This window comes from Lygodium microphyllum, chromosome 19 (assembly GCF_053477565.2).
Source record: "Lygodium microphyllum isolate KBCC chromosome 19, Lygodium_microphyllum_v1.1.10, whole genome shotgun sequence".
In the NCBI taxonomy this organism is placed as follows: domain Eukaryota; kingdom Viridiplantae; phylum Streptophyta; class Polypodiopsida; order Schizaeales; family Lygodiaceae; genus Lygodium; species Lygodium microphyllum.
The window spans coordinates 54,519,796-54,591,884 of NC_141153.1; the positions used below are offsets into that span (position 1 = coordinate 54,519,796).

Genomic DNA, 72,089 nt, shown 5'->3' on the forward strand with positions numbered 1-72,089 from the left:
CTCCTTGGGATGCTGAAATGATATCAGGGCTATTTCAGATCTAGTGGGAGGGTTATGTATCTCTTAAATGAAGGACTCATCTTTCGAGGATACCTCCAAGAACGTCACACAACAAGACCCTTCGAAGTTTTATTTGGGCTATAGGAGTGGTGGTTGTTGGCACAGTGCATCATCATCATCCTTTCTTAAGAAAGTTAAATTTGGGCGACAATAGCCACTACTAAAGGAAGGCTTATTTGCTTAATCCATTTCTTATAGATTTTTGCATTTAATGTGACTTATTAGCTAGTCCAAAGGGTACCAAAGTCATTCTGCCTAATAGCATGGGATCTTCAGCTTCTGTAGCCTCTAGGACTTTGCACACGTTTGTATCCTCTTCAAGTTAGATAGATCCTTCCAATTCTCTTTCGTAATCTTCTTCTACAATATAATCATCATCCTCTTCAAACTCTGTTTCCGCCGCTGTAGGGGCTCTGTAAGAGAAGAATAAACTCTCTGTTGTATCCTTTGATGCGTTGTTGCTCCTGCCTCAATCTCTGCTCTTGTGTATGTCTCTATCTTTGCTTCTGTCAGCTAGCTCTGCTACTACGGCCATGTAACAAGGAGAACAATACATCCATGCCTCTATCTCACTGTTAGAGGTGATTTCTAAAGTCATTTTGGGTTCAAGCATGAGGTATTCACCCATTGACAAAGACTTTGCTTCTTTCTAGAGTTGGCTTACAATGCCCAATGTCAAGGATTGTACCTCTGTTTTCTTAGGAAAGATCTGTTTGACAACCTCTTCATCTCCTAATGTGCCATTTGATACTTCATTGGGAAGAGTCTATTCAAACTTCAATGGAAGTGGATCCATTACCTTTTTGTGAGTCATACAACTTCAGCACCAGTTTGTTGGGTCCTTTGCCTAAGGTTAGGGTTCCTTTGAACCAATCCATCAATGCCCTTTTGCTTCAAAAAGGCATTCTATTCCCAGCAGCAGAGAATATGAGGTCCCCAAGGAATTTGATTTTACCACCATATAGGTCAGCCAATAATCTCTTCCTGTGAGGGTTATCTTCACATATAGGAGAATGTCCAAAGCCTTAATTCTACTTTCGTGTGCCAATCTTATAAGCCACGGTATAGGCTACATACCTTGCAAGCCTAGATCCTTCAGTGTCAAATCCATCATTATGTTCACTGATGAACCTCTATCAATCAATGCATCCGCTATAAAACATCCTTCGATCCACATGCCAATCTTTGGGATATCAGGATTCAAGAAGGCGTTAGCCACATCCACTTCTTTCACAAGGTTTAGGGTCTTATTAGACTTAGGGACAATGAATTCCATGAACTTGTTGAAGAAGCCATAATGAGAAAAATATGTATGCACAACAAAGAATAGTAAGGTATACCCAATTGCAAGCTCAAAATAAATCAACAAACTACAACAAAGTGTCCCACAAAGCCAAACAATAATTATTCAAATACCAAACCAACATAAATCTGATGTAAAAATAATATTTTAGCACTACCAAAGGCGATTATTTTTTACTGTGATAATCAAGTCATCCACACATATGACTATGATTGCCAAACTTGTATCTCCCTTTCTCACATAAAGTGAGTAATTAGCATTAGAAATATAAAAGCCAATATTGACAATATACTCTCTGATTTTGTAAGGTCATGCTCTAGATGCTTACTTCAGCCCATAGAGTGCCTTCTTTAGTAGCTTGCACACATATGTGGGATGCTCTAAATCATCATAACCTATTGCTTGCTTCATATACACCTCTTCTTGTAATTCACCAATGCAAGAAGGCATTCTTAACATCCATTTGCTGCAAACTCCAATCTTTGGCTACTGCCAAAGCAATCACACATCTAATAGTTGCCATCCTAGCAACTGGACTGAATTTCTCTTTATAATCTATGCCATATGTTTGAGCATAGCCTTTTGCAACCAACCTAGCCTTATACTTCCTAACCGAACCATTTTCATTATGCTTGATTTTGTAAATCCGCTTACAACCAATAGCTTTCTTGCCCTTAAGCAAGGGTACCAAATCCCAAGTCTTATTGGCTTTTAATGCAGCCATCTCCTCATCCATTGTTGCATCCCAAATGAGCATGACTAACAGTATCGTCAAAATAAGTGGGCTCAACATCCTCAACTATCTTCACCATATAAGCATAATGGTGAGTTGCATAACCTTCAAAACCAAATCTTTTATTAGGATATTCGACCCTGCTAGACCTATGTACCACTAAAAATGTCACTTGCACAAACAAAAATGATGTTAGAATAATCAATTTAAATCATACAAAGCACAATAATATAAATCATTTAAAAAAAATATCACTTAAAATACATATCTTATGTACCCTTATAAGCGATTGGTCAACGAATTAAGTAAGTGGATGCTCCAAGTATGAAGTATCCTATGGTCCCATGTTAATCTCCCGACACAACTTTGCATACACTGGAAGGTCGATAGACATGTCACCACAAAAGAATGAGTCCACCTCGTTCTCAAAGAATTCTTGGACTCCTATATTTTCATCATTGTTAGCCGATGCTAGCTCCAAGCTTTCGACGGCCTCCACCCCTTGCAATATTGACCCCTCTATTTGCATATTATCTTCATCTATGCTCGAAACATCGCTTTGATCATATACTCTCGCACTTCGAGGAGTTGAAGGTATAACATACCACCATCGAGGTTGTCGGGGGTTTGGATAGAAGATTACATGTTCACAAACACGTACAAGAGAGTTCAAACCATTGTGACATAAACCATATCGTAATACAATTAGCAAGCAAATGAGTCCATGTACCTGTTCACAATGGGTCGGCAACACAAAGGTGTCGCGCAAATCCATCCATTTTTTTTCGGAATCTATTTCGAGAAATCCAGATGGACCTCGTCGAACTTCCAGCTCCTCCAAGTACCACTTTGAACCACTGCACATCGAATAGTATCATGGAGAAGCTACAGTAATCCACCGTAACAATACTTTGCAAGTTCCCAAAATACTCCATCTCATCCACAACCGTGTTTGGATCCGTTGCTCATCGTCGGCTCTCTTGCTCGAACCTTGCCATGATACCACAGTCCATTGTGGAGTGCATTTTGTCAATACGCTCCACGCGAAAATGCCATCCGCGCGACCACGCTGCACTATATATTTTGTAATGTACATTAAAACACTCAAATTAGATGTCGTATATAAAATTTAGATACGACAGATTCTAAACCCCTCATCACCTTTGGACTACATCCCCTTGAGAATTCCCACTCCTCCATTGAGACCTCTGTCCCTTAGCGAGACACTACGGTCAAAGCTCCATGCAATCATCGCGTTGACATAAACCGCGACATCTCCTCCATGCCTTCGGGATATCGAATCGGTCGATGATGCGTATTGCGTCGGAATTCAGCTTGCGCTTCCTCTCGATCTTGCCTAGCGATCTGGTACTTGGCGAGCCACGTCTCCATAGAGGTATGGTGCAACATACAAAAGCGATTCACCTTCTCTTCCATTGAGGCATCCATTCTTTTTTCTACCCCATTTTCAACCACCACATCTCCAGTCAGTCTATCATCGTCCTTCAATGACTATAGCATTTCATTGTTTGGTTCCACTGTTGGTAGCCATTATGAAATATGTACTAGCGCCTCAGATACCAACCAACCTTTGGCCATGCTATCTTCTGGTCGAGCTCGTTGTCGCACAAAGCCTTTCAGGGTTTTCATGAAGTGCTCCAAGAAGAACGTTCATCGCGTATGGACAGGTCCAACAATCTCCACTTCATCTACAGAATGCACAAGAAGGTGGATTTGTATCGTGAGCATGCTGATGGGCAGGCATTTCTCAAAGAGACAGACCGTCTCCACTGCTCCCCGCCTCGCGTATTCAATAGAGGACGTCTTAATCTCCTTCTGTGAGATCCATTGCACCAAAGTCGATAACCTGTAAATGGCCCCACGTATTTCTGGAGTAAGACATCCTGTGATCGTGATCAGTAGTACAAACTGCCACAAATGAGAAAGCATTATGAATAATGGCTACATTCCAAATAGCAAAATGCCCATGCTAATTACAATCCATTCGTAGTACAAACCTGACATATCTTATGTCAGTCATGGGATTTTAGCCCTGATAATTGATCATCTTTAGAAAATGCGGACCTGAGAGAACGCATCATACCCGTCGGAGTGCGGATAGATTTGATTACTTGCTTCACAATGCACTATTCTTTAGTGGACAAAACCCAAGGAGCGCGAGGAAGCTGCACGCGACCATTAATACTCGATTGCGGCCAAAGCGCCTCCATCTTACCTACCTCCTTCAAATCCATTCATGCCCCTATAGTGTCTCTCTTTCTTGTGATGTGGTCCCATAACAAGCTGCCCACATTCTTGAAAATATGCATGGGATCCAACAAGTGGTTGACATATAAGTGGGTCCAATATGGCAACTTATAGAAAACTGAGAACTGTCGCATTCCATTTGGATGTGATTCCTCGTAGATCATTTTCAGCTTGTACCAGCTTGCACGTTCATATGTGTTGGAGGTTGTCCAAGGAAACCTTCCCTGAGTTCATGATCCTCTGGCAAGAAAGCAGTGTGTCCTTGATATACCATCTTCTTCATGGTTCGTGACCTTCGGGAGTCAAACTGTGGCCCGCACAATGGACATGCATAATAACCTGAGGTAACCAGACCTGTTCTAACACCATGACCTAGTAAATATTTGCTTGAACGAGATAAAATATAGATATTACCAGCGAGAACGGAGTCCTGCTCACCTGAGCACTCTCCGAATCCCGGAAAGTCATGCATCATCCACATGAGAATGGTTCGAATATTGGTTGACCGTCGATCATCGCACCTACTCATATCTTGCACGGTGACCCCCTCCTCCCACAAAATCTTAAGCTCATTGACTAATGGACGAAGATACACATCCATATTTTTGACTTTATAGCGGCCGGGGACGAGCAAGCTAAGGATGAGATGTCCTTTCTTCGTAGAAAGCCATGGAGGGATATTGTAGTTGACAAGGACTATAGGCCACACACTATAAGAAGTTGAGCGCAAACCAAATGGGTTCACGCCATCCATTGCAAGACCGAGCCAAAGATTCCTTGGCTCTTGAGCAAAGCTTGGGAAGGTAGAGTCAATGTGGCTCCATGCGAGTGAATCCACTGATCCGTGGACCTATTCTACGCATGCCACGTTGTCAAGCTCGCCATGTCGGACATACGAAACATGTGGTTTATGCGGGGGATAAGCGGAAAGTGTTTGAGAACTTTTTGAGGGATGGTTTGTCCTTGCAAGTCCTGTCGATACTTGTGAGCACCACACTTTGGACATGTCTCCATAGTCTCGTATTCTCCTCGAAACAGTATGCAATTGTTGATACATGCATAGATGTTATTGTAGTCCATACCAAGCTTCCGTAAAACATATCGTGCATCATCACGAGACTCAGGCATGGTATTTGCAGGTGGAAATATATGATATTTCAATAATCTGAAAAAAATCATAAAACACCTTGAAAAAGCACAAAGGTTTGTAATAATAGTGCCGGAAAAAAATATCAATGAAGCGTATGTACAAGGTACCTGAACAACTCGGTCACACTCGTATCGCTCCACCTGTATTTTGCTTGCACACTTAAGAGTGCAAGTAGTGTCTTCAGCCGAGATACTCGGCATCCATCATATAATGGTATGGATGCTTCCTCTCTAAGCGGATCAGAAGTCTCGACATCCATGGGAATCAATGCATCGATCATTGCCTCCATCTCAGGCTCCAAGATTGTAGGTAGGTCTGGAAGGTTGCCTGTCTCTTCTGGCATTGATGGTATAGATTGGCCTTGCGAGTGGTGGATTGGCTCCTGCACTCCATCCATCGCATGCCCACGTACTCTTCTAATTGGCCGCAAAGGGTGCGCTCCCCCTTGGAATGAGACATCACCTCCCTGGATAGAAAATTTGCCAGCGAGACCCAATCTTATTGTATATGGTATTCAATTAGTTTGTGAGTACAATGCATGATTGATATTAACTTCAAATTACCATTTGTTGAAAATCCGCAATCGCCTGATCAATGATCTCAGATTGAAACTCGCCAAATCTCATACGTGTTCTATAAACAATCGACGTTTTCGTCTAATTGCCAGCTTGCATTGAGAGCAAGGACATGGGACACGCTGATTAAGATACGCCTCACGATCTTGAACAACAAGACCTTCTTCGTTTTCCATTTTGTCTACGTTACAACAAACAATTTGTTTTTGTTATCATTCTTTTCTTTTCTTAGATTGTTATCCTGTCCTTCCATCTCTCTCTTTTTCTGACCTAGCATATAGTATCATAAAATACTAGTATTTAGTACCTAGTACTCAGTACCTAGCACATAATATTTCGTTTTCTCTCTTCCTCTCCCTCTCTCATTTCCTCTCCCTCCCTCGCTCTCACCCTCTCTTTCTCTCTTTCCCTATTAGGTTTAATGATATTTCTCTTTTTCTCTCTCCTCTCTCTCTCTCTCATTTCCTTTTCTCTCTCCTCTCCCTCTCATTCATCTCCCTCCCTCTCTCTTTTTCTCTCTCCTCTCTCTCTCATTCCTCTCCCTCCCTTGCCCTCTCTCATTCCTTTTTCTCTCTCCTCTTCCTCTCTCATTTCCTTTTTCTCTCTCCTCTCCCTCTCTCATTTCCTCTCCCTCCCTCGCCCTCACCCTCTCTTTCTCTCTTTCCCTATTAGGTTTAATGGTTTCTCTCTCTCCTCTCTCTCTCTCTCATTTTTTTCTCTCTCCTCTCCCTCTCTCATTTCGTTTTCTCTCTTCCTCTCCCTCTCTCATTTCCTCTCTCTCCCTCGCCCTCACCCTCTCTTTCTCTCTTTCCCTATTAGGTTTACTGATATTTCTCTTTTTCTCTCTCCTCTCTCACTCATTTCCTTTTCTCTCTCCTCTCTCTATCATTTCCTTTTCTCTCTCCTCTCCCTCTCATTCCTCCCCTCCCTTGCCCTCTCTCATTCCTTTTTCTCTCTCCTCTCTCTCTCATTTATTTCTCTCTCCTCTCCCTCTCTCATTTCCTTTTTCTCTCTCCTCTCCCTCTCTCATTTCCTCTCCCTCCCTCGCCCTCACCCTCTCTTTCTCTCTTTTCCTATTAGGTTTAATGGGTTTTCTATCTTTTTCTCTCTCCTCTCTCTCTCTCATTTTTCTCTCTCCTCTCCCTCTCTCCTCTCCCTCTCTCATTTATCTTTCTCTCTTCCTCTCCCTCTCATTTCCTGTCCCTTTCTCACCCTGACCCTCTCTTTTTCCCTTTATTAGATTTAATAAATTTTTCTCTTTTTCTCTCTCCTCTCCCTGTCTCATTTCCCTTTCTTTCTTTCTCTCCCTCTCTCATTTCCTCTCCCTCCCTCACCCTGACTCTCTCTTTCTCTATTTTTCCATTAGCTTTAATGATCTTTCTCTCTCCTCTCTCTCTCTCTCTCTCTCATTTCCTTTTCTCTCTTCCTCTCCCTCTCTCATTTCCTCTCCCTCCCTCGCCCTCGCCCTCGCTCTCACCCTCACCCACACCCTCTCTTTCTCTATTTGCCTATTATGTTTAACATCTTATCTCTTTTTCTCTCTCCTCTCATTCTCTCTTTTTTTCTCTCTCCTCTCCCTCTCTCATTTCCTTTTGCTCTCTTCCTCTCCTTCTCTCATTTCTTCTCCCTCCTTCTCCCTCTCTCATTTTCTCCCCATCCCTCTCCCTCTCTTTCTCTTTCTCCCTCTCTCATTTTCTCCCCCCTCCCTCCCTCTCTCTCTCTCTTTCTCTCCCCCTCTCTTTCTCTTTCTCTCCCTCCCTCTCCCTCTCTTTCTCTCTCATTTCCTCTCCTAAATAAGCAAAAGAAGGAGAGAATGGACTCACTGATGAGATATGGCAAGGGTTTGGCGGCTCCTCTTCGCGATGAAGGCTCCTCCTCTCCTTTGCGAACGGCGGCGACGGCAAGCCTTCTTCCTCTCCCTCTCTCACCCTATGCAAGATGGTCGCTCTCCCTCTCGAAACGTTCGACGAAAATGCGCGAAATGAACCCGCGCTCGGGTTTCGGCCTATTTTTTTCCTCTGTGGGGCGTCGCTATTTGCATCGCAAAATACGACGCCGCTACCTGTGTCGCTACCCGCCGTCGCTATATGTTACAATCCTTGTAGTGAAAAAATAGAGAACACGAATAATAGTTGTAGAATGTAGACATAATATTATGATATAATATTGTTATGTTATAACAAGCTTTAGAAGAGTAAGAAAGGGTTTAGGGGAATTAAGGAGAGAAGATGGTATGAGATATGTACATATCAATCTATTCTTTTGGAGTGGCCTCAAAATTTGCACAATGTGCTAAATCCCCTCTTTAATAAGAAGTATTTGGTTTTTAGAATGTTAAATCTACAAAGATGATCTTAAGAGCTAGATGGGTAAAAATAAAAACTTCTATTGTTGAGATGAAGACATTCGAGATGAAGACATTCGAATCTAAAGTTTACTATTGTGGGGATGTTTCTATTTTGCCAAGGATACCAATGACTATATAGGTACATAGCATAAGCAAAACAATCCACAATTGGGTATTTTTAAAATTATAATCTCAACTGTGCTTGATCATCAAGTTTTGCTTAGAATCTTAAGTGCTCTGATGATTGAAAAAGTAATTAAAATTTGAAATCACATTTGAGCAAACCTTCTAAGAGAGTTCATAAATATGCAAATCAAGGATGCTGCTACTTGAATATTAGAAGAAAGTATCATCTAACTCAAAGTGTGGACCTTAGTATAGATTTTCATAATGCATTAATAATCTTGGGGAACTTGGATCCTAGCTTCATCTTAGGGGAACTTGGATCCTAGCATTAATAATATTGGTTTGCACCTCCCATCCATTCAAAACGACACAAATGTATCTACAATTTTGTACAATTGCTAGAGGGCTACATTACATTAAAATGCCAACTTGCACTCTCCATCTAAATGAGTGTTAGGTTTAACCAACTAAATGCCTTGCCTTAGAATGTTATGAATAGATTGAGTCATTCCTATGTATACATGCAATTGTGCAAGTGATCAATTGTGTGTCAAATGCATTTAAATGCATGGTAAGGCAAAAATACAAACGAGTCAAACATGATACAAAATGTGTTTACCATTTTTAATATTAAAATTTTCTATAGAGTTCAAGGTTCTCAAATTTCTTCTTTAAAATTTGAAATTATTTTTGAGATTTTTACAATTTATTTAATGATAAACCTCTTTTTTCACGAACACTATGACACTTGACCATTGATGAAGCCAACACTAGTGTTTGATTGGCCAAACCAAAGACCATTGTCCAAAGGTGGCACATGTGTGCATATGTGCACATGTATGTGCATGCATGCCCCCTCCCCCCATGCAAGTGGCCTTTTTGGGAGGATGGACTACATATGGTTGGAGAGCTCCAAGATGGTGCAAAGGTGAAGACTACACACATGGTGAGGAGAAGGTGCTAGTGAACTTGCAATTTTTTCTTTTTTTCAAATTTCCATTTTCCTTTCTTTTGCGAATCATGGATATAGAATTCACAAAAATTGAGGTGTATATAAATTTAAAACTTCAAAGAGTGAGATTTAGAATTGTGATCTTTATGAAAATTTCCATTGTAAAAATACAAAAAATGTAATAATTTGGTTCAAAGATCTCCTTAGAAATTTTGAATTCAAGTTAGCCAATGGGGTTGTGGTGCAGTGGATTGAGTGTGGGTTGAGTTTTACATGTGTGTGAGTTTGATCCTTGCGTTTCACATGCCTTAAGGTACATCTTACTACTATATTGGTGCAGTGGATTGAGTGTGGGTTGAGTTTTACAGGTGCGTGAGTTTGATTCTTGCGTTTCGCATGCCTTAAGGTACATCTTACTACTATATTATTTTTGAACCTCCACATGGCTTTCTGAACCTACCCCATTTTTCAAAAACCCCTCCTCTCTCTCTCACACTTATAATCTCTCTCTTTCTATTCCCCCTCCCTCTCTCTCTCATGTGTAGGGTAGGGCTTAGGTTTTCTCTCTCCTAAATCAAACTTCTTTTTAAATCAAGTTTTTTTTTTCTCTCTCTCAGTTAAATTAAAATTTTATTTTAATTTTTTAATTAAATATTTTAAAAGATTTTTTAATTTCAAGTTTTTTTAATACAGTTTTTCACACACTTTGAGAGAAGAAGAAGAGAGAAGGGGGAGAAAGAGGAAAGAGAATAGTCTTTTTTTAATTAAACATTTTTCTTCTCCCCCTCCCCCCTCTCTCTCATGTGTAGGGCGTAGGTTTTCTCACTCTCACTCTCACTCTCACAATTAGATTAAACTTTTTAATGCAAAATTTTTGTTTAATTAAAATAAGGAGAGAGAGAAATATACAAAGAGCAAAAAAAAAAGAAGAGGAGAGGGAGGGAGGGAGAGAGAGGGGGAAAATAGAGAGAGAATTATAGAGAAGAAATATAAAATTTAAGAGAGAGAGAGAGAAGAAAAGAAAAAAGAAAAGGAGAGGAGAGAGGAGGAGAGAGACAGAGAGAAGAAAATGAGAGAGAAAATAAGAAGAGAGAGAATTTGAACACAAAGAGAGAATCATAGAGAGAGGAAAGATCAAATTTATAAGAAAGAGAAGAAAAAAATTTAAAGAGAAGAAAAGAAAGGAAGAGAGAGAGAGAGAGAGAGAGAGAGAGAGAGAGAGAGAAAGAGAAAATAAGACAGGAAAAGAGGAAGAGAGGGGGAAAAAGAGAAAAGTCTTTTTTAAATTTAAATATTTTGAGAGAGAGAGAGAGAGAGAGAGAGAGAGAGAGAGAGAGAGGAGAAAATTTAAAAGAGAAAGAGAGAGGAAGAGAAGAAAAAGATAAAATTTAAAAGAGAGAGAGGAAGAGAAAAAAAAAGGAAAATTAGGAGAAAGGGGGGAGAAGAAAAGGAGGCGGAGAGAGAGAGAGAATAAGAGAGAGAGAGAGAGGAGAAGAAGAGAGAGAATATAAACATAAAGAGAAAATTATATATAGGGAAAATATAAAATTTACATACTTTAAGAGAGACTGGAGAGAGAGAGAGAGAGAGAGAGAGAGAGAATTATAGAGAGGAAATATAAAATTTAAAAAGAGAGAATAAAAAATAGAGAGAGAGAAGAAAAACGCAAAGAGAAGAAAATGAGAGAGAGAGAAATAGATAAAAGAAACAATTTAAAAAGAGAATGAAGAGAGAGAGAGAGAGAGAAGAAGAAGAAGAAAAAAAAGGGAAAAAGAGGAAAGGGAGAGAGGGGAGTACTTGTCACCTCTCTCCAAATAGGCACCTCATCTTGGCCACTGTTGGGATAAGTGTGCAATGAAATGCGAGAGAAGAAGAAAGAGAGAGAGAAGAAAAACGGGGAGAGAAAAAAGGAGAGAGAGAGAGAATCAGGAGAGGAAAAAAATAACTATAATAGAAGGTAGAGAAAGAAAGAGAGAGAAAATTAGATATAGAGAATTTAAGAGAGAGAGACAGAGAGAGAGAGAGAGAGAGAGAGAGAGAGATTGTTGAGCGAAGAGCATGGCGACTTCGCTCACTGCTTCGAGACAGCAAAACGGCCTAGCATTTTGTGATACAAAATGCGCGCAGAATGCTAGTTACAAAATTATTCGCGTCCAAAATTTCCGGGTTAAAGGTTTTTTGTATGTGCTACCGAAAATGTTTGTTGTGGACAGAAGATGTAGAATATGTTTTGGGCGTCCCACCAACCGCCCTGCATAGGGCCCGAAGCGGGCATCCCTTTATATGCACGCGTTCCTGACCGAGCACGCTTTTGCAAAGAGGGGCATTTTGCTCATACGACGCGCGCATCCCTGATCGAGAGAGTGCGCATTGCAATCCCCGCAGCAGCCATGGCGGTGGCTATGGCCGTCGATTCTCCCCCCCTTCCCAAGTCATCCGACGCCATCTTGGCCGAGCTGGACGAGGAGGATCTCTACACTCGGATGAAAACCCTAGAGCGCCAGCTGGAGTTCCTAGACATCCAGGAGGAGTATGTGAAAGACGAGCAGAAGAACCTGAAGCGCGAGCTCCTGCGCGCACAGGAAGAGGTCAAGCGCATCCAATCGGTGCCACTCGTTATTGGCCAGTTCATGGAGATGGTCGACCAGAACAATGGCATTGTAGGCTCCACGACAGGTTCAAATTACTACGTGCGTATCCTCAGCACCATCGACAGAGAGCTGCTAAAGCCATCAGCATCTGTTGCACTCCATCGCCATTCCAATGCCCTCGTCGATGTACTTCCACCTGAGGCTGATTCGAGTATCTCTCTCTTGTCACAGTCAGAAAAACCAGATGTTACTTATAATGTAGGTTTTTTCTAACCCTTTTCTGCTTGCTAAATGAGTGGATTGTTGTTCTTTTAGATATTTAGTCCCGCAGAGCATGGAATATCACTGTGTTAGGAAATGGCAGTGGTCACTAGATTCGTCAACAAAATGTGTTGTTGGCTGACTGTCATGTCTTCATTTTCTACTGATAGGCTACTACCAAGGTACTCTGAACAAACATTGCTTTATTGAAACAAAGTCCGTTGGGTTGTTATCCTCACATACAGTACTAATGGACGGTTTGGAACTAGCATGGTAGAGTTTATCTTCTGGAGTGTATGCTTAGTCACAGGCTGGAGATACTGCACATAGATCACATAGGGACATGGACCAACCACACATGCAGTGTTATGTTTGACATTCATGCCCAAAAGATTTTAGAAGGCAGTTAGTTCATAGGAATAGCAAGGCATAAGTCATTTGAACGATTTTCTGCATATATGCTGAAATCCTTTTACATATTAAACACTATACCCAATGAATTGACACAAGAATCATTGCAAGGTGTAAGTCATTTGGATTGATTTCAATGTTTACATGTGTGTTGAATGCCTCCAATGAATACATCAAACAATAACCCATGGTGTTGAAGTTAGGATCACTGTGAAGCCTTCTAGATAAGGGGCAAAGTCTTACGTTAAGTAGGTAGCTGATTATCAAGCCACCATTCAATCATGCAAAATGATCGCTACACATGGAAGGATGATAGGCAATTTGGAATAGAGGATTGAAATGGAAAGACAATGTTTTGTCAAAAGGTTGAGCTGCTTGTGTAATCTTTTTTATCAAAATGGCTAAATTGTAATCCACAAGGAGCACCTACAGCCATCATGGAGTTGATTTGATCCTCATGTAGGCTCAATCATTTGGGAAGTAACTAAGTCACCATTGAGATCGACTCATTGAAGGTGGGAACATTAACTTGTCCAATAAGGAGGGTCCATGTTGCCACTAGCCATGCTAACCTCCCAATATCAATTGGGAGTCAATCCTAGTCGATAGAACTCTGTTTGGGATTATTTATTGGTCACTTTATTTACATCATAGGGTTAAAGCTTCTATAGGGCAATAACATTGTTAGTAAGCCCTTAATCTGCAACACTAAGCTTAGCATTAATAGTTAATAGTTAATTCAACAATCAAATTTTGCACAAAAGGGGCTAGAATGCTTCTACTTAGCATAGAGACATTAATTGGCCACAAAGTGTGGTGTCCCTTTTGGTAATTTTTGATGGCTACTCTTTAGGAGGTATGCTTGAGACCAGCCATTGTTGGTCTTGGTTCCTAGTTTGAAAACTATCGATGCTCTAGTCTCAATCTAGTCTTGGGCAATTGACCGAAATAGTAGGTTAGCTTGTAAACCCTAAAACTTAGGCATAAAGCATTAGTTGATCAATGCTCGAAATCAAAAGCAAATGCTCCTATCCTTGTCCAATCTCTTTTCCTTGGATCTTTCTTGCAGTCCTCTCACAATTCAAGGCATTTTATTGCAACAAAAGTCTGCATCCTTTCAACGAAATTTAAATATTGAAATGGCTGTCCAAACTTTGGCCTAGACTTTACATTTAATGTCAAGTGCCCATGTTCTTCATTGGTAAGTGCAATGGTCACCATATCCTAAGCTAGGGTACTAGAATTAGAGTAAATTTTAATTAAAAACCTTAGGTGTGTGTTATTATTGCAAGGGGCTTTTGGAATAGCAAAGGGAATTGTGGAATCTTAGCTTGTACTGATTCCATTAGTAATGAAAGTTAAAGAAATACCGAAAGGGGCACTAGTTTTGGGGCCAACAAGGTATCCAATGTCCAAGATTAAAGTGGTAAAGTGTGCATTTTTAGTATATGTGAATTTTATGCTTGCTATAATTAGTGCTTAATCAGGTTATATATCACCCTATCAAAGGTGGAAGGCCGACTTCACATATATAGTGCCATGATGTTTTATACTACACTACTTCAAGCACTTGGAGTAAAGTCTTTATTAACATGTCTTTTGTTGCTTATATTTCATATTGATGTGTTTAGATGGTCCAATTCAAGTGTGTTGATGTGTATGTAATATTGAGGTTACTAGTATTAAAGTAAGCCACCTTGAAAATATTTGCAATTCCTTGGAGAAGAAATTTATGGATACTCCACCATGGAGTTAGACTTTTCCTTGTGCATTTTCCTTTTGTGCATTCTAGTTTTTAGCATTAAACTTTGCTTGAGACCTTGTAATTTTCTTATATAACGTGTTTTGCCATGGCTTCAATCACTTATGATAAGAAGGGGGGAATCCTAGTTATATATCTTCATATCATTGTACATATAGCTAAGTTTGAATGTGTGTGGGGCTCAAATTCATGGTATACCTCCTATATAAGACCACCCCAAATGCTGTTGCTCCCTCCTGTATGTTATCACCTACACTAGAAAGTCCTTGGGCTGCTATCGTCTATTCTTGGACGGCTCAAAACTACATTTTCCTGTTGTAGGACAGGTCGCTACCTGGTGGTTGCAAATCACATTACTAGCATCTCCTCTCTCTCTCACAACTGCCTTCTCCCTCGAAATGGTTGGAATAGTTTTCCACCAGCCTCCAACATCCTTCTTCCCGTTTGCATGGGCAAGTTTTGCCAAGTGGCAGACTTGTAATCCCATTTTTCAGCCTTATCTCGCTTATAAAATTAAATTTTAGAATAATAATTTGGAAAATTAATTTAATAATTATTTTGGTGCAAAAAAACCCCTTACCAACTAATAATTAAATTGGCTCTACCACTTTGTCTCTCAGGTATCTCGAGCAGTTATTAGCCTCTAGATTAGCATTAATTAATGAATTAATGCCTAGTCTTTAATGTCACTATCGATATTAATGGCCAATAAATTGGTCTAAGCCAAAACCTAGCTCTAGTATCCCCTAGTACTTGTTAGGCATAACTTATTATGACTTTTACCTTTGGCACTTACTGATATCTCATGGTCCCACATCATGAAATAATTAACTTGGATCTCACATGTGCAAGTCACGCTTGCACATTTGATTAACTTTTAATCAAGTGCTCAGCAAAGCATTAAAATTCTCGTCCTCGTGATAGATCTCCCCCTTGAAATCCTTGTTGTTGTCCTTGATTGCATTGCAATGTGGCAAAGCAAAACATTTTGCATTCTGAATTTTCCTAAATGCATGATAGTAAAAACAATGTTTGTCGCTTAACCATGCGAATGCCATTTACTTACAGAAAATTTACAGCCAGCATAAATAAAACATAAGACTCCTAAAGAATCTAGAACTTCTGCCATAAATCCATAAAATGCATTTCTCATTAGCTTATCTCAACTGTTTTGGCCAAACAAGCATAGGAAAGCTGAAACTGAGCATAAACCATGGTTGAACTATCGTAAAACACACTGTTGTCTACAAAACCAAGTGAATACTAGTGAGAATAGATGATCATCTAGCAAAACCAGCAATTGATAATTAATATTGGGTGATCATACATTGATGCAAAGTGATGTATATTGATGCAAATGTATAGTTTCAGAGCTGTAGTTGAAATACACATATACTATCCAATCCCCATCAAACCGCTCTGTTGGAAGATTCTTCGTGAGAAGGTTTGCAGGGTTATCATATGTATGTGTCTTGACAAGCTCAATGCTCTTGCTGTCAAGTACATCCCTAATAAAGTGATACTTCACCTGTATGTGCTTTGTCTTTGCATGAAAGACATGATTCCGTGCTAGCATGACATCACTGTGACTGTCACAGTGGAGGATAGGAACCTCTGTAATACCAAGCTCTCTCACAAGATGTGAGAGCCATAAAGCCTCTTTGCATGCCTCAGTGGCAGCCCCATATTCTGCCTCTATAGTAGACAGTGCAACACACTTTTGTAGCTTGGATATCCAAGAGATTGCTCCACCTGTGAACATGAACACATATCTTGAAGTGGACTTCTTGTAGTTAGGATGGCCAGCATAGTCTGCATCCCTAACCCAATAACATATGACTTCTGCTTACCAAAGCAGATACACAAATCCTTTGTGCCCTTAAGGTATCTCATGATAGACTTCTGCTTCCCAATGCTTTTTGCCAAGATATGCCATGTATCTGCTAACCATTCCCACTGCAAATGCAATGTTAGGACGTGTAGCAACCATAGCATACATCAAGCTACCAACAACTGAAGCATAAGGTATCTTGGTCATTTCAGCCTTTCCATCATCAGATGTAGGGCTGTCATTTGCACTAAGTTTCACATATGGAGGCAATGGTATACTAATGGCTTCCCCCCCTCCATATCGAAACGCTGCAAAACCTTAGTGACATATGCCTGCTGTGATACATAAAGAAGACCCTTTGATCTGTCTTTGAGTATACGCAGGCCAAGAATGTGATTGGCCCTGCCAAAATCCTTCATATCAAAGCTATTGCGTAAACTCTACTTCAAGGAGTCCAAGGCATGAACATCCTTGTGTGCAATCAGCATGTCATCCACATACAAAACCAAGAGAGTAAGGTTGCCATCTGTTGCCTTCTTGGTGTATAAATAATGATCAACTTGAGAACGATGAAATCCTTGAGATTGCATAAATGTATCAAATTTATGATACCATTCTCGTGGTGCTTGCTTCAGCCCGTACAGACCCTTGTCGAGTTTACATACCATGTGCTCTTTCCCCTTTGCAACAAAACCTTTAGGTTGTTGCATATAGATCTCCTAATGCAGATCATCATGTAAGAAAGCAGTTTTTACATCCATCTGTATGAGTTCCATGTCTTTAGATGCAACCAAGCCCAAGATGGGTCCGCAAAAAGTAGTCATTTTGACTATAGGAGAAAAGATTTCATCAAAATTAATTCCATGTTCTTGCTTGTACACTTTCGCAACCAAGCGTGCCTTGTACTTTGGTAGAGAACCAGAAGTGACTTTCATTTTGTAAACCCATTTGCATGGTAGCACTTTTTACCCTTTTGGCAAATGCACCGAATCCCAAGTGCCATTTTTCACGAGAGATTCCATCTTTGACACCCTTGCTTTATGCAAATTTTTACTATCTTTTTTGTCCATTGCTTCTTGGAAGTATGACGACTCACCACAATCTATTAACATGACATAATTAGCCACATAGTTGACACTAGGAACAAACCTATTTGGCTGTCTTTGCACTCAGGTCGACCTATGGACCCAATGGTCAAGATTTGTTGGCTGTTCAGCTTGCAAATCTGCATTAATAGCTTGCTGTTCTGTAGGTTCAGCGTGCTGTACAGCTGGGTCAGGTTGTTCCAAAGGGACATGTTCTTGCTGAATTTGTGGTACATTGTGAGCAAGATCTTGTTGAGTATTTTCAGCATCATTTGTTGCATTTTCAAGAACATTTACATTAGGTATTTGCTGCTGTCTAATGGGCATTCTGTGCTGTCCTATTGGTACATTCTCCCGGAATACAACCCTTTTGACCTCCTTTGTCTTTTCGGGCTGTTTGTGCATGCGATCTTCCCAGAAGATAACGTCATTGTTGCGTACTACTTTTCTCTTCTTGGGATCCCACGATCGATACCCCATCTCACCTTCATCACCATATCCTAGGAAAATACATTTACAGGACTTTACAAAGTTTGTTGCATTTTTCCTTACAAATGTGCACAAATGCCTCGTAGTCAAACGCTCTCAAGTGAGCATACAAAGGTGCCCGACCATGCTTCTTGAAGGGCTCGTCCCCCCCCCACCCCACCCAAAACCACAAGACCTGTTTGGACGTGTTTGGTGATCGATTAATCAATTGTACATTTGTCATAACAGTCTTTGCCCAAAATCCATGAGGTAAAGCAGCATGCGACAACATTGTATGGACCTTGTCTTGAATGGTCCTGTTCATATGCTTTGTAGCAACATCATTTTGGGGTGGATTATTAAGAGCAGTGAGTTCCCTTTTAATCCCTTTGCTGTCACAAAAGTCCTGAAAGGCATTGGACATATATTCTAGCGAAAGCACTTTATTGTCTTGCTGGTTTGATTTTCAGCAAGTGCCAAGAATTTTTTAGATTTATCCAAGGCCTCGTCTTTGCAACGGATTGGATAAACCCATAATTTGCGTGTGGCATTATCAACAAAGGTAATGAAGTATTTCTTTCTCTGAGTAATCCTAAGTTTAAGGTTGTGAAGAAAAAGGTGATTGAGTGCACATTAAAAGATGTGTCAAAAGAGTTCTCAGCTGTGGATGCACAATCCATTTGTGATAGGGTTGGTATTAGCACATCGACTTACTCAAAGATATTCAAAGGTGTGAAGGTCCTAGAGATAATCTTGGGATTTGATATACATCTGAATGTATCAACTCTAAGGGTGAAGACTTTAGAGAAAGATTTTTTATGTGATGTTTGAGCATGTTTACCATAAATACAATGATCACACTGTTCCAAATCAGCATACCTCAAAGATGGCAAATAATCCAAGGGAGAAAGCACTTTCATTCCAGTTTGACTCATGTGTCCCAATCGGCTATGCCACAAAGAAACACTCGGCTGCTCGGTTGTGGTGACTATATGGTCACGCACACTAGATACATGCAGAGGATACAAAGTATCACTTTTGGAACCCTTGGCAACAATGTGAGAGCCCTTGCAAATTTTCCATTTGCTATCTCCAAAGGTGGTGTGATAGCCTTCATCATGTGGTTGCCCTGTGCTTATCAAGCTCTTCTTGAGCTGAGGTACACGCCTCACATTATGCAAAACTAGTACAGAGCCATGGTGAAATTCCAGTTTCACACTGCCAATGCTTGTAATTTTACATGCATAGTTATTTCCCAAGTGGACAACACCACGTACACCACCATTTTAGTCAGAAAACCACTCATGATGCGGTGTGACATGAAAAGATGCACCTGAATCAAGTATCCAAGTGTGCATATCATCCTTAGAATCTGCTATCAATGCATGTGCACTCAAAGAAGAAATAGTAAGCACATCACCATCACTGCCATTCTCATGAGTGACGACATTAACTTCTATTTTCACATTGCTCTTCTTTGCAGGCTGGCTGTCCTTCTTCTGAGCGTTGTTGTCTTTGGTGTTTTTGTTTTTGCCTTTCTCTTTCTTCAATTGAAAACAATGTCGTTTGTAGTGCTCTTTTTTGCCACAATGATGGCGCTCCACGTTTTTGCCATGAGACTTGCTGCGTGCTCTATTTGCAAAACTGCCCTTTTACTGAAATCTGCCTCTAGTGTGCAATACATTAGAAGACTTGTTTGCTGAGTTATTTTGCCTATTTAGATCTTCCATCAGCAAAGTGTAAAGAAGTACCCTAACATAGAAACATAAACAGAAATCGTACGACAAAGCACAGACTGATAAAAGAACATAGTTAGGGTTAGGGTAACTTAGAGACAATGAACATAGTGAATAAATGAAATGATATAACTACTGAATAATATGATGCTCCAACAACAAACATACTATGCAGTGAATGAATAACGAATCTCGAACTCATGTATCTCAAGGATCAGGGCAGGGATAATGAGTTGGAGAGTGTGTCGTACTCCAACGGATCCCGAATTGCAGCAAGGAAGCCTCTGGATGTCGAACACAAGCAAACGCAGCAGTGAGAAGCTGGACTTGATGCAGACGACAGCGAGGAGAGAAAAAGACTAAAAACGCAAGTAGGACAGCTTGCAGGAGAGAGAAAGACTAAAAACGTAGGCAGTAGGATTGTGATGATGTGGCGGACTGTACGGTAGCAGGTCTGCACAGGAACAACAGTCGCTTGACTGGAATCAGCTTCAAACTGCGTGAAGAGGGCTGGAAATTAGGTGCCAACTGATGGAGACAGCAATGGACAGCTTTGGTTGAGATGTCCTTTGCGAATGGGGTGTGGGCAACAAGCTGAAACACGTGAAATCTGCAAAAATGAGATTGAACAAGAGTGGAGGGCTGGTCGCCTATTTATAGAAAATTAGGGTTCTAGATCCTCTCCCACTTAACTCTCTCGATCCGCTCCCCATTTTAGGGTTTTGACTAAAATAAGCCTAAAATAAGCATATTTTTGGGTTGTTTAAGTGGCTAAGTGCATTTCTTAGCACAATATCCCCTTTGAGGCCCAAAATAGGGCTAGAAAAGTAGGCCAGCCTAAATTTTGATTTACCCCAAGGCGTCCCACCCCAAAGTAGCGAGGGGATTAGACAAAGGGTGCACGTCAGCTGCCCAGTGGCCTAGCAAGACTACAGAGGCGATGGTTATCTTACCAAGGGAGCCCAAGTGATCACCCCAGAGACGTTAGGGCATCGGACCAAGGGTGCTCGTCGGTTGCCCAAGGGCCCTCTCTATCGAGGGCGTGTTATGAAATTGATTTAACAACTGTGCGTAGTGCAACAACTGTCACTCAAACTCATAAAATGCGGGCATCCGAGGTTGTGAAATCAATTGCTGCACAAGAGGGAAATATTTTCTTGGTATCTTGTTAAGGAACAGGGTAACTTAATCATCAAATTGAGAACTCAATGAGAAGACGCCAATACTCAGCCAACTTGACTTTCAAGTCATTCTTGTTTGTGATTTTAAAACTTTGGAGCTTATGATTTAAATTGATGCAACGAGTCCTATTCGGAGCGGCATAATGGTCAAACAAATGTGCCCAACGCTGGGATGCTAAGTCGAAATGCTAAAGTTAAAAGTAAAACTTCGACAATAAGCCGTGCAGAAGCTTGATAATAGTGGAGGTGTTTCAAGCCTTCCATGAGGGGATGACCTTGTATGGAACAAGTGGAGCGTTGAAACGTGTCTTGTCATTAAAAGCATGCTTGGCAGATGAGGAGCTAGAGCTATGAGGTGTTTATGAAGGTGGATAGGTGGGGTAGTGTGGAGGATAAGGAGGAGAAGGGGGTGATGGTGGATAGGTAAAAATAGGTTGTTGATGTTTAATGAGTGCAATTGATGCGGAGGTAGGGAAACTGTCCTAGTTCCACGTGGTATCATAGGTGGAGATAGAGGCACTAGGACACGATAGCCTTGCCCAAATGTCGATTGGGGCATGGTGGATAGGCAAAAATAGACTGTTGATGTTTAATGAGTGCCAATTGATGCAGAGGTAGGGAAACTGTCATAGTTCCATATGGTATCGTAGGTGGAGATAGAGGCACCAGGACACGATAGCCTTGCCCAAATGTCGATTGGGGCACAACATAATGATTGGATGGTTCATTAGGTAATGCCATGGAAGCGAATTGCGATACTAGACGATCCACACTCGAGTATGTTTGGGAGGCTCTCCCAAAGGGACAACCCAAAAGTGTGTGTGTGGGAGGTTGAGCCTTCGTCACAAATACACCACTTGGTAGCGGGTATATGGAGGTCCTAAAGGTTGTGCCTAAGTGTACAGAATCCCCCCCGATGTGGTGTGTGGTGGTAAATGTGATTCACTTAATGAAAGTGGAAAGGAAAGTGTAGCGGAAGATGAGGGAGGGATTGGTCGAAGGCCAAATGGATTAGTGATAGATATTGTAGGAAGCATGGTTGGTTCATTTTGTCTATTAAATGCATTGGATGAAGATGCACCTATTGCAAATTGACCATGAGAAATAAAATCATTTGAATTTCCATTCACAGAGTGGGAGATGCAGCAAGAAGAGGAGACATGTGCTGATGTTGAGGGAGATGCAACAATTCATGATACACATGATGATGAGGCTAGCACTTCAGGAGTAGCTAGATCAGCCTTAGATCATGATCATGATCTTTGATCTAGTTTACTCATCACGAGTCTCATGATACATGACACATGTACATTATATATGATATTATGATCATTGATGATTGACACTTGGGTTGTTGGCAGTTGTGCCATGCTGATATTATATTTGTGCTTGAGTCTTGCAGCCTTGCAGTTGCTCTTTGGGCTATTTTGGCATGCTGCATTTTGCTTCAGTCTAGAGATTAGACTTTATTTTTGTACTCTTTTTTGGGGCAATGAGCATATTCTTTCGAAGATTAGACTTCAATTTCATATTTGTAATCTTTTAAGTTTTTGGGCAATGGGACCATAGGCATGTTCTTGTAGCTTAGACTTTAAAGTTTAGTTCATTGTTCATTGTTTTATCATTTATGGCATATGTATTATGCATTTTATTATTTATAATTGAATAGCTTACCTCTTGAGCCTTGTAAGTTGCAATTTAATTTCTAATGAGTAGTTTTAGAATGATGCATGATATCTTAAAGTTAAAACTTAAAATGATTTGTCCTTGTGGATTATATACCTTGGTTTTAAGTTTTAACACTCCAGAGTCCACATGGATTATGAGTGAAATATTAATTTTTTTTTATGAATTTTAATTTTTTAAATGCCGTTTCCGTTTCTACGTCCCCGTTCCCTATTTTTGGCGTTCCTGCCCCCGTCCCCGTCCCCGTCCCCATCCCCGTTCCCGTTGCCCGTTTCATGTTTCTATGATAAGGGACTCCCTTCATAGCATTTACTTCCACGTTATCTTTTGGGCTATTGGCTTTACTAAGCTTAAGGTAGGAAGGTAAGGGTATGAGTAAGTCTATCTTGCTGTCCATGACCTCCTTGTGCTCCTATTTGCTGTCCGTCATCATCTGGCAAAAAAATAACCAGTTGATTATCAGTTTCAGCTTGTGGTACAGCACCTTGAGGCTCATTATCTGAAGTAATAGGTGGCTGCAAATTTTGAAATTTGACCTTTTTCATATCTTTATTAGAGGCTAAAGTACCTTTCAACAATTTTGCCCCATTAAACACAACATTACGGCTGCGAATAATTTTCTTGGACTGAGGTAATCACACTCTGTAGCCAAATTCACCCTCATCACCATAGCCTATGAAAATGCCTTTGGTGGATTTTGGGTCAAGTTTGTTCCTCAGCTCATCTCTAACATGCACAAAAGCATCACAACTAAATATGCATAAATGGTCATATGAGGCCGATTTGCCAAACCAAATCTCCTCAGGGATGCCATTATTTAAGGACATGTTTGGAGAGCGGTTGCAAATGTGAACCGCGGTTTTGAGTGCCTCTCCCCAAAATTCATGAGGGAGATTAGCAGTGGACAGTATGCATCACACTCTTTCACATAAAGTTCTATTATATCTTTCAGCCATCCCATTTGAAGAAGGGCTGTAAGGAGTTGTAAGCTCCCTCTTAATTCTATGGAAGTCACAAAAGGACTTGAATTCAATAGATGTGAACTCACCCCCATTATCAATTCTCAAGCATTTCAACTTTCTATCTGTCTGAGTTCTCACAAATGCATGAAAAGTTTTAAAAATAGCAAAAACTTCACTTTTATTTTTCAATAGGTATACCCAAATCTTTTTGGAACAATCGTCAATAAAGGAGACAAAATATGCAGCACCACCCAATGATTTCATGGGCATACTACATACATCAGAATGCACCAAGTCTAAGACATTGAACTTACGAGAGACACTAGAGTAAAATGAGTTTTTTATTTGCTTTCCAAACTGACACTCATTACAAAAGTCAAGTTTAGAGCTTTTTCCATCAACTCTCTTCAGAGAGATAAGGACATCAAGTCCTTTTTGGATCATATGGCCTAATTTCTTATGCCATAACTCCAAATGACACCCAATTTCAGCAATTGCAAGAAACTTGCCATTCAAGGCTTTAGAGTGCAAACAATACAAAGTGCCCTTCTTGGTTCCTTTTGCAATCAGTATGGAACCCTTTTTCACTTTCCATAAACCACCACCAAACTGTGTAGTGTAACCATGTAAGTCAAGCGGACCAACAGATAGTAAACTCTTTTTAATGCCAGGCACATATCTGACATCTTTCAACACAAGCTCTTGCCCATTGTCTAAAGACAAGTGTACAGTGCCAATTCCATCAATGCTGCAAGCATGGTTATTTCCAAGTTACACCTTTCCATAAATGTTTGCATTGAACATAGCAAAACACTCCAAGCAAGGAGTTACATGGAAAGATGCACTAGAGTCTACAATCCAAGTCCGAGTGACACCATCATCAATTGACAAAAGTATATCAATCACATCAGCCTTGGTAATCTGTATATCCTACATGTGACATACAAGGGCATCATAATCAATTGCACATAATACATCAGCCTCTGTATTCGAAAGCTTCTCTATGACCACACTGGAGGCCTCATTGGCTTTTTCCTTGCCTTTGGTTGCCTCAGATGCATCTGTCTTATCCTTCTTTTTGTTTCCTGCATTCTTCTTTCTCTCTTGTTCCTTCTTGTAATACCTGCAATCAAGTTTCTTGTGGCCCTTCCGACCACAATGATAGCAAGTAATGTCACTCTTTTCCTTTCCTTTGCTCTTGCTTCTGTTTCTCTGTCTTGCATTTGCATTTTTCTTTTCAGCCCTGCCTCTTACATTATAAGCTGAGTTGCTGCCTTTTTTTCTAGACATATTCTAATTTCTTCATTCAAGATTGAACCCCTCACCCCATCATATGAGAGATTGGGGTTATTGCTGAGAGAAACCACCAAGGTCTCCCAAGAATCAGGGAGTGTCATGATAAAAAAAGTTGCCCTCAACTTATCATCAAAATCCAAATTTGCATTCTTGAGTTGATTTAAAATGCCAGTAAATGGACTCAAGTGCTCAGTTGCAGGCTTTGACTCATCTAGTTGCATGTTCACCAACTTGCGCATTAAATGCACCTGATAAAAAAGGTGTGATCTCATAGGTAGTTTTCAGCTTCTCCCATATTGCATAACTTGTATCTATACCCTTAATGTCTGTCAAGATGTCATCAGTGACACCCGTCTTAATGTAAGCCACAACCTTTTTGTTTACTTTGGCCCAATCTGCATCAGACATTCGTGCGGGTTTATCTTCTTGCAAAGCATCCTCACAATCCTTTAGGAACAATATGCCTTGCACACGGTCTTTCCAAAGGTCAAAGCCATGACCATGAAACTGTTTGATTTCCATTAAACTCTTGATGTTTGAACTGGAAGAAGTTGCAGCCATTTTATCACGAATACAAGAGTAAATGCCCTGGACTGTAAAAGCACAAGCTGAACCAGCAAACACATTGCTCTTCTTCCTCAAACAGTAATAAATCTTTGCTGTTTTATATGAACCAGCCACCACACGGGCAAAAAATGCAGAAATTTACGAAATTCTGTACAAAGCCCCAAAATTTCAGGTCCAAAAGTGCATAAGTGTCAGCCAATCTGACCTAGCTGAGCAAAATTTTACTAATACATGAAAAGCCCCAATTTTTTGGGATCCAATGTCAAGAAATTTTACCCAAAAGAGCGAAATTCTGACAAATTTGGCAAAATCCCCAATTTAATTGAGGTCACTGCATGCAGTGTCTACAATTTCTGACTTGAATGTTGTTGTCAAGCGTGGATGAGATCAAAATCGGGAAAAGTCCTAAATTTTTGGGCCAGATTTGCTCAAATTTGTGACCTGTGCTTCAACGCATGAAACCCGGTCAAAGGAGGGGATTTCAAAAGAGATTTGAAAGAAAATAAAGTTTTTATGATGGGGGGAGGGTCCGTTGACCCGTCAGGTGGGTCACGTGACTTGTCAGGTGTCACGTCGCCTACGCCTGTCCGTCTGTCACCTGCGGCCGACTGCCGCGCACACAACGCGCCCGGACTGCTCGCCTGCGCCCGCTGCTGCCCGACACGAGCTCTGGTTCCTTGTTGGGCCTGTTGTGAGGTCGTCTGGTTTCAGATGGTGCCTTCACGCTGGTCACAGGCTGAGCCTGTTACAGGCTGCCTGCTTGTTGCCTGAGCTGAGAGCCCGCGACTCCTGCTCGATTGACCTTCTTATGCCTCGAGGTGTTCGCGAGCTGACGGTTGTTGCCCGTTAGTCTCGGAACTGACATCTAGAGCCTGTGGTCTCAGGAAACGCGCACTCTGTGCTCTAATACCAGTTGTTGGAGCTTTGCTGGGGATGTGCAGCAGTTCGAGAGAGAGAGAGAGAGAGAGAGAGAGAGAGTGTGCGTGAAGAGCGCGCGATCTGCAGGTTCGATGGCGACATGTCGCCACTGCCCCTCTTGACACAGACCTTCGCCTGTTCCATCTACGCGCTGCCGTTTCTAGCCTGACGTCCCGCTCGCCATACTTGCACGCCTGCTTACGCCTGTTCTGTCCGCCGCCTGCCTGCCCCTGTCGCGTGTCCTCTCGCCCGCCCCAGACGACTGCCTGCCCTGTCCTGCCAGTCGACAGCCTGCTCTGTCGCCTGTCCTCTCGCCCGCCCCTGACGATTGCTGCCCTGTCGCTTGTCAGACGCCCTGGTCTGACCACCGCCATCGCCTGCCAGATCTGTCCGCCCTTGCCTGTCGGACGCCACCCTCGCCTGTCGGACACTGCCCTCACCAGTCAGCTACCGTGGTCGTCGCCCCCGCGAGAGGCCGTATCCCCTGTTCGTGCCTGAGCCTGCGCCTCTGGGCTCTGCGATCTGCACACGGAGGCAGTGCAGCCTTGTCTTTCCACAGACACCGACAGAGCGAGAGAGAGAGAGAGAGAGAGAGAGAGAGAGAGAGAGAGAGAGAGAGAGAGAGAGAGAGAGAGAGAGAGAAGCCAGAAGCCAGAAGACAGAAGACAGAAGACAGCAGTATGGCTGGCCTGGATATGGATTTTCTCGACCGGACGGTGGCAGCCCTTGGCCCTGATTCCGATACCGAGGAGCCGGAGGATATGGTGCCCTGCACGGAGGAGATGCCTCCGGGCTCTGAACTACCGCCTGCAGGCAAACGCTCCAAGCATACTCCTGACGAGCCAATGGGTCCTCAGGAACGTTCCTATGCGCAGGTTGCCTCTGATCCTGTGGATTCGCAGGAGATAGGCTGGGAGCATCTGCTGGACTTTGCCAATACTCTGCTTGGCGATTATGTCCAGCACAACAATGAAACTTTTTCTGATGCGGGAACTGATGATGTGCTGGAAGCCACGGTGGACCCGAAATCAGTCTTGCGGTCCTTCTCAGTGTTTTATGACCGTGCGGTCATACTTTTCTTCACTGGCAGAATCCCCGTGCTTTCACATATTCGCCAGTGGATGCATCATTTATTGCAAGGGGAGTGTGTTGAGGAGATCTTCCTTGGACCTCGCGGCTTTTATGAGGTGCTGTTGAAATCAGAAACGCATCGCGCTGAGCTCCTGTCCAAGCTGCCATTATTCTTTGATCGCCGCTTGGTCCATGTTGTACCATGGCGCCCGATGGCCGATTTCCAGCGTCTGCTTCAACGAGAATGCCCGGTATGGGTGGAAGTGGAAAATTGTCCGGCAGTTTATTGGCCATTGTTGAAGGATGCGATGGCTGTTGTGGGCACAGTGCTGGTGCCCCCAAGCCTCAGGGCTATGAATCGAAACCGTTTATGCATGTTATGGGACACAGCCAGGAAAAGGCCTGTGTGGCTTCGCCTCAATTGTTCTGGCATGCATCCCTTGCATTTTCGCTTGAAATGGGGCAATTTTGCAGGCCACTGCTTTTCATGTGGTAAATTGGGGCATTTCATGGCCGAATGCCCTGAAAGGCAACCGTCTTCCGAGGATGCGCAGGTTGTGCTGCCAAAGGATGACATGGTGCTTGATGCCCCGACACAGGAGGCCCTTCAGCCGCCAAATGTCGTGGATAAAGGCAAACAACAGGTCCTGGGTTTGGACTCTCGCAGCACTGATTGGATTGAGGCCCGTCCAAAAAAAGGTAAAAAGTTGGATGCAGGCATGGCGGATCCTGGGCCTACTACTTCACAGGATTCCGTGCGCACGTATATGCGCAGGAAAGAAATGTTCACTTCACAGCTGGCTGCGCGTACTATAGCCCCGTCTGCCCCCCGTAATCAGTCTACAAGGAAAGCCTATACAGACGGCCCCAAGGGCCCACCTGCTAAGCTGGCGTTTGATACAAAAGGTAATGTGATTACACCCTGGGATCAGCGTTATCCCCGCCCTGCTCCCAAGGCAGTGGATTTTCCTTCTACCTCTAAAGCAGGTCGCCAGAATTCGTATGCAGTATTGGCTGATTTTCTGGATGCGGGTGTCCTAGATGCTCTCGCGGAAAAGGTGAAATCGAGGCAACAACCGCCTCGTTCCTGACTTCCTTTTTTTTGAAGATATATGAAGATAGCCACGTGGAATGTGCGAGGCATTTGCTGTCGCCATAAGCAACATGCCATGTGGACTGTCTTGCATGAGAACCAGTGGGATGTATTGTGTGCAGTTGAGCACAAAAGTCACGCTGAAGCAGGCAAAATTGTGGATTGTCATGGATTCTGTCTGTTTTATGCAGGGACACATGCTACGCACTATTCGGGCGTGCTGATGATTGTCCATGAAAAATACCAGCCTGTTCTTGTCAAAAATGATGTGCAGGGCCGCTTTCTGGTAATCGAAGTCTTATTTGAAGGAGAAATTTTATGGTTGCTGGGCCTCTATGCTCCAAACGATCCTGCCTCCCGACGGGATCTTTGGTCGACTTTGCAGGGCTCCATGTCACTTGGCCGAAGGGGATTTTTGATGGGAGATTTCAATATGTGTGTTGACTCTTCTCAGTCCACTTCGGGGCATTCGGTAATGGATACGCCGGAAAGCCGGGTGTGGAATTCCTTTGCTTTGCGCGTGCTTAAGCAAGATCTTTGGTCGTGGCTTCACCCTTCTTTTTCAGGCTTTACTTTTCATTCCGCACAATATGCCACTACTTGGTCGCGGTTGGACCGAATGTATATCATGCAAGGGGATGATTTTCTTCCCGAAATGCTGGAAATGCAGGTCTTGCAGCAATATGTGTTGTCGGACCATTTCCCCCTCCAGTTTGAGATGCGGGCACAATCTATTGCACCTTTTACGCAGTTGCTGGATAGGCTCCCTTTACGTTTCAACTCCTCTTATTTGACGCATCCAATTTTTCAGGGCTATATGCAGCAATTGATTGAGAGATTCTTATTGGACTTCGCCTCTGACGGCTTGGCAGCATTTGCGCGGCTGCTTTCTAATGTGCAGCGGGTTGCTCGGCAGTATGGGATTCATCATGCCTCTCTTTGTCGGCGACGTCGACATGCAGCAGAGGACTTACTGGCTTTGGTCCGTTCCTTGCTCGTGGATTCCCCAGATGATGATTTTCTGCTGTCACTGGAAAGGCGTTTGGCCCATCTTATTCAAGTATTTTAGTTGAAATCTTATCAGCAGGCCAAGCTGCATAACTTGACTGACACATTGCACGATAGTGCCTGCCAGTCTCATAAGTTCTTTCGCGCCTTGCATGCTTCTCCGGCTCGCGAAAATATGACTAGGCTCCAGGATTCGGAAGGTCGCATGGTCACTGATCCGCAGACCATTGTCACCATGTGCAGAAATTATTTTATGGAACTTCTTGGTTCTTCTCCCTCGCCTTCTAACCAGGTTACGCATGCCCGCGCGGCCTTCTATCATCTGGTCCGTCAGCAGGTTCCACTTGATATGCAAGCCACTTTGGAGGCGGATATTTGTGAGAAGGAGGTTATGGATGTTTTGTTGCATCTGCCTAAGGATAAAAGTCCTGGTTGGGATGGTCTCACTAATGAATTCTTTGAGCATTCGGCCGCGCAGTTGGTGAAGCCATTGGCGGTCATGTGTCAGCAGGTTTGGGAAACAGGGGTCATGCCCTCCTCATGGAAAGAAGGCCTTATCAAATTGATTCCCAACGTCCCTTCGCCGTCAAAGCTGCAACACTGGAGACCAATTTCTTTGATGGGCTCGATGTATAAAATCTTCTCCAAAGTGCTGGCGAATCGGCTTCACAAGCACCTTTCCGCTATTGTGCATCCTCTCCAATATGGTTTCATCAAGGGCCGCAACATTCTCCATAATATCTTGAATGTGCAAATGGCTATTGACTATGCGCGGCATTCCAGTCAGGAAGTGGTCTTGATTCAACTGGACCTGGAAAAGGCGTTTGACTATGTGGACTGGTCTTTCATTGCAGATCTCATGTCTGCTATGGGCTTTGGTACCCGGATGTCCCGATTGATCTACACCATTAGTGCTGCGGCTTCTTCTAGAGTTATGCTCAATGGTGGGGTTACAGAGCCATTTGTCCTTGCTCGCTCGGTCAGACAGGGTTGCCCTTTGAGTCCTCTCTTCTTTGCCCTGGCGACTCACCCGGTCCTTTCAATGTTATCCTCAATGGCGGCTTCGGCTCAGCTGGCCGGATTGTCTCTTCCTTTGGGGTAGCACTTCATTAGCCAATCTTTGGCTGATGATACCTTTATGATTTTGCGGGCAGACAGGGACAACATTCGAAAGGCATTAGATGTTTGGACGCTCTTTGGTCAGGCCTCTGGTCTTCGCATCAATGCCTTTAAGTCGGCCATTCTCAGTTGCACGGAGCCTGATTTACAGTCATTAGGCTGGCAGGGTCAGGTGGTTTCCCGTGGATCCATTGTCAGGCATCTTGGATACCCGTTGGGAGTGGATGTACGGCCAAAGGACCTACTGGAGTGGATTTCACAAAAACTGGCGACGAAGTTTATGTATTGGAAGTCGCAAGCGTGGCCATTCCATGTGCGCCTCAAAGTTGCTCAGACCATTATGCTACCAATGCTAACGTATTTCCTGCCATTGCTGCCATGGACGCCTACTACTTTGAAGGCTCTTACTCATCCTATTCGTTCCATGCTATGGAAGAAGGACTCCCTGCAGGCAGGCATTTCATGGATTTCATGGTCGCATACATGTATCCCTAAATGCATGGGTGGTGGCGCTATTTTGGATGCAGAAACTCATATAGTGGCTCTTCGTTGGTCTCTTTTTCGTGCCATGTGTGTGGATCATCACCCGTGGACCATCATAGCCCGTTATTTTCTTGAGGACAGCGGGCTACGCCACGGTAACACACGTCTTCGGGCCTCCTGGTAGCATGTCCTTAATTCTGACTCTCGATTTTCCAGTCCCTCTTCCTCTTTGTTACTGCACTTGGTCGGCTCTTGGAAAGTGGTGCTCCAAAAGGCCTGTTGGCATCCAGTAGGGGACCGCGTGCAGTCTAACTCCTTTCAGCTGGAATTGTTGGCAGTATCCAGATTACTTTCATGGGAAGACAAACATCAGCTCAGACCGAGATTTAACTGCATGGCCCGTTTAGGTCTGACTTCGATTGCGGATGCTACCCTTGCCACTCGCAATGTCCTCGCATCGTTTCGGACTGCTAGGAGACTTTTCAGGATCCCGCGCGGATACCGTGGTTTATGGGAAAAGCTTTTATTGGAGCTTCAGGGTCGGCAACCCTTTCCTGCCCTGGCTGTGGATCGTCCTTGGCAGGACTGGGACCTTGCAGGCAGGTTGAGTCTGGAAAAGGCCTCTATCAATCAGGTGTATCATCTTTTCATTCGAGATCACCACTGGCTGGGTGTGAAAGCTAATACTGTTTGGGGACTGCGGAAATCGCGGACATGGTGGCAGGCAACGCTGATGGAGGGCTGGCTGAATAAGGCACCTTTCAAATGCAAGGTCTTCCTTTGGCGGGTAATGATTGGTGGTCTTCCTCTTGCCTCGGCCCTTTCCAAGCGTCGAATCTCGAATGGCAATTGTTTCTTCTGTACCACTACCGTGGAATCGGTCCGACATCGTTTTCTTTCTTGCTCGCTCGCCAAGAATATCTGGTTACTCTTGTCGCAAATCTGGCAAGCGGTGGTGGGGTCCTCACTAACTCCTTTCGATTGGGTTTTTGTGCGCCCAAAGTACCCCACACCGCCACAGTTACATATGAAGATCTTATTTCACTTTTTCAGATACTGGGGATGCTGGCACATTTGGACCAGGCGCAATGCTTTTCTTTTTGATTCGGCCTCTAATGTACCGAGACATATTGCCAGGCTTAAAGGGCTCTTGCATTGGCAGCTAGATCTCATTCGACACTCCGACTTGCTCCCTCGGGAGGATTTGCATCCCTGGCATATGGCAATTGCCTCTGGGTCGTTGCCATGATTGGTGTAACCTTTGTAGTGCATTAGTACGGGGATTTCCCACACGTTGGGCTAGGGCCCTCGTGTCTCTTGTAATCATGTCATCATGTAATCTTGTACCTTTTCGTAATTAATACAATTACCTTTTACGAAAAAAAAAGAGAGAGAGAGAGAGAGTGTGTGTGTGTGTGTGTAAGTACGATTAGATTTGAGTGTACCAACAAATGTGTTGGTACACAAAGAATAAAATGTATTTATACTTGGGGCACATAAGGGTGCATTCACATGTACAACTGAAGAGTGTGTGTGTACTATACATGGAGTTCAAACGGGCCTTTATCCCAACATGGGGGCCTCTCTATGCAGAGCATACTCATAATGAAGTGAGAGGCTGATCAGTTAAGGCACCAACAAGGCATCTTACCTAACCCTGACCTAAGCTACTTAAGTCAAACTTAATCCACTGAATAGCATCATATATGGAACATAGCTATTTGTGTCACATCAGGTATCAAAACCTCTTCTAAAAGCCACCATTTGAAGTGTACGCAAGTTAGTTGTCAAAGAATCTAGGTTTGAGTAGTTTTTGTGTTTCTTAATCCTTTTGCAAGCAAAGAAGTAGTGAGCTGCCCTTGAAACATACGCATCTAGTTGAATTGCTCTTCTTGTAAGCGTTATGGTGGTGCTCATGTTGGCTTTAGGGATGCTATATACAGAATTTGGATGAGTTTCTATGCATCTTTGCATAATCAGTTTAAGAGTTATCTAACTGACCATGATCATTTATTTTTATTATTGTATGGTAAAATATGTTCACAGATGGGTCACTGTGTACAGAATTTTATGTTCACAGATGATGTGCACTAGTGGCTAACATTGTGGTGTGTTTGACAGGACATTGGAGGATGTGATATTCAGAAGCAGGAGATTCGAGAAGCAGTGGAGCTTCCTTTAACACATCATGAGTTGTATAAACAGATTGGTATAGATCCGCCACGAGGGGTTCTGTTGTATGGTCCACCAGGGACAGGGAAAACCATGCTTGCTAAGGCTGTTGCTCACCATACAACTGCTGCTTTCATTCGTGTAGTTGGATCGGAATTTGTCCAGAAGTATTTGGGTGAGGTAAGTTAGGATGTATGTATTTTAAATGTTACAAATATTTTATCCCAGGATTAAAAGTTTGACTCTAAGGCTTCATCCTTGTACTCTTCTCAATGTTTGCTCTTGCCACACTTCTTGGCTGCCCCTGCTGCTATCATTGTTTGTAGCCCTCATTTAGAATTGGGAATGGGAAATCAATAGCATCAGCAATGCTTGCCTTCCAACTTTTGGAACGAGCTTTGTTTGAACCAGTTGAAAAATGTATATTGGGTCATGTTTTAAAAATTTGTATCTCTTTGACAATCACTTTTGTAGGGTCCTCGAATGGTCAGAGATGTGTTCCGTCTTGCCAAAGAAAACGCTCCAGCAATCATTTTTATTGATGAGATTGATGCAATTGCCACAGCTCGATTTGATGCACAAACTGGGGCTGATAGAGAAGTTCAGCGTATCCTGATGGAACTCTTGAATCAGGTAGACTATTACGGCAGACGAAATGCATGAATTTTAGTATGCCAGCAAATTAATCTATGCCTGATAGATGTCTAGAACTCTTTTATTCAGCTGCATGTGGTTGCATGCTTAACCTTTTGTATTCCCCTTAACTACATGCAGATGGATGGGTTTGATCAAACAGTGAATGTAAAAGTGATAATGGCTACGAATCGTGCTGATACTTTGGATCCTGCTCTTCTTCGCCCTGGACGACTTGACCGAAAAATTGAATTTCCTCTACCAGATCGAAGACAAAAACGTCTTGTTTTCCAGGTTAGCATCTGTTACCACACAAATATCAGTGTTTGCAATCAGAGTTGGGCTAGATCTTTTCCTTTCTTTTTGAAGGTTGCAATCATTAGATGTTTGTCTATCTGTCTGGTTGTACTCAACTTCTCATTGTGCATCACAGGTTTGCACTGCTAAAATGAACCTTAGCGATGAGGTGGACCTTGAAGACTATGTTTCTCGACCTGACAAAATAAGTGCTGCGGAGGTTTGTGTTTTGTTTTTCTGCTTGTACATGTATAAAGTAGACAAGTGTTGAAGGTGCAAATTTGGGAGAGAGCAGTGTTGAATTCCGTTTGTGTGTTCCTTAACTTAAGAAGGATAGTTTGTCTGATTTGAATTGAATCATTCCCAGCCTGATTAATACCTGTAGGGTGTGTATGAATGAGTCTCCATTCCTGCATGGTTGCTCGCCAAAAAAAGAAAATTTTCTACAGCTTGGGGTGCTCATTACAGAAACAGCCTTTGCAGTTCAAGGGATGTCCCAGCATGGGGTGTGTGCTGCCCTTGAGAAAGTTGCCTCTAGTATGAAAATTAGAACATTGGTTGCTGCCTCTGAAATAAGTGGCACAGGGTCTGAAGTTTAAAGTCTCGCGGGAGCAAACCACGAAATTTGTCTGAAAGTGAAAGTTTGGAGCAAATGTGCCGTATAAATCCTAATTTGATTGAGCTGCAAAAGTTGCAAGTCGAGCCTTGACCAAAGCACAGTCAGTTTCATGAGTAGCTTGCAATAAAGCAAGCTTGGGGTCCTTTTTTGCGTTTGCTCTTATTCACCGAACCTTAAACTTTTTTTGTTCATTGTCACATCCCAACTCTGCCCCCACCATGCCATTGAAAGACGGGGAAGGGGAGAGTATACCTGTGTCAGCTCTCTGCAATATTCAGCAGTTGGGGAAGCTTGCTATTCCTGATTGTATTTTCGCAGCATTGGCCCATGTCATTTAGTAGAGAGTATCATGCAGTTGAAGAACATCTGTTTGAATTCCTTACTCATATGCTAGTGTATATATGACTGTCTTAGCCTATCAGAGCCAACTTCACTTACAGTTTTAACTTTGGAATTTGGCTTTTATTTCAGATCGCAGCCATTTGTCAAGAAGCAGGCCTGCATGCTGTACGGAAAAATCGCTATGTCATTCTTCCAAAAGACTTTGAAAAGGGTTATAGATCCAATGTGAAGAAAAGCGACACAGATTTTGAATTTTACAAATAGAAGCTGCATGGTTATTCTGAATACTAGATGTATTTACTTTGGTGAGGTACATTTCACAAACAGAATATTGTTTGGTGAAAATCTCATATATGTTAGTCGGTTTCATTGAATCATATTGGTTATTTTAGTCGAACCATGAAGTCAGTAGTTAAAAAAAGGATCAGTTTTATGACTGAAGTTAATTTAATCCAGGATTATGTGCATCCAGTGTTTTTATTCTCAAAACTAAACTTGCCCTCGGGAACGGAAACACTGTTTTGGTTAAGTGTAGTCCTTACACTTACCAACGCTTACGCTTCTAAAGACTAACAATCAATAAGTAGGTGTGCTGCAAGATAATACACTTTGGTTCACTATCTAGTTTCTATATGAAAGTCAATGTGATCCTTGTGTTTGCTGGTGCAATAACTTAGTGATGAAAAGAGTATTCATATGGGTCTGCTGCAAGGTTTTTCTGTGGTTGAAAGTGTATTATTCATAGTGGTCAAGACACCACTCTGTAAAATTCAAACTGGGTAGGGTTGTATTGCCAGGATTTGAGTGTTATGGGACTTGATTGGGTGATGTTAGTTTCCTGTTAGGGCTGGTCCAGATGGGGCCAGACGGATGCTCCATAGATTACATGTTGTCTTTTTAAAATGAGTTCATCACACGTCATATCAACATTTATATGGCCATCTGCTGAGTTTGAACCTATCACCTGTTAGGGCACTTTTCTATAGTGATGGTTAAAGAGAAATCTTGAGAGTTTCTCAAAGAAATTACATCATTCGAGTGGTAGATTGTGCCCTTCTTTTCGGGCTTAAAGAAAGTAAAAAATATGAACCAAGAAAGTGTCTTTTCTTTATGCTTTTTCCCCCCGTCACTTGGTCGAGATCTCTCCTCCCTTCTCTTCTTTTTTTACCCCCCCCATCGAGGTCCCACCTCTCTCTCTCTCTCTCTGGCTTTGTGTCTATTGAACCTAGATTTCTTCAACATTACAATGGGTCCATTATTGGCCTGTTGAACAATCCTGTAAAGGCAATCCTGTAAAGGGATGCCTTGGAAATTCCATCACTAACTGCATTAATCCCAACGTCATCGTTATTAACCGGCAGTAGTAGCCACCATCTTTACATTCCGGAGTTAAATTGCCTTTTCCTCTTGTAAATGAGGACAGGAGGCAATCTGCAGGGTGGTGTGCTCCAACTTGATCCATTCTATCCAGAGCAATTCCAAGTGTTTGACTTAAACATGTGTCGTTAATGTGAAATACAAGAGGATTATCATAATTAACATTGAAATTCTGTTCACGATCTTCAATGTGATGACTGCTAGTCTCCTATTACTATGGCGCGCGTCCAACCCAGAATAAGAAAACACAGTCCAAATGCTGTCCGTTCTAGAATTGAAAAAGAGAACAGAAGCACACCAACTTGACTACATAGTATACACGAGACAATTTGATGCATGCATGCAGCTTGCACAATGGTCATGCGTTGCTCTGGTGAAGACTAATAGTAACTACTTCATTACTATTACAAAGACTCTGATAGTGATCAAACTGATTAGCGAGTAGTTATAATAATAGAGCAATAACGTATACAAAATGATAATATCAGTTACAATGATTTATTGGGCTTTATCGGTACACTCGGGATAGTTACCAATTGAGTATGGTGTCATATGCCCCATGGTTAAGAACACATTGTAGTAGTTGGCAAATGGATGGCTTAGATATAATAGGATGGGGATGGGGATTGTTAGCATTGCACTTATCGATGCTTGAAGGCCTTGAATCACTATGTGGTGTTGAGAGGTTGTGTAATTGGTTTATTGAGAAGCTTGTATGATACTTCGTTGAGCAAGAAAGGGCCTTGGTTGTGTCACTTGGGGTGCTTTCTTTTGATAATCAATCCAAGATGCCACCACCTCTATGAGTTGTAGGTGTGCAATATGATCTTTATCATGAGATTGGTTTGCAATTGTGGGATTGGAAGCTCTACCCAGCTGATAGCCTATTGTATTGCAATCAGCGGCCTAAAATATTATTGGCAACCTCATAAGGTAGTGCATTTGGAAGGTTTGCTGCAATCTAGTACTTAGTGGAGAGAGCCTTCTGATATATGCCACTTGTTGAAGCTTTGGTTGTCCATTATTTACTCCTTGAGAGGCCATTGGGAGTAGTAGGAACACATCCTTGAGCACTTTGATAACAATTCCTTCACACTTGGGGTTGCCATGGTCTATTCTTCACTATACAGGATGGCAAACCCTAGTGGTGTACTCCACCATGGCTTCTCTCACTCATTTCCCACAAACCTCCTTGAGAGGTCTTCTATATAAATGTTTTGATTTGTATTCCGCTCTAATTAGATTGTTGTGTGTCTATACTTTGTTGTATTATCTTTTGGGCAATATAATTAGTTGCATGGTTCTTGAAGACAAGAAAAATTATAATTCCTAATATATCACACACACACACACACACACACACACACACACACACACACACACACACACACACACACACACACCCCTCTCAACTATGAGCACATTGCAAGTATGCATAGTACATTTCTCATAGAGGTCCCAAAACGTAAATGATCAATGGCATACACTATGATTCTCTAAAAGTTTGAAATTGATTGTTTAAAATTCTCCTCTCGTCTTTATTGAGTTGATGTGAATTCAATCTACAAAGCAATTGGAAGGGTCCATGCTCCATACAATTAACATGGATGTACACCTCAATGTTAATTATGAGGACATTGCTAGAATATGGTCTAAAAAGGAATGTCTTTAGCAACCTTGATGTATTTCCTTGTAGCTAATTTCATTATTGTGCCATGCATGCTCAACAATAGGCATAGAACAAGATCCATGGAAGAGAAGTGATATTCTCCCACATGCTTTAGATGAACATTTCAATTGCAATGGAGAAGTCTACATAGTCAACCTCATTTCTACTTACATTCTGTAGCCTCTTCAACACTTTGATGCCCTTTTGATGTTGGCCTTTTTGTTTTGTCTTGACGATGAAACTCTATAATAATGGTACCATAAACTTGTGACTTTGAGCATGGAAATTGTATGCAAAGGAGAATTACATGCATTGCTCCATCTCTCTTAGGTTATTGATCCTCTTATCTTCAAAATCCACTAAGAATACCTTCAAAAGTAGTTCTTCAGTCCAGTGAAGTAAGGTTTGGTGGCACTTGAAGAAAGTTAAAATTGAAGGTTTATCTCTAGGGTTCATGCATGTGTCCATGTTAGCTAGTCCACTAATTGAGATTACATTGGTTTATCATATTTATGTAGAAATAAGCTTTAGATGTTTCTTATTAGAATATAGAGCATTGAAGACATTTATGCACTTTGATGACTAGCATGTCATCGCATCATAATCATATGCATCTAATAATTGCTTAGCAAGACTAGCAATATTTAAGTGGGGCTTTAGTTCTACCTTAGGGCCAATTTTGAGGCCAAAAGGGCCTTGTAAGGTTTTGGATTAATTCTTAATCACATCCAAACTAGGTAAAAATAGGGGGAAAAGGACATCTTATTAATTGCTCATTTTTCTCTAATTTTGGGGCCAAATTAGCATCAAATAATGGTGGCAGCCTTTTCTTTTCTCTCTCTTTCTTTTGTTTTCGTGTTTAATAACCTCATTTCCAAAGATTTCAGCTAAGAGCTTGATAGTGATGCCACGTCTCCCAAGACATTTGATAATGACCTCTAGATACTCGTTTTTCAAGTTTTAGTTACATTTTGTTTTTGGATTAAAACTTTTCTAATTCTTGCACTTTTCCAGTCTCTCTTTGTATTCCACATATTCTTTTGTTGCTTTCTTTACTATTTACTTTCCTTCCTCCTCTCGTTAGCATTCTCTTTCTTTGTGTTTGTCCATGCCATTGGAAGAAGCTTGAGAAATCATTTTGCATGCCCTATGGGAAGAAGAAAGAAAATTGGTACAGGTAATTGCAATGTAAAAATTGTAATGGTTTTAGGTCATTTTCATGGTGGACCTTTCTTGAGAAGTCACTTGTAACCATGTCTTTCAATGTTGTGGATCTTACAATCTCATGAATGAAGCTCCAATGAAAAAGAGGAGTCATATTCATATTAGTGTGGAAGAAGAATATTCCACATGGAGAGGAAAGAACCATAAGGTACTTTGTGACAATAAAGTTGAGGTTAGAAGGTTGAGAGATAAAGGCAAGAAGTACATTGATTTGTGGGTAAATGGAGGATTATATTCGACAACAAGTCCATTAATAGGTCAACCACCCAAATTTTGGACTCTTCATGACACAATTAGGTTTATTGGGGATGGAAAGGATAGCTTGTTGGGGTATTGCAATTGTTTGGGGTGTCAACATGTAAGTGAGGTTCACAATTTGAGGGAATTACTTTATCACAACTATTCTTCTTGGGAGGCAAAGTATGGACAACAAGTGAATAGATTGGTTGAGCTAATAGCAGAGTTAAAAACAATGAAGGAAATGGAGAAGCTCAAGGAGAAAAATAAATCACAGAAGGATTGAGTGGCAAAATTGAAAGCCTCACTGACATCGGGTGGTTTGACGTTTAGGCAAAGGCATTTCAAAAGCCTTGACAATTTAGCCTCGAAGGGTGGAGGTTTTAAGCCAAGAATGAAAAAGAATATAACATGTATGGACTTCAAGAATTTTCATTTCATGAGCAGAATAGCACACAAAAACAAAGATGACATTATCAATTTGCTATGGAACCGGGCTTCAATCTCTTTATGGCAAGATGTGTGGAAGGAGATGAGCAAGGATTTTCAAAACATAGTTGAACCCTAGGGCAAGTTGTGGAAGCATAAGACAACTCTTCTATAAGTAGACAAGGGTATAAAGAAATTAATAAGGTGGTGGTGAAAAATCTTAATCAATATCGCCAAAGTGGTTTAGTCTTTCCTAGACTATATATAATTGTAGAAGAGAGGCAAAGGCAAAACTTGGCAGACACAAGGCTCTTGGGTGTCTACAAGGATGCTACAGATTCAATGCATTTTATGAATGCAGAAAATAAAGATATGTTGGTTTTTTGGTATAATGAATTCAACAATGTATGGGTGGATCTAAAGAGTGTGCAAGTTGCAGTAGTACATACTTATGCTATGACTTTAGAGAATACAAAGGATAGATTTGTATTTGTATTAAAACTAGACGAGGCATAAATATTAAAACACCAAAAGATGGAACATATAAGTATTGCACTCATGAATAGGGCCCTACAACATGTAAGGAATTTGTCATCATAGGGAAAGGTTAAAAGCATTCAGTCTAAAAACAATCTAGGGTGGATAGGTGTAGCTCAAGTGTCCAATGAGAGCCATGAGACCCTCAAATAGATTTTCAATCACTCAAACATCCCAAGCATCATTGAGTCACAAGAAAAGGAAAGCTACTTGAGGTAGATTGCATTGGGTCATTTAAAGTAGAATCCATTTAAGCGCCGATTTGAAATCTTTAAAATGCATGTTTGGGATCTCTAGTGGAGCAACAACACCACATCCATGCTTTTTATGGATGGAATGACCTCCTTAGATTGGTCTAACACAAGAAGTGTAGGTTTTTCCCCATCAAGCGACAAGACAAATAGTCAAGTTAGGGTTTTGAATAGTGTAGGAAGGAGTTTACAAAATAGTGTCACCAATGAATTGCAAGATAGAAATTGGGAGGCTATTTTTCAAATTCCATTAGAAAGAGTGTATATTTGTATATTGCATGTAGAGATCCGGATTCTTATAATCTTTTAAGGTTTGCATTTAGATTATAACTCTACTCTATCAAGCCCGCATCACTTTTACGTACTTGCATCAATAAATATGAAGAACTCCTATCAAGGATGGGCTTTCACGGTGGCCATGAGCAACTCATAAAAATGTTTAACAATTTGGAAAATCAAGTGATTTCTTAGCCTCTATATCAATGGGAGGGGGCAAAGGCTAGAATATTTCTCTCTAATTTTGATAATGTCAAAAAAAGTACAATATGGGAATGCTGGAAAGAATTGTGTGCATGTACAACCAATGTAGCAAGTGATCCTTTAGAAACAAATAATCATATGAAGGTCTAGAGATGGAGCTCGATAACTTCTTAAGACTTTTACACCAAAGCAAGAGCGGTGCAAGCTATTGTTTAGACTACAAGAAGCCTATAAAATGTTTGGTGGAAGAAATAGTCAAAGTTTCGACAAATAAAGACATCACATTTTACTTGATGAGAGTAAACTACTTGAAACTTTATCTTATAATTACATTTTTTCTTGGACCTTATATGTTAGTTTTATTTGCAGCACATTTTACTGAAGCATGGAACACACTTTGTTGACAACTATAGACCATTATCTATGTGGAACACACAAGGCATGGAGATGTCTCACTATCAAGCAAGTACATTCTATTTTAGAACCATGAGACATGGTGGTGGACAAAGAAAAGCAAAATATTTGTGTGAAATGTTCAATACTTTTTATGGAAAACAGCTTAGGTGTCTTTAAACAATATGCACTTCATAGGAAATTGAGAAATCCATAGAGGATTGATATGAAACTTAAAAAGAATACTCTTGTTAGCAATATTACTTTTTACATTATGTGATTGTAATCACATTTTCTTGGAGATCATTTACTCCTAATAACATTCTCTAAATATATGTAAGGATATTATGTACATATAGCTCATAGATCAATCGAAAAGTTTTCTTTTGTTGCTCTCTGCTTCCCCATGTTCTTTGTCTTTATTGTTCTCTAGGAAAAATGTGCTACCTTGTTTTGTAGGAGATGTCTTTACCTCCCATACCCTTGCAAAGGGGGATTTCTCAAGAGATTGGCAGCAAGGGCATAAGCATTGTAATGTAGGAAGCCTCCTTAAGCCTTTGCATCTTGGAGCAAGGGCAAAGTCCAATGGCCCTATCTTGTGTAAATCTAGAGCATTGGGAAGGTGCAATCTAGTGGAATGATGCTGTGTCTACTAAAATAGGAGTGCTTGTCGAATCCGGTCTATGGTAGAAGTTCACCATTGCAATTTGATTGGGTCCCGTTGGGTCCAATTGGTCTCTTGTCTCATAGTAGTGCTATGTAGTGCCTTTGGAGCTTGAGGAGGAAAAGCTCTAGACATATTTGGTCCTCATACTCCATGACATGGTAGAGAGGTTGAAAGCCCTCATAAAAGATCAATGTTACCTTCCCTGTATGCCACAGTGCGCTAAACATCTACACATGCAATGCTTCCTTGTCTTGGGATCTTGATCATAGACTTGACATATCCTATCCTCTACTCAAATATTTGTCCATTTTCTTGTCTCTATCCTTAGTTGATGGGAGGAGGTACATATTTTTCCAATAGTATGTTGCATACCGTGGGAGAGGTACATGCTCATATACTATGGGCAAACAATAAATCCATCCTTCAAGAGATGTAAGAAGTGGCTTCACTTAAAAACTCCATCTGCGGTCCTAGAGGAAGAGGAGGTTAGGATCAAGACCTCCCCACCTCAACTCTTAGAATGTTGTCCCTAACAATTGAATTTAGCTTTGATTGGCTTGAGAGGAGTGTAGGGTAATCTAGGTTATAGTCAAAATGTAGGAGGGGGTTAATTTCCAACCTATGTAAGCTCATCTAAGTTGCCATCTGTGAGTATCAACACTCCCTTTCACACTTGCTACTACTAGTAGTTGTTTGGAGGAGGTTAATGCCAATTTGTGATATCTATGGCGTGTTAGATATGATCAATGCCCCACCCTCATTAGGTGCTACCAATGATCCATGGTGCTCAAAGTTGTAAGGCCCCCATTATGAGGAGAAGCAAAATGTGAGCCTGGACATTGGTTGAGTCCTGACTTGTATATCAGATGAGGTCTATGTGACCGGATGGCAAAAAGGTGACTGTTGTGGGTCTAATCTTTGGGTTAGACGGAGTGGTTAAGCTGGTAGCAACTCGAGGCACATTGCATTGAGTTGCGTGGTAAGGGAGTTAAAAGGGGCCTCTATTGTGGGGTCCGGGGGCCGCGGAAGCGGCCCCTGGCGATGGTAAAGGGAATATTCCCTAGAATATTCCCTGGCCGACTAGTGGAGGCTCATATGGTAGGTCAGTCAGCAGGCCGACCTAAAGACCTTCGCGGGCTATAAAAGCTAAACCCCTTCGTAGCCATCATACACTCATCTTTCACCCAGTCAGAGTTGTTGTTCCAGCTAGCCTTAAGCTCTTCACCTATCTTCTGTCTAGATCGCCATCTAAGCTTCACACAGTGGAAGCGCACGGGTGGACAGAGCCATCTTTGTATCAGTTGTTTGGAGTTAAAGAATTTACTGATTCTCCTCTTATCTGTTGTGTACTCTCTATCTCTTTCTCAGATTCTGTTCGCTGCGCCGTGTAATATTTTACATGGTATCAGAGCCCAGAGGGCTCTAGAGATCGGAGAGCGTGCAAGAGGCAAAGGCTTCAACAGCAAAGAGAAACGATGTCGACTCCAGGAAGCGGTTCTGGCGCATTAGGAAGCGGTGCAGGAGGTGGTGCTGCTGTACCGGCTATTCAAACACTGAGGATTCGTCCACCAACCTTCAGCGAAGGCAAGTTAGATGGTACAAACTACACCTTGTGGAAGTTCAAAATGACAACTATCCTTGATTCTTATGAGCTTCTGGAGATTGTGCTGGGGACTGACGCAGAACCACAGCCTACCCCCGACCCATCAAATCCTAGTGTGATGATTCCTCCGAATGCAGATCTTCTACGAGCTTGGAAACGAAGGAATGCAGATGCATTGTGTGCCTTAGTTACAAGCTGTTCTGACAGTGTTTTGACTCTGATTCAGCATACAACCAAAGCGTCAGAGGCTTGGAATGTACTAAGGAGTCAGTACGAAACACGAAACCAAACAAGGATTCAAAACTTGGAGAATCAACTAGTAGCGGAGAAGTTTGCTGAAGGAGAGACGGTTGAAGCATTCATCACTCGAATTAAGAATCTGCGCGAACAGATGGCTGGTGCTGGGATACAAAAGACTAGTGAAGAGCTAGCTCGGAGGTGTCTTCGGATTTGTCCACAAAAGTTTGATGGACTAGTAACTGCCCTTAATACTCAGGTGAGACCTCAAGCTTTGACTTTTGAGGAGTTTTGTGCATTATTAATGGAGGAGGAGTTGAGGCTGAAAGCCTAGAAGGAAGCAACAATGGAGATGCTGCATTCTCTGCCAATGCAAAAGGCAAAGGTGTTTCCTCCACCAAAAATGATGGTGACAAAAAGAAGAAGGGCGGCAAGAAGAAGTTTCAAGGAGAGTGCTTCTACTGTAAGAAGAAATGACATGCAATTGCAGATTGTCGTGTCAAGAAGGCAGATGAAAAGAATGGTACCCTTAAAAGTAAAGGGAAAGAGACAGCCAATACGGCTGAAGCAGAGTTGGAATTATTCATGGCGACCATTGAGGAAGTGTGCTCCTCGGCGCAAGAAGAATCTACCACTGACTCTTGGGTGTTGGATAGTGGGGCCTCTCGTCACATGACCAACAAGAAAGGTCTATACAGTTCTCTGCAGCCTCTACAAGAATCCATCACTGTGATGGTTGGAAATGATGCTAAATGCCCTGCTGCGGGCACATGTACTATTTCTTTTGTTGCTACAAATGGTGAAGTCAAAAAGCTTTCAAATGTGTTGTATGTTCCCGAAATCAGGAGAAATCTCTTATCAGTTTGCTGCCATAACTGATCTTGGTCATGAAGTGAGGTTCAAGAAGACAGGCGCAGAAATTATTGATAGTGCTGGCACAATTGTTGGCAAAGGAGAAAGAAGGAACAACCTGTATGAGCTAAGTGCTCTTACAGCCACCGCTGGAGTGGGCACAAGTAAGCTTTGGCATGAAAGGTTTGGACACATCGGATTTGCAGTATTGAAGGAGATGCAAAAGCAAGGTATGGTTGCTCACCTACCTACAATAACTGAATTGAAGGAACCATGTGAAGCTTGTATGATGGGCAAGCAACAAAGAAAGGCATTTCCACAAGAAAGCAAGAATAGAGCACAGGCTCCTCTAGAGTTGGTGCATGCTGACTTGTGTGGTAAGATGCCTACACAGGCCTTGGGGGGATCTTCTTATTTTATGTTGATTGTCGACAACTATAGTAGAAAGATGTGGGTGTACTTCCTTCGTGATAAGGCTCAAGCTTTTGGTAAGTTTAAAGAATGGCTAATACTTGTTGAGAATGAAACAGGGAAAAGTGTGAAGAAATTTAGAACAGATGGTGGTGGTGAGTTTAACTCAAAGGAGTTTGAAGGCTTTTGCAAGAGCAAAGGGATCAAGCATCAATTGACGACGCCTCACACACCTCAGCAGAATGGTGTTGTGGAACGCAGGAATCGCACCATTGTGGAGATGGCAAGATGCATGCTAAAGGGCAAGGGATTGCCTAACCATTTTTGGGCTGAAGCTGTTGATACTGCAGTCTACATTCTAAATCGGAGCTATACAAAGGCTCTCAAGGGAAAAACACCTCATGAGGCTTACACTGGTAAGAAACCATCTGTCTCACATTTCAGAATTTTTGGATGTGAATGTTATGCACATGTTCCAGATGAGAAGAGAAACAAGTTACAACCAAAAAGCAGAAAATGTATCTTCTTGGGTTATAGTGATGAGCAGAAGGCTTACAAATTATATGACCAAGAGGCAAAGAAGATCATCGCGAGCCGTGATGTGGTGTTCAAGGAGGAGCCGCATACAGTGGAGGAGGAGAAGGCAAGTTCTTCCACTTTATCATCAAGCGAAGAAGTAGTCCACTATGAACCTGTCCCGAGAGCTATCCCTATCCTTAAGGAGGAGGAAGCATCATCTTCAGATGATGAGGAAAAAGTTCACCAACCTGACATCACCCCACCGGAAAAGCCATTGCCGCGCTGGGTGAAGCAGCTCTATGACCACAATAATCCTATGCCTGCATCTGTTGAGGAGAAGGCAGACGGACCAAGGAGGTCTCAGAGAATAGAGGAGCAAAGGAGGGCTTCTGCTCACATAGTCAATATGGCCTTGATGGTTGAGATTATGAGAGAAGTAAAGGAGCCAACTGACTTAGAAGAAGCACTTGCAAATCCATCATGGAAGGCTGCTATGCAGGCGGAGTATGACAGCATAATGAAGAATGACACTTGGGAGCTAGTGGATCGACCAGCAAAGCGAAAGGTTATTGGCACAAGTGGATCTGGAAGGTAAAGTACAAGGCTGATGGTACCTTAGAAAAGTACAAAGCTAGACTGGTTGCCCAAGGATTTTGACAAGTTGAAGGGTTTGATTTTCAAGAGTCATTTGCCCCAACTGCCAGAATGACCACTATTCGCACGGTACTTGCAGTGGCTGCCCACAAGAAGTGGCCAGTGTACCAAATGGATGTTAAGTCAGCGTTCTTAAATGGTGACCTCAAGGAGGAGGTGTACGTGGCTCAGCCACCAGGGTTTGAGGCCCCCCATTCTGAGAACAAAGTGTGTAAATTGAAGAAGGCATTGTATGGGCTGAAACAAGCCCCCAGAGCATGGTACCAGCGGATAGATAGGTTCTTTTTAAACCTAAACTTCAAAAGATGTGCCTCAGATGCTAACTTGTATGTTTACAGGGATGGTAAAAAGTCTGTAGTGATTGTCCTATATGTGGACGACCTTCTTATTACAGGTGACTATGAAGATATGATCAACCAAACTCGAAAGGCTTTGAGTTCTGAGTTTGAAATGACAGACTTGGGCTTGCTGCACTATTGTTTGGGGATTGAAGTCTGGCAAGAGCCAGGAAAGATCTTCATCTCTCAAAAGAAGTATGCATGGGAGATCTTGAAGGCATTTGGCATGACCGAGTGCAAGGAGATAGCTACACCTATGGAAGTGAATGCAAAGTTATCCGTCGAGGATACATCAGCATTAGCAGACATTGGGAGGTATAGGAGGTTGGTCGGCAGTCTGATCTACTTGTGTAACACCACACCAGATATCAGTTTTGCTGTTGGTGTTTTGAGCAGGTTCTCAAACAAACCTCATGAGAGTCATTGGAAGGCTGGGATGCGGGTGCTCAGATACTTGAAGAAAACTCTTGACTATGGTATCACATACAGTTTTGGAACTTCTCTTGTGGGGAACTGTGACTCAGATTGGGCAGGAGACATTGATTCCAAGAAGTCAGTTTCTGGTTATTGCTTCTCTTTGGGTTCAGGAATTTTCTCTTGGATTAGTAAGAAGCAACCAACAGTGGCATTGTCTTCTACCGAAGCAGAGTACAAGGCAGCTTGTTTTGCTGCATGTGAGGCCGTATGGTTGAGAAGGATTCTATGGCATATGGGAGTGTGCTCAAAGTTGTAAGGCCCCCATTATGAGGAGAAGCCAAATGTGAGCCTGGACATTGGTTGCGTCTTGACTTGTATATCAGATGAGGTCTATGTGACCGGATGGCAAAAAGGTGACTGTTGTGGGTCTAATCTTTGGGTTAGACGGAGTGGTTAAGCTGGTAGCAACTCGAGGCACATTGCATTGAGTTGCGTGGTAAGGGAGTTAAAAGGGGCCTCTATTGTGGGGTCCGGGGGCCGCGGAAGCGGCCCCTAGCTGGGGGGTCCCAGGGGGGCCAGCAGACCCCCTGGTGGGGGTCCGGGGGCAGCGCCCCTGGCCCGATGGTAAAGGGAATATTCCCTGGCCGACTAGTGGAGGCTTATATGGTAGGTCGGTCAGCAGGCCGCGGTCAGCAGGCCGACCTAACGACCTTCGCGGGCTATAAAAGCTTAACCCCTTCGCAGCCATCATACACTCATCTTTCACCCAGTCAGAGTTGTTGTTCCAGCTAGCCTTAAGCTCTTCACCTATCTTCTGTCTAGATCGCCATCTAAGCTTCACACAGTGGAAGCGCAAGGGTGGACAGAGCCATCTTTGTATCAGTTGTTTGGAGTTAAAGAATTTACTGATTCTCCTCTTATCTGTTGTGTACTCTCTATCGCTTTCTCAGATTCTGTTCGCTGCGCCGTGTAATATTTTACATGGCGTAGGAGCTCCTATAACCCATGTAAGAATGTCAGTTGTCTAAAGAATGCCTCCATAATCATAGGTGTTGCCCCCTAACTCTGCTCTAATGATAGGGTGTGGGCTTAGTGTGGGGATTAGGGTTTAGTCCTAATCATGCATGAGATCATTATCATCAATGGCCTCTCCACCATGTGATTCAAGCTATCATAATGGTCTCTTTTTGGACCAGTTTAATCTATGAAGCAAGCTCAACTATCTATAGTATAGGATGCAATCCCAAAGCTTAGCTCCAGATAATAGAAGAGTAGGTGTGACTAGAGTATCAAACAAACCTAGTTTGTTATGAGGTTCTTGAAATTGCATGTGGGCACAATGACTCTCAAGGCTCCCTAGTGCTGCATAGTCTAGTGCCAAAGAAGGGCCCTAGCTATTCCCCTTGGTGAAAATCTTAGGCCAAAGAAAGTGCTCCCAAGTATATATACACTCTCACATGATCCATTGCATCTCCCCAAAGGGGAACCAATACATATGTCATCCATGTTGTCAAAGTGTTGATGAACGCCACGACTTTGGCTTTTCCAAGATTCACTATGAGATCTAAAGTTTTTTTCCCAAACTTATGTAGTGCATCCAAGTGACATTGTAAGACTTCGAGTAAGTTTAAAATGAGCACAATATCATCAACATATAAGAGTATTAGTATTAACCCTCCAACTAGGCTATCTCCAACTCCACCTCTCCTATCAATGTAGTTGGACACCTAGCCTTAGTATAGTCCAAGTAGTGTGGGTGAAAGTGAGAATCCTTGCTTTACTCCTATGGTGCTATTAATCCTCTTAGACATCCCTCTAGGTGTGTGCATACGGCTTGTCACTTTGTCGTATACACAATGCACAAATGCCCCACCCTCTGTGCTATTTGCTACATGTCAACTACGATAACATGCAGCACAATTTTGAAACCCCTTCTTTTTTCATAAGATCTCTAAAACTGGTTGAAAAAGTAACTTGCTTTTTGCATATCACCATATTCTAGAAGTTTTCTATAGATTTTTAATATATTTACAAGAAATAATATCCAAAATATCAAAAATAGACTAAACTTGTCCAAAAATATAGTATTTTTGAACCATCCATACTATGGACACTGATACTAATGACTAATATGGCATTGACTCTCTAGATCAATAAGAAAGCCAAATGATGATACACTCCAGGTTTTTTCACACTGTGTCTGCATAGTGACACGATAACATATTTTTTGTTTAATGTACATGTGCATCAAAAAGTAGTAATAGCTATAGTTACAAGTTACATTATTACCTATGCACGATTGCTAGTGTGCATACTACATGTTCCAATCTCTACTATTTTCTGGGGATGCATACCTACATAATCATAATCAATGAGATCTTTCATCAAATCCCTGACTAGAATGGAGAACACCTCTTATTCCTTCATTTTCAATATTACAACACATCCAATAGAAGTAAATATTGCACACCATTTACTTAAATGGGCATCAAGGAGGTGAGATTGGGTTTGTCAACTTGTGGCTCTTTGAAGAGGATGGCACCGTGAGATCCAACCCTCACTCTGTCACCACCTAATATTCCTCTTGAACACTTATTGGCTCTTCAATCGGCTCTTCTTCTATGTATATGATAGCAGTAATCTATGGAGTTGTATATTAATCTCTTTCCTCATCTATGGGTGCATCCAATGCAAGGAGGTAAATCACCAATGCACAATTACACTCCATAAGCTCCAAAGGTATGTACTTGGTGCACTATCCCTTGACCACCCTTGGGCAATATGTACTTGGAGTTGTAGAAAAATATAAAGTTATCTATGAGCTACTTGGCTATATGCCCCTAAAGAGTAGTCTACCAATTTTGAGGTGGTAACACTTAAAAGAACTTGTGTACATGATGTTAGAGAGATTCTTAAGCAAGGATTAACTATGGTAAGAGATTAGGCAAATTCTTATATGAGAGCAGAAATGATGATAGAGATTACATAGAGTAGAGACCAACAAGAGATGAAACAACACACATGCAAGAGATCAGAGACTCAGAGTATCCCAAAACCAATCCTTGATTAAGAAAACCTGCTTACAATGAGTCTCTTCTTCACCGTGTCATGTTTCACCCTGTTATACCCAAAAACTCGCACCAAACAATAGCTTCTACTCTGCTACTTAGACAACAAATCTGATGGTTCCATTGGTTCCGAAAGGGGGGGTGAAATTGTAGAACACCTACTCAAAACTCTCCTGGATCACTCTTCTCCTCTCTTCCCGTGTCCGGAGAGTGCTATTTACTTCCTAAAAACTATGATCTCATGTGGCATGAATTCAAAAGCGCTTATTTTTTCATGAGATCTCCAAAATTGGCTGAAAGTAACTTACTCTATGTATGACACCCTATTCTAGAATATTTCTACACCTTTTTAGGATATTTACAAGAAATAATATCAAAAATAGACTAAAATTATCCAAAAATTCCGGTAAGTTTGAACTATCAATATTATGGACACTAACATTAATGACTAATGACATTGACTCTCTAGATTAATAAGAAATCTAGATGATGATGCACTCGAGGGTTTTTCATACTGTGTTAGCGTAACAGTATGACATCGACCTCCTCTGAACCTGCACATTCTCTGGATGTGCCAACCATGTATCCACCTGGGTCAAACACCCATATCGTCAACTTTTCGCTTATCGTGCACATAAGTAGGCATCCCCCTGGATCATAGATCAAAATGACTAGCATTTGCACAACTCTAACACCATACCAAGCACCCGCTCCAGGGTCATAAGGCCTTGGGTGCGCATCATGTACTAGAGGCTATTGAATCTCCATATACATGCTAACAATGCATCCATCAACAAATACATAGTAACATGCTTGCTCTTTAGAGTCCAACGCATGGAAATTTGCTTATACTGACAATTGTGTAAACATCAAACATAAACTGAGCCTCACTTGCATCCAACATATATTGACCGTCACCAAAAATAGTGAAGTAGTCCATACCTTGAAACAATGTCGTATCCAAAACATTTTTCAGATGTTGTGGAGCATCATACATAGGATCCTCTATCTACATAGCCTCTAGCTCATGAAATGTCTCAAAGACAACAATTATGTCCTACAAATCATGTACATCCAACAAGTCACCAATCTCCCTTTCAGTCCCTCCATCAAGTAGAACATGAGCTTCATAAGCCTTGTGGGAGCTTTCACTCAACCGCCAAGACCCACGGACCGCTTATTGTTTCAAGTGTTCCAAGCCGAGCACTAATGGCTACCTCTTACATAACCGACGCACCATCCATATCTACGGGTGTAGTGAGCTTACCTCCGTGTTGTTCGAGTTAACTCCTTTCCCGTGCACTCCGGTAGCTCCACGATCCAAGTGCAAGCTTCAAGCAAGCTCCATCCTCAAGCTCCAAGCTCCAAGCTCCATTGCCGCGAGCAAGACAAGAGAAGAGAAGAGAAGAGAAGAAGAGAGGAGAAGATGGAGAGCTTCTCCTCCTCGGTCCCTCACCCTCACACACTCACTCCCTCATACTCTCACACTCCCTCTCTCAAGCACAAGCTCAAGCAAGCAAGAACAAGAAGAAGAAGAAGAAGAAGAAGAGAGCTACTTTTGGCCACACACAAGAATGAGCTTCTCATTCACTTTTCAACTTTATATACAAAACCCTAAATCCCTTTTGGGCGGTCATCCCCTTTTCCCCTTTTTACATGGCCGGCTGTAGCCTAGGCCCTTTTTCCCATTGTCCTTCTATCTTCCTAGCTTCCTTTCCACCGCCCATCTACATTTACAAATTGCACGGGTGAGAGCCCGGCGCTCCTTGAATTAAACCATGATGCACTTGCGCTCTTTTACAAAAGTTTTGACTTGCGCTTTTCCTTGTGCACCTTTCTCCCTTATTTAAGACTCTTCTCCTTGTGCGTCTTTGTCTTTCGTTTCTCTTTTCCTTGGCCTTTGTCTTTGTCTTCTGCTTTAGCTTTTCCAGATTTTCCACCTTCGTTCGTTTGAGGGTTAACATTACCCCCTCCTAGACGAGTGCCAGTCCCATGGCACTCACCGTCGTAGGTAGCAGGCTGTAGCATACACCGAAGACGTGGGTGACAAGGACACTTGTGGTTTCCGTGGAGTGTTGGTGGTAGTGTGGCAGAAGGTCCTGGGGGCCTGTTGGTGGCCAAGGTGGCTGGTGGAAGGTTGTTGGAGTTGGTGGTAGGGCTATTCTGTGTTGGGGATTGCATTGATGGCCAGCACAAGTGTTGGTTTGTTGGGGATTCTACACATGACGATTCTTTGCAGGCTTGTCGGATGGTAAGGGATAAGCATTCAGAGTTGGGTGTTGATGAAGAGCAAACGACATTTTCGTTGGAGTCTTCAACACCTGCAATTGAAAACCTCTCATGTGGTCTCTCCCTAAGGGTAGTGCTAGTCTTCTCTATTGTGCACAAGACATATTTTGATTAGTTTGGGAGACAGGTCGAACTCTAACCAAGCTGAGAGTATTATCCTGCACTTGAGGACCCAAACTATATATATACTTCGGTGCAGATATTATGTGAGTGCTCGTGCATATTTAGATATTACATAGTTAAAAGATCGCGGGCTAGTTTCTCATAACAATGTGTTGATGTAGCAAAGTTTTCCATGTTGAGAAGAAGTTCACGTGAAGGTACATGAGACATCCCTTGCATTGTGACTGCACAATGGAGCATAATTGAATACAGGGACACCGCACTTTCGATATAGCTGGAAGCTACTGGACTCGCTTGATGAGGACGGTGTACATTTCATGGCCGATCGTGCGGTGCTTACCACAATTGATTGCAATGGTATTAAGGCAGAGTGCAAGAGGGAATTGTGCAAGTGGGTCAGGGTGACAGGTCTAACCATAGGTGAGACAAGCTCCCTAGGTATGTCCTGCCCTTGATGTGCCCTGAACAATTGTGGGTGATGCTAAAGGGCTAGGGGACTAGGGACGGAGCCACTCGATCAAGGTCACTGGACGTACCTAATTTGAGAACCCCTAGGTGTTGTACTGTGATTGTGGGTGGTTCTTTTCGTTCGTTTCTTTTCTTTGTTTTTTTTCTTTTTTTCTCTCTCTTTTTTTTTCTTTATTTTTTGTTTTCATTTTTGTTACTTTTTCTTGTGCTTTTTCATTCTTTCTTTCTCCTCTTTTTTTCTCTCTCTCTTTTTTTTCTTTTTTTTTAAACTTGCCTGAGTACAACCATTGCAATATGTTGAGGCTATCAGCCTTTCAGTGGGTTGGAAAATGTCAAGCTCGAAGGCTCAAGAAATACACACACATGCTACCATAAACTCTACTACATGAAGATCAGGGTCTTCATTATACTCTCCCTTAAAAATTGACAATGGGACTACATTTTTTGACATGTCATTAATAGTTCCAAGATGAATCTGACTAGGAAGGGGACCTTGAGTCACCATGGGGACTTTTGTAAAGAGTGCTTTTAAGGTGTCAAAGGAGGCTTCTACTGCAAGCTCATTCTCGGTCTTGATTTTTGCCTTCTCTCTTTTCACATACCTCTGGACTCGTTCTAGTGCTTGCCTCTTGATTGTGTTATTCATTAGGGGGTTGGCTCCAACCAGTTGGTATGTACTCAACAGAATAGAATCAAAGGGGCTTCAATCTCTGGAGGAGTCTCTGGCCAACATCTCTTCTACTTCCTTCTTTTCTACATCTCTGAATTCAGCCTTCAAACCACTACAGAGAGGGAGATATTCTGTTTTGAAGGTATCAAAACTCGTTCTTCTGAGAATCGTTGTTGTGCAATCATCATAATAATGCCAACTTCTGATGGTTTCAATAGTGTAAGTTGTAAAGGACACTCTATCTACCAACTTCCAGTGGGTTGCTAATTGGACAAACAGGAGATTGTCAGTGCACCATGCATCCCACATGTCCTGCTGTTGAGCATCAATCATTAATCCATACTTCTTACATAAGAGAGAAAAAAAAAAATAGAAGCTAAACAGAACCAATCAGAATCTCAATAGAACCTGTCAAAACATCACAAAACCTCATATTTCTACTGAAAATCATCATGAGCTTCCAAAACATAATCAATCTCATCCAAAACAGTTTCAAAAAAACTTCCAAAATAACTAATCATCACTCAAAATCCATCAAAAATCAACTAAAAAATCTAGTCAATTCAGCATTCAACACACACACACACACACACACACAAACTCTCTCTCTCTCTCTCTCTCTCTCTCTCTCTCTCTCTCTCTCTCTCTCTCTCTCTCTCTCTCTCTCTCTCTCTCTCTCTCTCTCTCTCTCAAATTAGCCATTTTCAATAGTCTCTCATGTTGGCCAAGATCAAATGCCCTAACATGTTGGAACGACAAGCAAGGGGGCAAGTAAAATGGACTACCTAATAGGATCACCATCATTAATATCAGACACCCATGAACTTTGAGATCTTGAGGATATTGATTGGGATATTAGAGGATCGTGTAAATTTGAAGTTGATGGTCTTTTGCAGGCACATAAGAGACATTATACCATATCCTCACAAGCACCCTAAATACCACTTTGCATGCCTATAGAGAGACTACTTTGGGCATTCAGACACATTGCCAAGTAAGATGATATTCAAATGCCTAGTGTGGAGGAAGAAGTAAGCCTACTTGGCAAAAGTTGAGCTAGAGATATACCAGCGATTTTTGGGATGGAATAGTGAAAGAGGTTGGAGAATGTTTCAAGAGAGACAATCCCTTATACAAATTGCATTGGCTGATGCTTGGCTCTATTATGGGAGACAATTGCATAATGTATCAAGATAGACACCCATGTAGCCTCCACATGCCCACTATAATATATATGATCAAACCATACTATAAACCCACTCTTTAATAATATTGTGATCCTTTGGTCCCCCGTAACTATAGGACCATCATGATTGGCCACACACTCCAAGCATTATGGATCTATAATGGAGCATGAGCTCAATGCATGGGCTGAGATGCAAGATAGAGAGCGCCAAGCAAGCTAGTTCTAGATGTGGATACACCACACTTAACTATATCCTCACACTCAAAGTGATCATTGAGGTGGGCTAAGCTTGAGCTAGGAGCATTTATTATTGCTTTATGGATTTTGTAAGCCCTTCAACACCCTCCGATATTGGTGAACCCAACGTGAAAGGTCATCAAAAGGAAAGAAAGGATGGGAGAACATTTAAGCATTATTTCTAGTGATGTTTTGTGGTAATTAGTGCAGAATATAAACATGCTTATGCAGATACAACAACAACAGGTGATGCAGGCTTCTGCTCAAACATAAATTGTTGTGATAAATGCTTTGTTGGCAATAGAGCATGAGATAATGATTTTTAATGGCAGGAATGTATTTGCATATTTGCATACCTATGCTCAAAAGATAGAGTTCTTTGGGGTGGCTCAACTTGCATGGAGCCAGTATTTTGTACGGGTCACTATACATGAATTGAAAGCCCAAGTTACTGAATTATACATGCAGGATGTTGACTGTGTAGCTTTTAAGAAGACACTCAGGGAATAATATTACATTGAAGACATCAATTTGATTACCCACAAGACTTTCCAGGAGTGGGTTCTACAACCTAATAAGGGTCTTGTGGCTACAGAGTTATTAAGAGAAATTAAAAGTCGATTTGAGCAATTAGGTCTTGTAGAACAACGAGCTCTTGCAAGTCCAAAAATTGAATAATTTCTGCAAGCAGCAGATCGTAAGCTTCAAGAGAAGCTTGATAATTTGTCAAAGGATCAGACTACAAAGACATGCCTTAAAACATAATGAAAGCATGTTAAGGAAGCTGTTATTGCACAGGTGAAAAAGCATAGAAGAGAAAGATTGCATGTATCTAGCTTGCCCACTCTTATGAGCAAAACAATTGATATATCTAGTAAGCCACCCACTTCTTTCACTAACCCTATGGCTGCACCTGCTGTTCTCACTATTAGGGAAGATGTATTAGATGAATTGGTCAAAGGTATGTGGGATCTTGAGTTGAAGGTTACAAAATTGGATGAGAAAGAACAAGAGGAAAGGGGACATGCAGTAGTAGCCCCTAAACTAGGGAAAAGATGTATGTGGTGTGATAGTTTGCAGCATGAAAGGAAGGATTGTGCTGCTTATAAAGAGGCCTTGGCATGACAGCTCATCTTTTAAAAAAGATGATAAGATCCATGCATAAGAAACATGATTGACTCTTGCTTTGAGTTTTGGAAAGGGAGATATGCAAAAGTTGTTGGAAGAATTGGATGTTTGAAATGCTTATGTGGATGTACATGCTTCTACTTTTGGTCTACAATTGGATAGTGTGCCTGGCTAAGTGATGGTTGGTTCGAAGGTTGCAATATGGAAACATGCTTTGCATATAGTTGAAAAGAGAAAAGTTACTGATAGTGAAATGTCTCATATAGGGCAAGACATTCATGACATAACTGGCTAGGAATCATCGATAGATGCATATTTTGCAAAAGGGAAAAATGTAGATGTACTTGTGGAAGAGAAATAGAAGAGAGATGAAGATAATGCAGGGATATCTAAGAGTGTGACAAGAAGAAGTGTGGATCAGACTAAAGATACAAAAATCAGAGCATGTTATGGAAGAGGTTGGACAGGAGATAGAAATAGGATAGCAAGCAAGAGGGCAAACAATTGGGATATAAGTTGTAGTTTGATATTGAGTCAGCCACCACGGATGCCTTGGAAGATCCTTTTGTGAAAGAGTCAACCATTGCATCTTTAGCTTTTATTAATGCATCTGAAGAGGTTTATGAAGCTCATGTTTTACTTGATGCAAGGACTCAGAGGGAGATTGATGAAGTGTTGGATGCACATGATTGCAAGATACAATTATCATTTTTGATACAGTTCATGAGCTTGAGGATATGCCTTTAGAGGATGCTAGATGTAATACTCCACAGCTGGAAAATGTTTTGGATGCTTTGTCAAAGGCCTTGATAGGCAATTCTAAGATGCTTCAAGTTATGGATTACTTCACTATTTTTGATGATGTGGTGAGAATGTGTTGGATGCAAGTGAGGCTCAGTTTTGTTTGATATGGTACACAATTAGCAATATGATCATATTTCCATGCGTTGGACTCTGAAAGAGAGCAGACATGTTGCTATTTATTTGTTGATGGGTACATTGATAGCATGTATATGGAGATTCAACAGCCTCTAGTATATGATGCATGCCCAAGGCCTGATGACCCTAGAGTGGATGCTTGGTATGGTATTAGAGTTGTACAAATGCTACTTATTTTGGTCTATGATTGAGGGGGATACCTTCTTATGTGCATGATTAGAAACAAGTTGATGCTATGGATGTTTGATCCCAGGTGGTGCATTGGTGGGCAGATATCGGAGAATGTGCAGGTTCAGAGGGGGTGGATGTCGTGTCACTACACAGATAGAGTGTGAAAAAACCTGGAGTGCATCATTATCTGGCTTTCTTATTGATCTAGAGAGTCAATGCCATATTAGTTAGTATCTATAGTATGGATGGTTCAAATACTAGATTTTTGGACAAGTTTAGCCTATTTTTAATATTTTGAATATTATTTCTTGTAAATATCCTAAAAAGTTATAGAAAACTTCTAGAATAGGGTGACATGCCAAAAGCAAGTTACTTTTTCAACCAGTTTTGGAATTCTTATGCAAAAAGAAAGGCACTTGAAATTGTCCGACGTGTGATCGCAATTGACAGGTAATAAACAACACTCTTGAACGTGGAGGAGTGACTTGGGAGAATTTTGACTAGGCATCTTGGGGTTTTACCTCCCTTTTGGAGCAAATAGAACCATCAAATTTACAGTTTGAGTAGCAGAGAAGAAGCTAGTGTTTGGTGAACATTTTTGGTCTACCATGGAGAGCTCCAAGAGATTTAATGCTTGGAGATTGCTTTTGAGTAGTACCAAATAAGGATTTTGTTTATCTTGTCATGTTCTCTCAATACATATTTGGTGCACAGATCGATTGTTTTACGCGTGCGTAGTGAATGTCGGAAGGTCCCCAAGAACAAAAAACTCTACAAACCTTCATAATTTCAAGTACAAAGCAAAAGCATATTTGCACGACATGAGACAAAAGAGACAAATTGGGTGCAATCTCCCCCCATGCTTTCTGAATGCTTCACAAGGCATGTATTTATAGATTTATTTATCTTCAAGTTAAAAAATAGCCCACTCTACAAATAGCATGCTTTTTACTTTTTGCGTTTAACACAATATTAGCGAGTTTGGGAATCTCCCAATTTCCATTTTTTGAATACTAAAAAGGTGGCACCCAGATAACATTCCCATAAGTCTCTCAAAACCATATGATATGACCTATCATTGGAAAGCGCTTAAAAAATGGAATCTATTGAGCTATAGATCACTCGATTTGGAGTTATAGTATTCAAGTTATGACAAATCCAAAGATTTGACCATGTGTCCCAAACTTATGGGAAATTCCCATATTCCCCAATATGGTGTTGTTTGCATTTGCCCAAATATAAAGTAGGGCGTTTGGGCATCCAAAAGTCGGGGGTTGTGCCCAAATACAAATATCAAATAATGAAATATTTAACCAAGCACCTATGCGCATACAAGATAATAATTTTTTTGTCAAGTGCTTTAATAAATAAGTACACTCAAATAAATATTGATGCCACGCCTTTAGTGATAAGGCGCGCACCCATAAAAAATAGTAATTCTTCTAGGCATTTGGATTCACGCCATCGCCTGGTGCTACCCAATGTCACCGCCGCCTGCTCTACACATCAACTAAAGCATTCACAATTGTTAGAAAATAATTAAATAAAATCCAACAAAAGTGAATACTTAGTAGTCTTCATCTACAAAATAATTAAATAGGTTGAAACTCTGTCGTAACCTTAATTTATTTCAAGTGCACACTCTAAACTCGTAAATATCCATTAGTTTAATATGTATTTTACAGAACCACATGCTATGGAATCACCCACTTGCACATTAAATTAGTCTGACGTCCGAAAAGGGCAAGCGTCCCCGTAAACTTCTTGCACAAGGAATCCTCCTTGTGTACAAGCCCTGGCAAATAAATAGTTTTAAGGAACCCACCGAAAAACCTCACGGAATCCACCGTGGAATATGCCTCCTGGCATCATACCCCCAGGTGGGAGAGCAATTGTTCTCAATTGCTATTAGCTCATTGTGGAGTCAGTAGTGAGGGGTAAGGACATAGGTCGTAGGCATGCATCCATTGGGCCTCTTCAACATGATGATTTTTAAACTAAACCAAATATCTAGAATATCTACGGCCAGTTCTAGTGGTCATAAAGTCAGTGTCTAGAATAGTTTCAGGTTTAAGAATTTCAGTTCTTCTTCTAACAAAGGAGGGTTTTCATAGATAGGGTAGACAGGTAATTGGCCTCTGAAAGGTCGTAACAAACTGATATGAAAAGTATTATGGATCTTTCAATGTTTAGGTAGTTTTAATTTAAATGTATTGTCATTGATCTTATGAATTATTTTGAAAGGTCCATAAAACCTAGGTGCTAATTTAACAATAGGGTGTTTCTCAACACTTTTCAATCTTCTCTTTTCAATGCGTAACCAAACATAATCACCAACATTGAAACTCATGGCTTGTCTTTTCTTATTAGCTTGTTTAGTGTATGATTGCTGGGCTTTCACAATCATATCTTTAACTTGAGCAAAATAGTAGCATGTATATTAGCAATATCATCAACGGCTTTAACTTTATTCGATAATGATGTGACATGTGTAGGCAATCTATGTCTATAAATGATTTCAAAAGGTGCTTTATGAGTAGCTATATATGGTGTATTATTGTATGAAAATTGAAGTAGATGCAATTGTCTGTCCCATGTTTGTGGTTTTGAAATTGTGTATGCACGCAAAAGATCTAGAATTTTACTATTAGTAGCTTCTATTTGCCCATTAGTTTCAGGATGGAATGCAGATGAGAAATCAATCTTAGTACCCAAATTAGCAAACAAAGTTGTCCAAAAATTATTATAAAATCTAGAATCATGATAAAAAATAATAACTTTTGGCAAATCATGATTAGTGAAAATCGTCTTAAAAAACGATCGTGCAACTTGAGATGCAGTTAATGTTTTCTTGCATGGTAGAAAATATGCTTGTTTACTATATCGATCTACTATAGTCCAAATCATATAATCATTAGCTTGTGTATTAGGCAAACTAGTTATAAAATCCATTGAAAAATGTTCCCATGGACAGTCAAGAATTGGTTAAGGCATTAACAAACCATATTGCTTACCATGGTGCGCTTGACTCTTTAGCAAATTAAACACTTAGAAACAAAGTTAGAAATATCAGATTCCAATTGCGACCAATAAAAATCTTCAACCAATGTTCTTAAAGTGGAAATAATACATCTATGACCTTGATATGGAGGACAATGAATTTTGAGCAACACAAATGATCTAAATCAAATAGTGACGCATAATCTTTTCTCATAAAACATAAATCCATCAGAATAAGACAAAGAATCTATTGGAATCCACTTATTAGCAACTAATTTGTTCCAATCAGCTTGAAAACTGCTGGGGTCATAGTCATAGGTATCCTTCATAGGAGTAAGGGAATCAAAGGATAGAACGGAAATATTATGGATACTTGGTCTTCTACTCAATGCATCGGCAATAACATTTTCTTCCTGGCTGATATTGGATAAGTGGATGAAAACTTTGAATGAAATCAGCCCATTTAATATGGCGGTTAGAAATTTGTGGTTGACTAAGGAGATGTTTGATACTTTGCTGGCTAGTTTTAATCATAAATTTGGATACCATCAGATAGTATTTTCATTGACATAAGGCTTTAACTATAGCTAACAATTCTTTATCATAGGTGGAATACTTCAACTCAAAATGTTTAAGTTTGTGACTAGAATAGGCTATGGGATGCGAATCTTGCATGAGGATAGCTCCTATTCCTGATCTACTAGCATCAGTGATGACTACCATGAAGAATGGTAGACTAAAATCAGGTAGTTATAATACATGTGCATGTGTTAAAGCATGTTTCAACAAATCAAAAGACTTTTGCTAGTTGTCGGACCATTGATACACAACACCTTTCTTTAACAATTTTGTCAAAGACAATGCAAGCAATGAAAAATTTCTCACAAATTTTCTATAAAAGCTGGCAAGGACTAAGAAAGAACGTAACTCATGCACATTTTTAGGGATTGACCAATTCAAAATCGCCTTTATCCTTTTAGAATCAATGTGAATATCATCAGAAGAAATAATGTAACCTAAGTATTCAATCTGGATTTGAAAAAATTCACTCTTGTCAAGGTTAGCATATAATTGATTATCTTTCAACAATTTGAAAACTAAAGATAGATGTTCAAAATACTCATTCTCATCCTTAGTGAAAACCAAAATATCATCAAAGAAAATAATCACACAATTTTGATACTTAAAAAATATACGATTCATGATATGACTGAATATAGCTAGTGCACTGGTCAAATCGAAAGGCATAACAATAAATTCATAATAACCAAACTGAGTTCTAAATGTAATCTTAAAAATGTTAGGTGTATCTAAGCGTACTTGAAGATATCCAGACTGAGATCTATCTTACTAAAAATAGTGGCCCCTTGTAGTTTATCCATGAGGTCTTTTACCCTAGGAATCAGATTTCTATTCTTAACAGTGGTTTTTTTCAGGGCTCAATAGTCAATGCACATCCTATAGGTATTATTTTTCTTCTTAACTAATAGGACAGGTGCACCAAAAGGAGAACTACTGGGCCTAATGAGTCCTCGGTTCAACAATTTCTCAACTTGTGTTTGGATTTATTTTTGTTCAATCTGATTGTGCCTATAAGGTGCTTTAAATAGTGGTCGAGAACTTGGGATTAAATCTATTTTATGGCCTTTAAGACGGGTAAGTGGTAAATCAACAACAAAACAATCTTTAAATTGTGAAAGAAATTATACATGCCTAGGATACATATTATATTCCTTAGCTTCAATTTCATTCACCAATACTAAATATGATTTACTAAATTTTCTTAATGCACGTTTAGCATGTGGTGACTAATCAGGGAAAAATTAGCAAAGGTGTGCAATCCATGTAATGTGGTTTGGGTTCCATTAAAATGAATTTTCATGGAATGTGTGGAATAATCTATGTTAGGGTTATATTTGTGACGCCAAGGTATTCCTAAAATAATATCATTAGCTTGCAAAGGCACAACTAAGAAATTTCTATGCTCAATATAATAATCGATTTTAATCTCTAAATCATGCACTTCTTGTGTACCATTGTATCTAATGACTAAGAATGCAGCCTTTATGCGATAATGAGTTGGAACAGTAGATAAATTCAATTCTTTTACCAAATTTGCAGAAATAAAATTAGGCGTGCTTCCATCATCATGCAAAACAAACTTTTCTTGACCATGTACAAAACGTTTCATTGTTAATAACGAATGAGGATTTGGCATACTTGGTAAAGTATCTGAAGCATCACCAATATCATCATCATCTTCAGTGAAGTGTGGCATATCTTCATGCTCCTCGTCATCAATTACTCCCAAGTGATTGATTTGAATAGCTTGCTTCCTGGATTGACAGTTCACTGCTAAGTGTCCAGGCTGATGACACTTGTAGCAAACCATAAGCTTTGCTTTGGAGACATTGTTGGTAAGGGCTGGAAGTTTGGGTATATTGAGATTTGGCTGGAGGGAAGGCTTAGGGTTTGAATTAGTAATTGATGGTAAAGGACGAGGTCGAGTCCAGGGTATACGAAAAGAAGGAGCAAATTGATTTTGATTGAATTTTTGGAAGTTAAGATTGAATTGCTTTGTACCAAAGTTACCATTAATCGAAAATTGTTGCAACCAATTTTCTCATCCACAAATTTTATCATCCGCATCATGTGCTAAAGAAACTACATCTTCCAAAGTCTTTGGCTTGAACATATTCACTTCTGCATAGAAGTGACCAAGCAAACCGGACATGTACTTGCGCTTGTGGGTTGCCTCAAAACATCTTCAAGCATTCGTAAGGCACTCTAGAAATGCTCAGTGTATTGCGGGATGGATTCATGATCTTTTTGTTGTAGGAGATCCCATTGTTTGATTTCTTTTTCATGGAATTGAGGCGGAAGGAAATTCTGCAAAAATTTCTTTTGAAAGGCTTTCCAAGTAGAGAGACAATCAACACTCTTGCAGACAACAATCCACCATAATGATGCTCTGTCTGCTAGATGGTTAATGACACATTTAAGTTTATCTTTTTCAGCATATTGCTCTTCATGAAAATGTCCTCAAATTGACTAATGAAAGTAAGGATAATTTTTCCATCACATTGCCCATTAAAAGTGCGAAATTTAAAATTTCTTTTACTTATCTTGGCCTCTTTTCTAAGAGCATGTGCCTCAAGTGTTGCATCAATAGTATGTCGAATGACATCTTTAGGTTGCACTCCGTCTTGCTTGATAGTGGATTGTTAAAGTGCAGCCAATTGTGCTTGCAAGTTTTGACGTTCCCTTTGCTTTTCTTGAAGCTGTATCATGATTGGATTAAATTTTTGTTCCATAGTTGGCTCTGGAAAATTGCCTTCGCCCATAAAATTGTCCATGTTATGATCTGACATCTTGGTTTTGATTGAAGATCCGTCGCTCGTCCTCTAGTCACGACGTGTGAATAAGATCACCATGAACTTGCTTTGTTTATTAGTATGCTTTTGCTTTTACAATCTTGCTTTTATCGGGTACGAAAATAAAAAACGGTATTCTTCCAAGCAAAATAGTCTTCCGCATAGATTGCGCATGATAGTTGACTTGCTGTAAATTCGTTTAGCCAAGTTGCAGGTGGGAATAGAGGCTTATGGAAGCTTTAGAATCTGTTTGGGAGTACCACAATATGAACACCTGCTATTTAAAGTGTTGATGATTAAGCTTTAAGCTTGAGTTAAGCTTAATAGCTTAAGATTTTTAAAGGCTTAGGTAATTTGACGAAATCGGCACAGGTCGACAGTATATGTTTTTTGGAATCACCGCCAGTGAGTACATGCTGAAGTACTAATTTGAGAAATTAGAGTTTAAGCTCTCTCTAAGTTGAAACAATAAGCTTAGCATTGCATTAACATAAATTGCTTTCTCTGTGAGAAAAACAACTTGTAGAAGAGACTTCACGAGTGGTCCTTCGCCTGCTGTGAGAGGTCCTTCGCGATCAGAGGGTACAGTAGGGGATTCTTCACTGCCAAGAACATGCGTGAGTTGTTAATTTGTTGCGAGATAGCTTGTAGTACCCGTTCATTCCAGGAGCTTCATCTTCACGCGAGATGGCAAGCGATTGGAAGCTCTTGATCTCAGCTCAGCTCTGATACCACTGATGCATAGATCGATTGTTGTACGTATGCATAGTGAATGTTGGAAGATCCCCAAGAACAAAGAACTTTACAAACGTTCATAATTTTAAGTACAAAGAAAAAGCAGATTTGCACGACATGAGATAAAAGGGACAAATTGGGTGCAATCTCTCCCCACGCCTTGTGTGAGTGCTTCACAAGGCATGTATTTATAGATTTATTTATCTTCAAGCTAAAAAATACCCCACTTTACAAATAGCATGCTTTTTACTTTTTGCATTTGTGTTTTTCCAAATATAAAGTAAGGCTTTTGGGCGTCCAAACGTCAGGGATTGTGTCCAAATACAAATATCAAATAATGAAATATTTAATCGAGCGCATATGCATATATAAGATAATAATCTTTTTGTCAAGAAATTTAATAAATAAGTGCGCTCAAATAAATATTGGTGCAATGCCTTTAGTGATAAGATTCGCACCCATAAAAAATAATAATTCTTCTAGGCATTTGGATTCACGCCATCGCCCGGTGCTACCCAATGTCACCGCTGCCTGCTCTGCACATCAATTGGAGCATTCACAATTGTTAGAAAATAGTTAAATAAAACCCAACAAAAGTGAATACCTAGCAGTCTTCAGCAACAAAATAATTAAATAGGTTGGAACTCTGTTCTAACCTTAATTTAATTCAAGTGCACACTCTAAACTCGTAAACATCCATTAATTTAATATGTATTTTACGGAATCACTCGCTATGGAATCACCCATGTGCACATTAAATTAATATGACACTCGAAAAGGACAGGCGTCCCTATCAACTTCTCACATAAGGAATCCCTCTTGTGTATAAGCCTCGACAAATAAATAGTTTTACGAAATTCACTGAAAAACTTCACAGAATCCACCGTGGAATATGCCTCCTGGCATCAATATCGCTTTGATTCATTGTAAGATTTGTCTTTATGTTGTGTACCTCTTGTCTATTCTTTTTCTTCTCTTCTATCTCCTATTCTCTACTTCCTCCTTCTCTGATCCTCGGTGGATATGACCTCTTAACTAAAGCCCCTCTGACAACACGTCATGCGTTTCGAAAAATAAAACAAACAACTTTACTTAAAGTAATTGAATTGAGTACACATCGAATGATATAAAATAATATACATATTTCGATGTTACACAATATAAAAAATGTTTTGGCTTTCCAAGATGTGATGGTGCTATAGTACTCATGGAAAAACTAACGGAGGAGTCCCCTTTCCATAATGAAGTGGAATGATAAAATTCATGTCTTTAACTATGATTGTAACACACTTTGCATGGATAGCCTCTAGCTGCATATCATTAGACATGTTGATGAGAAACCTTTGTGCTATCATTTGCAAGGCCTCCATGGCTACATCAATCCACTTGTATGGCAATGGGCCATCAGCCACTTGTGCCCAAAACCTTCCTAGCCTTTTAAGTCAAATGTCTTGCAGTACTTCTAGATTGAATTTCTGAAAGGATGTTTTTGGGACGAGAAGCTCATACTCACACTCAATTCTCCTTATCTCTTGAAGGGCAATAGTCTCGTGTCTCCATATCCTCTTCTTTTATGGTGATCCTTATCGTCAAGGGGGAGCACTTGTTGCTGCACCAGAGGAGAATTCACCTTGTTCTCTAAGCGGGTCATGGAACAAAATGACAAGTGGCTTGCTTGGTACGTGCCATGCAAGGTCAAGGAGGGTGGGATGGAGGAGAGACAAAGGTTGGGGATGTGAGAATGGAGAAAGCAATGAAAGCAAAATGTGGAAATGAGAAGAATGCATTTTTAACCCATTTAAACCTAAAAACTGGGTTAATGCAACTTCATATGTACTATCCATCATGTGATCATAAATCCATAATCTTTTATCGGAATGTGACAAAACATCACATGTTGTCGTGCTGATTATCATGCACCATGTGAAAGCTCCAATTGATAGGACACATTAAGGACATTGTAGGAGTGGTTCATAATAACACTGTTAGTTACGTGTAGAGACATATGCAATAAAACCTCACTTCTTGCTTCTCTGGTTTGGTGCATCAGGAAGGAGAGATTAGGAGAAATCAAAGGTGCTTGGAGTTGGCTTGCATGGAAAGGAGGCTTGTTTGGAGAGAAAAGGAGGGTTGCTTATGTGGCAAAGGCTATTATAACATTCATTGTATGGGTAAAAGCTTAATTGACATTGTAAGGATTTGTGGAAGTGCTTCTAAGGCTAAGTTTGGTGAGCATGCAAGCATGTTTTTTGATTGGTATGCATAATTGGCAGATGTAGTTAAGATAAAAAACTTATGTTTTTGATTAAAGGAGAAAAGAGGAGAGGACCTTTGTATGGGAAAGGCATGTGGAAGTTATTGCCTTGGCCATGATGAGGAGTAATTGCTATTATTAGTAGATAGAGCACTTTTAAAGAAGAAGAAAAAAAGATCAATACATAGAGAGGGTAGCTTGCAATAAATGACAATCCATAAGAAAGAAGAGCCATTAGTTTTGAGGAGCTCTCAAAATTGATCATTACCTTACAAGTTTGGATTGTAGCCTACTGTCATCATCCATGGTATGGTCAAGAGCCATGCAACTGATAAGAAAAATGGAAAATCAGGAATCCACAAAGTAGATAAGGGAATAATGACTCAACTGCAGTGAGAAATGGTTGATGACATGCATGATAGTTCTATTGACTATGAAGAGCAACTGACTTGAACGTTGACTAGCTTAGTGTAGGCTATTATTGTAGAGGAGCATCAACAAAGATAAGGAAAGAATGAATGTGTTGCAATGAGAAATGGTTGATGACATGCATGATAGAGCTGTTGACTACGAAGAGCAATTGACTTGAATGTTGACTAGCTTAGTGTAGGCTATTGTTGTAGAGGAGCATTAACACATGGGGTGAAGATGCTTTTCGGAAATACTTTCACCATAGAAAAATAGATGGACACGACTGTATCATATTCAGTGCTGCGGTGACTAGAACATGTATTGCAATTCAAGTAGAGTGGTTTGCATCTTTTGTGCTTATTGAAAGATCACCTTTATCATCAATGATTGGGGAAGCAACCCAATTAGAATGCACCTAGTGGTGAAAGAAAGATTGCAATTACAAGGCTTGCACAGAGGAAGCCATTGAAGACATTTTTAACATACCGAAGCATATAACCAACACAACAAAATGAATCTATAGGTGGCCTAAAGGCAATGACCATTCCATGTAGCATGATAACCATCGATGTCAACTTGTCATTTTCTTCAATATTATTAGCTTGCTCCATTTTCCCTAATTGAATCTAAAGCTTTCTTGTGATTTGACACAAAGCTACATTTAATGCTGCTCCTAACATTTGAAATGTCATTCATACTCATTCATTTCTTAATGATGACTTGACATGTTAATGTTACATGCCCATTGGATGACTATCTTCTTAGCAAATCTACCTCCTTATTCCTCTTAAGTCCTTGTGGTCTCATCAGATATACTTGGAAATCAAAATGTTTCAATCTTTATGCAACTGAAGATAAAGACTACTTGTTTCTTGGGAAGGAAGCTATGCAAAATAGTGGTTTGTATTACACTGTTTAATTCTATGCAAGCCAAGTTATGCGAGTGACCAAGAGTGATTATTCTCTTGAGGGGGAAATGCCGTGAGAAGAGTTGAGTTATAGGAAAGTTTCCTAGAGTATGTTTGATGTGTATTGAGTTGCTTGTAGGACTTGATAGGGTGGCTACTCTGGTGTTATCTCTAGCTTTCTATCTTAATATTTCATAGGTACCACCAGCTTGTGACTTGTTGTGCCTACTTAATGAGACCCTACATCTTTCAGCCACCATCAAGTGTGTAGCGCCTGGATGTCTTTGGTGAACTCGACATGAAGGATGGGGTGAAGAGCTAGGTATGGATGCATGGATGAATAAAAATGCACATATGCTTTTTGGGCAAGAAATACATCAGGTCATGGAGTACATTATATAGATGGTTGAGATTAGGTACATAGACGATATAGTTGGGAATAAATTTTTGGCTATATGTTAGAGGCTCATCATAATATATAAGTCCTTGATGACACATGAGGTTCTAGGGATGAAAATATGCTTTGTGCACAAAAGATACAACAAGTGGTGGATTCTAGTATAGAGATGATTGAGCTTGGACATGTAGCTTATGTCACTTACAAATTTTGGAAGAAATTTGAGGATTTATGCATGAGACTTGTTGTAGCATATAAGTATCAACAATGGGTGAAACGAGAAGAGGAAGAACCAAGGAGGTGGGAAGAGAAAGAGATCAAGATGTAGATGCAGCCACATGAGGATAATTAACTTATAGAGGAAGCACAAGCTTTGGCCTAGGCTTCAAAGGCTACGAGTAGCCCTGCGACATATGTTTTTGATGAGCCTACTAAGGTTTTGAGTACTTATGTTAGCAGATGTCTATGTAGAGACTAGTGATGCTTTGAGTCACCATACCAATGATGTCTCTATTGATACTATTGATGCCTTGAGTTACCACATAGATGATGTTTATCCAGCTACTCTTGATGCTATAAGTACCCATGTAGATGATACCTTCAATGAGCCAAAAAAGTGGACGAGATGGTTAGGAAAAACGTAGTGGCTTTTGAGGAGGCCTATGAAGCTCTTGTTTTATGTGATGCAAGGATGCAAAAAAGAGATTGTAGAGACTATTGATGTGTTGACTAGCCAAACCATGGATGCCTTGGAAGAGCCTCTAGTGGAGGAGGTAGCCATTGCATATGTAGATTTTCTTAGTGCATACGAAGAGGCTTATGAAGCTCATGTTTTACTTGATGCATGGACATAGAGGGATATTGGTGATGTACTAGATGCACATGATTGGCGAGGCACAATTGCAGTCTATGAGTTAGTTCATGAGCTAGAGGCTATACCAATAGAGGATGTTGGATGTGATGCTCCACAAGTGAAGAATGTTTCATATGCTTTGTTCGATGCTTTGATAGGAAATGCAAAGGTGCTTTAAGATTTGACATCCATCAATGTTTTCAGTGATTGTCAAAGTGTGTTGGATGCAAATAATGCTCAAAGTATATTGCATGTGGCAAGTAAGTGGTTCCAAGAGTAGCTTCCAGTGTGATAGGTTAAGAAAGAATAGACACGTTGCTATGTATTTATTTATGGGTGTATTTCATGCCTGTATATGGAGGTTCCACAACCTCTAGTGTATGATATGCACCCAAGGCATTATGATCCTAGAGGGGGTGCTTGGTGTGGTGCCAGAGTTGTACAGAGGCCACTTATTTTGATTTATGATCTAGGTGGATTGATGCTTATGTGCATGATAAAAGGAGAGCTTGTTATTTGGGTGGTTCACCGATGGCACATTTGGAGGATGTCCTAATTCAGAGGGTGTGGATGTCATGCTGATTATCATCCACCATGTGAAAGCTCTAGCTGATGGGACACATTAAGGACATTATAAGAGTGGTTCTTTATAAGAATGTTAGTTATGTGTAGATGCATATGAAATAAAACCTTTCTTGCTTCTTCGATTGGTATATCAGAAGGAGACATTAGGAGGGATCAAAGGTGCTTGGAGTTTGGCCTATAGGGAAGGAGTCTCATTTGGACAGAAAAGGAGAGTTGCTTGTGTGGCAAAGGCTATTACAACATTCATTGTATGGATAAAAGCTCAACCACCAACAATGCAAGGGTTTGTGGAAGTGTTTCTAAGGCTAAGTTTGGCAAGCATGTAGGCATGCATTGTCCGAGACAAAGCTTATGTTTTTGCTTAAAGGAGAAAAAAGGTGAGGACCTTTGCATGGCAAAGTCATGAGGAGAGGCTATGGTTAGCCTTTGCAAGCAAACCTTATGGAAAAATCTTGTGTGAAAGGTAGGACTAATGGAGAGGCTGAAAGTCATTACCTTGGCCATGATGAGTGGCAATTGCTACGTTTAGATAGAATGCATTTTAAAGAAGGAAAAAAAATTTCAATACACAGAGAGGGAAACCTATAATAAACCACAAGTCATAAGAAAGAAGAATCATTTGTGCGGAGCTCTCAAAATTGGTAATCACCTTACAAATTTGGATTGTAGCCTGTTGGTCATCATCCCTGATATGGTTAGGAGCCATGTGATTGATTAGAAAAATAGAAAATCAAGAAGCCATAGAGTAGATGGGGGAAAGACGACTGTATTGTAGTGAGGAATGGTTGACAATATGAATGGTAGAGCTGCTCACTATGAAGAGCAATTGACTTGCTTGGACTAGTGTAGGCTATTATTCTAGAGGAGTGTTAATACATGGAGTAAAGATGCTTTTTGACAGCACTTTCATCACACAATAACAAATGTTTAGGACTATAATGTATTCATTGTTGCAGTGTGATTGGGACATGTGTTGCAATTCAAGTGGAGTGGTTTGTATCTTTTGTGCTTATTGAAATATCACTTTCATCATCATCAACAATTGGAGACATGGTTCAATTTTAGAACACATTTGGTGGTGAAAGCTAGCTTACGATTGCAAGGCTTACATATGCTATGCTTTGGAATGGCTATTGGGGAAGCCACTGAAGACATCATCAACATAACGAAGCATATAGGCAACACAATGAAACAAATATGTAGGTGGCCCCTAAAGGTGAGATAGCAAGACGACGAGCTGTAGCTCCATAACTATAGTCCATGTAGCACGACCACGATCAATGCCATCTTTTCATTTTCATTAGTATTATTAGTCTACTCCATCTACCCTAATCGAATCCCAAGTTTTCTTGTGATTCGACACAAAGCTACATTTAATGATCCTTACGTTTGGGATGTCATTCATATTCATGAATTTCTTAATGATGACTTGAGATGCATTGAATCACTATCTTCTTAATACAGCTACCTCCTTATTCCTATTAAGTCCTTGTGGAGATCGAATATACTTAAAAGTTGGAATGTGTCAATCTTTATGCAACTAAAGCTAAAGACTACTGTTTCCTAGGAAGGAAGCTATGAAAAGTAGTAGTTTGTATTATACCGTTCGGTTCTATGTGAGCCAAGTTATGTGAGTGACCAAGAGTCAGTGTTCTCCTGAGAGTGAAATGTTGGGAGAAGAGTTGAGTTACATACTAGTTGCCTAGAGTATGTTTGATGTATATTGAGTTGTTTGCAGGACTTGATAGGGTGGCTACTCCAGTGTTTTCTCTAGCTTTCTATCTTATATTTTATAGGTACCAGCTCTTAACTTGCTGTGCTTGCTTCATGAGACCATGTGTCTTCCAACCATTGAGTACACAATGCCAAGAGATCAATATAAATTTTTTGAT

At 40.9% G+C, this 72,089-nt stretch overlaps 1 protein-coding gene across 1 annotated transcript; it reads left to right on the forward strand.

Annotated features, from left to right (window-relative positions):
• Positions 1-11,802: 11,802 nt before the first annotated feature.
• RPT3 (regulatory particle triple-A ATPase 3) lies at positions 11,803-35,483 on the forward strand. Its single transcript, XM_087700084.1, has 6 exons — positions 11,803-12,363; positions 33,165-33,395; positions 33,690-33,848; positions 33,990-34,142; positions 34,282-34,365; positions 35,236-35,483. The coding sequence occupies exons 1-6, from the start codon at positions 11,905-11,907 to the stop codon at positions 35,368-35,370; spliced, it is 1,221 nt and encodes a 406-aa protein (XP_087556210.1). The 5' UTR covers positions 11,803-11,904; the 3' UTR covers positions 35,371-35,483.
• The last annotated feature ends 36,606 nt before the right edge of the window (positions 35,484-72,089 follow it).

Coding starts and splice junctions, on each gene's coding strand:
- RPT3 (XM_087700084.1), top strand. CDS start 11,905: ATGGCGGTGGCTATGGCCGTCGATTCTCCCCCCCTTCCCAAGTCATCC. Junction 34,143..34,281: donor AAAAACGTCTTGTTTTCCAG/GTTAGCATCTGT, acceptor TGTGCATCACAG/GTTTGCACTGCTAAAATGAA. Junction 34,366..35,235: donor ACAAAATAAGTGCTGCGGAG/GTTTGTGTTTTG, acceptor CTTTTATTTCAG/ATCGCAGCCATTTGTCAAGA.